This window comes from Mchenga conophoros, linkage group LG11 (genome assembly GCF_057382185.1).
Source record: "Mchenga conophoros isolate Kocher_MC1m ecotype Shallow Benthic linkage group LG11, M_conophoros_male_GT1.1, whole genome shotgun sequence".
Classification (NCBI taxonomy): Eukaryota; Metazoa; Chordata; class Actinopteri; order Cichliformes; family Cichlidae; genus Mchenga; species Mchenga conophoros.
The window spans coordinates 10829120-10901208 of NC_140536.1; the positions used below are offsets into that span (position 1 = coordinate 10829120).

General features: G+C 40.2%; 2 protein-coding genes across 2 annotated transcripts; one reads left to right on the top strand and one right to left on the bottom strand.

The window, feature by feature from the left end:
• Positions 1-15149: 15149 nt before the first annotated feature.
• LOC146563644 (uncharacterized) lies at positions 15150-27228 on the top strand. The gene is made up of 7 exons (XM_085290286.1): positions 15150-15351; positions 15596-16185; positions 16477-16656; positions 17025-17165; positions 17433-17487; positions 17647-17800; positions 27035-27228. Exons 1-7 carry the CDS (start codon positions 15150-15152, stop codon positions 27180-27182), a joined length of 1470 nt encoding a protein of 489 aa, XP_085146412.1. The 3' UTR covers positions 27183-27228.
• A 34959-nt stretch (positions 27229-62187) lies between these two features.
• trhra (thyrotropin-releasing hormone receptor a) lies at positions 62188-70076 on the bottom strand. Its single transcript, XM_085290876.1, has 2 exons — positions 68922-70076; positions 62188-64674 (listed from the first exon to the last, which is right to left on the bottom strand). The coding sequence occupies exons 1-2, from the start codon at positions 69726-69728 to the stop codon at positions 64234-64236; spliced, it is 1248 nt and encodes a 415-aa protein (XP_085147002.1). The 5' UTR covers positions 69729-70076; the 3' UTR covers positions 62188-64233.
• Between the last annotated feature and the right edge of the window lie 2013 nt (positions 70077-72089).

Genomic DNA, 72089 nt, shown 5'->3' on the forward strand with positions numbered 1-72089 from the left:
TTCCCAGATTGATTATTGTAATTCACTTCTTTTTGGCCTTACTCAAAAATCCATCCACAAGCTCCAACGCGTCCAGAACTCTGCTGCCCGTATCATCACCAGGACCCCTTCTGTCCACCACATCACTCCTGCCTTGCAGCAGCTTCATTGGCTTCCGGTCAAATATCGCATCAATTTCAAAATACTCTTGTACACATTAAAGGCTATTCATCATCTCTCTCCTCCATATCTGCTATTTTATTTGTTTATGTCTTGTGCTTTTATGATTCTGTAAACTGCTTGCTTTTATGTTGCTTTTATTCTACTGTGTACAGTGACCATGAGTGTTTTGAAAGGCGCTTTCAAATAAAATGTATTATTATTATTATTATTATTAATACTGCAACCTACTGGGATGTCACCGTTAATGTAATTATTTCCCCTTGTGTCTTTCATACTATAACATGTCAAAATGTTTCCTAGGAAAAGACAAAAAATGTACACTTTTTGTCCAACTTAGTGTGTAAACCCAAAGTCTCCAAAGCAAATCAAACAATTTGTCGATACAGTCAGTTCATTACTGCAAAATATGGAGGACACCCCCCCCAAAAGACAAATGTGGCAAGTCATATTTCTGTTATTTATTTGCTTCTGTATTTGTTGTTCCTCTTATTAATTACTAAGTAGTATGAATGCATTCATGTTTTAAATTCATTTATGCATAGTTCATGTGTTCATTTTCTTCTGCATTTTTAATTTCTTCATTTCTGCATTCTCAGTTCAATTGAGTTTAATTCTATTTATATAGCGCCAAAGGTAAAGACCTCTTTTTTATGTTTTCAATACAATTCAAATGAGTGAGCTGCCATCATAAATGTATATTTTTTTATGTTTTGGGTTTCAGTAGTTTCTAAGAAAAATAGAAATTAAAACATGAATAAAAATATTTATTTTGTAAACACAGTTATAACTTTGTTGCACTTGAATGTTAATGGTTAGTTAGTGGAAGAAAAATGGACATAATAATGACCACACATTGCTCACTGTCAGATTGATACTGGGTTTATTATTTCTATTTTGCACTTAGAATTAACCTCCAGGTTGTGAGGATCCGCCCAGCGACACCAGCTACTTTTTTTGGGGTCTGACTGAAGGTTTTACACTTGAAAATGACAAAGTGAAGATTAAAGAGAAAGAGAAAGTGAAGAGTAGGCCAGTAAAGTAAAAACCATTGCTTTAATTTCACTGTCACCCCATGCACAACTATCTTTGTATTTTTTATATATATATTTTTATGTTACTGCCTGAGTGCCTGCAGTCCCTCTGGACACAATCTACTTTTTTCTTTTTTGTCCTTCTTCTTCTGTCTACAAAGGCAGTGTGTGTATGTTTCTGTCAGAATACATTCAATAAAAGGAAAAAAACTGTTGACTAGTGTGACAAGTGCATTTTAATGATGTATGAACTGCTTGTTTTCCTTAAATAATTTAGGTGGCTCTGTGACCTGTGTGAACTGGACTGAGCTGTGGCAAGCCATTCATTGTGTGCTATAGTGATTGTCCACCTTGTGTATGTATGCTTTTCTCCTTAAGGAGTATTAAAAAAACATTATAACTGCAATGAAACAGGTTACAAGAGCAGCACAGAGAAGCTGCACAGGAAATATCATTAACACCACTTACAGAACTCATACCATCCAGTGATACTGACATTGACCTACTTTTTTCAGCCTTTAATCTAATCAACAAATGCTATCTGTGTGGAGTTAGTATTCATATGAAAACCTAAAGTTTTAAAGGATTACTGAACATTTTGTTTTTGTCAGATCTTGCAGATCTTGGAGAGGAATTGGAAAGGGTTGGGCAGTGAGTCGATGCCTTAATGTCATTAACTTGTTTGTTTGTTTTTTTAAAATTTGGAGTTCAGCCATAATGAAATACAGAAATTTTAATTGCGGCACTGTTGCATTAGAATAATGGGCCCAGAGAACAAATCTAACACAATTTAATATTAGAGATGCCCTGCAGAGATTTTGAATGCTAGCAGTGTTATAAAGCAGCCGTTTTATGATGGTTTGCGTCATCATGCGTGCATACAAATACTTCTGAATCCACGCTGACTTGTTGATCACCCTCTGGCTGTAGTAACAAATAAAAAAATCCTTTAACGTTGACAGGGAATAAGAAGCTAACAATCATAAATGAGTCAGTATTTTAGGATACACAGTCGTTGCTACAGCTGCTACAGATCCGCATCACAGATGTTATTGACCAGCTTCATTTGGACATTATGTCCAAAGAACCCTGTCTCCAAAGAATTTTCTTTCTACAATTTAAATATGAAAGTAAATACAAATACATTTCAAAAATGTGTTTACAGTTCATTTTCATGCTTTCCTGCCATCTGTCTTTCTCTGATCATCTATCTTACAGTAGATGCATTAGACAGGAAGCTACCTGTCACCCTGGTAACCCAGAAAACTGTGGAGAAGCTTTGACTGTTGTTAATTATTTAGAGCTTCGAGCAACTGATGAAGAAAGGAACTGCCCTTTCCTTCATGTTGATTGTTCGTTTTGCAGTGAACATACTGTTTGGTCTGACTTTGAGAAGCACATTTCAACAACATCAACCATTGCATTATAATGCAGCCTAGTGTAACTGCAGCTGGATTCCCTCAGCACTATCCTTCGAGATTTTTTTTCCTTTTGAATTTAATTTCACATTTCATTTCCTTTTCTGCTAAGCTCAAAATAAAGTGTTTAGGAAAAGACACAGAACATTAAAATATAATTTACTTTTTTAAAAATTTTGCTGTTCAACCCACAACCATGATCCGATTGATAAAGGTCTTCTGCCTTATCCATCACCAGTGTCCTTAGAAAGACTTTTTTCTAATAGTACTGTGTTTTATAAGAGAAAGTAATGTTTACTTTAGCTTAATTAACTGATGATGCAGTTGAGATTTGAAGGGAAGGGAGTTTTCAGGCAGCATAGCTACCTAAAAACAATGCATTCGTACAGTTAATATGTAACAGTACATTCCACCCAAAAAACTAAAAAAAAAATTGTACAATACATATTTAAGCAATACATTTTTTTAAAAAATAGGCAGATGTAGCAATTGTTATTTAAAAGAATACCTGCAGTGGTACTTCTGAGTAAAAAAAACCTCATAAAATATGTATGTGGGGTAATCAGGTTGTTAGTTTTTAACTGTTGCAAATCTGCAACGCCTGCCTTGAGAGGGTTAATGGCTTTTTGTTGAACATTTTAGAGTAAAAAAACTATTAATTTTTTAGACGTTGCTTACCACAATTGATTGGAACCACCTGATATTTAAAGTAGATTTTGGAAAAAACACAAGGGAAAAAACACATAATTTTTTTAATGTGCACAGTATTTAATTAAAAGACACAAATGACTCAAGTAAACAAAAAACAAAACAAAACTGTTTGATCAGTAAATCCAGTGAAAGACATTTCTTCAAAACCAAAAATAGTGGGATTGATTTTATTCTATTTTATGTATTTATTTATGTTTGTATTTATTAAATGAGTGGTGTCAGAGACCAAGCAGTAAGGCACAAGGACAAATGTGTACAATAAAAAGCTTCTTTTTTTTAAACTTTAATTGAATGAAAGATAATTAACAGTGTCCATGTAATCCAAAATAGTGTTAAAAAATCCAAATTAGTTACTAAACAGGCCTCATGTCAAGATAAGGTCAACTAAACAAAAACCCCATTATGGTTAACTTAATGCCATGTCCCCTGCTTGTTGAATCCTTCCATTTCCTGCTTGTATAAAAGGTTCTCTCGCACAGCTGACTGGTTCTTTGGAGCTGGGGGAAACCCAAAAAGTACATTATTAACAAAAAAGGGAGGGAAAAATAAGACAGAACTGTCAACTAAATGTGTATACCCATATTAGAAAACATCTGCCTTGGAAAACGATGATATCAAAACAAGAGTTTGTACCCTCATATTTAAATGTGAGTAACTAGTTAAAGTGACAAAGAAAAATACTAACACTGAAGGCTGGCTCGCTACGAGAGGTGTGAAATACTTGCATGACCCTTGTGCATGCATGCTTCACAATATTTGAGCATGTGTGTATGTGCATGCATACATTTGCATGTTCACACATGGGTGTCTTAAGATTCTCCAGCATCCCCTGTTGGCTCCATCTCCCTTGATTGACACTTGTGCCTACAAGTGGCCATCTGCTCCTTGTTTATTCAGCCTGAACTGCAGCTGGTATAAGAGGTTGTAAATCAGGTAAATTGTTAAAGAGAGCAGTCTGTGTTGTGGCCTGAGGCCCATCTGTTTTGTAGTGAGGTGGTAGGATGGAAGCTGCTCTTCAAACTGTGGACAGAGTTAATCTAGGGTTGCTTACACAGGATCTGATAATACACTGTGTGTGTGTCCATGTGTTTGCATCCAGGCATAAGGTGATCCCAGTTGGCACTGAGTCAATTTCTGTCGCTTGTTATGATGTGATAAAATCCCACTATGCCTCTCTTAAAGACTCTGATTAGATGCTCACTTCTTGAGCTCGCTTGATATTGATCTCAGCTTCTTGAAATTCATTTGGACGACTGTCAGCTAAGCTGCAGTACATCATTTTATGGTGCCAACTCAATCTGAGCTGCAAACTACCTGCGCATTAAAAAGCATGATATCCTTATTTGATAGTGTCATCTAATGTTAGTATGTAAGCATATTGCTGGTGACATTTCATTCACGGAATCCTAATAACGCATCACAGGGGAGTCAATTTACTGATGAATAATGCATTAGGAGATAATAGGGCACACTGTTTATGGAATAGCATTTATGGCTGTCATAATGATCAACTCCTACACAATGATCTTACTTACTGTGCTCTCACTGTGCATACTGCCCTTTTCTCTAATCTTAAGTCTTCCATCAAAGAAAAGCAGTTGAAGATGGAAAATGTGGCTCTCTTACATGGTTTCATATGTGTCACCGCCTGTGTTTAACTCCAGGACTGAGATGAAATCTGATAGATTAAAGCTGCTGGGGATCCAAGGTTTCTAAAAAATGTATCAGTGTGACATTTCTCATTGATTTTTGGTTCTCTGTCTGCCCTCTCCAAAAACATTTTCCATTTGTATGTCCCTGTCTAAAGCCTTTTAAAGTATATCACTACTAATTCTGCAAGATAACACGCTGGGACAAAATTATCATCTGCAAAAGGCACTGCAGCACTGATGAAGCTCTCGGGCCAATAACCAGATTCTGTAGTCCAGCTACACACAGAGAGCGCAATTTACCTCCCACATAAAAGCATGTCTGCCACACTTTCACTCTTAAAACAACATTTTTTTAAGCTGTCCAGTAGGATTTTGATATGTCACACGGATTGGGATGGAACTGTCTTGTTTACATAGAAAGAGGATAGTATCCCCAATGGCCAGCTGTTTTTCACCACTCCAGCAGATCACCCACATTCACCTCTCTTGCATCTCATTTCCCTCTGCTGCTGATAACACTCTTGATCCTCCTTTGCTGCTCTCGTCTGGCATTCATAGCCTTTTCCAGTCTTGATTTAAAAAGAAAAAAAAAAGAATGAATATCATCCTCAGTGTTTAAGTGTGTGGAGCCAAGATAATGTACTGCAGAGTACAAGTACAATATTGCAAAGCAATGTTGTTTCAACAAGATGGTAATAAAATGTCAATAAGATGCAGTCAGTCTGCTACCAGGTTTGTAGCCGGGGGGTCAACAAGGGTTGTTATATGATATCTAATGTTAATAATACAAATATTAGCTGTAATAAATCAGTCTTCAACACATTTGTGTTTACTCTCTCAGAGCAGTCTCATTTTGAGAAAACTTCAATGTTTAAATAAAGAACATTTGGGGAAATTTTTTGCTTTCTTGCTGAGCACAACAAAAAGAGAATCATACGGCTCTTATTCTTTGCATACAGTCTGAAGCTCAGCTCAATATAAATAGAGGGAAAATATATAAACAGATACCCTGCCTCTGTCCAAATGTAACAAATTTTGCCAAGCAGTGCCTCTCACGAACTGCGCAAATTGTAGGGCTCGATGTTAACCACGCAAGCTCAACGACAAGCTCAAAGTGGACCGGGTGAATGGACTGCGTGGGCGTCTCCAAGTACAGCTGCTATTTTGGCTAATGAAGGTGCAGCAGTGCAAAGTGCAAAAAGAACTGGATGAAGTGGACCTTAAATTGGATGGTTTGGTGATTAATACATTCACCCTCACACAATCTCATCGCTGGTCTCTTTGCAGTGCAACAGCTGTATGAGTGACGTAAGCACATGAAAAAGGGCGTCTCAACTAAAATGTGCTGTTGTGGAACACCACGACCTGAACACACACCACCACCTCAAATCCACATCCAGAGGCAGATGTTACAGGGTTTTATTGAACTGTCACAATGATGATAGGAGTAAATATTTTACATAACCAGTTAGAATCAGAATCAGAATCAGAATCAGAATGGGTTTATTGCCAGATGTTGAGGTTTACAACATTAGGAAATTGCTGCGGTGCTTCAGTGCAGACAATAAGAATTAAAGTGCTATGTAGAAAGAAAGATATGTGCATGAGATATACATGAGATATATACATGAGAATAAGAATTATGAGTGCTACGTAGAAAGATTAGGTTATTTCAGTTGCATTTGTGATGCTTTTGCCTATCAAAATGTTACATTATATATAACAACAGCATTTGCAGTGTTATGCAGTTCAAGAACATAATGCTACTTTTTCGAGAAATAATAGGCAGTGGTACACAGCAATAATGTGCTAATAATGTGCTATTCATGCAGAATGCAGGGTAATGAATAATGAGCCGCTGTGATATGTGTAGTATTGAATATGGCTAGGTTTTAACTGAATGGTGTCATTTGCATATGGTTTAATGTGAAATTGTTGCATCTGGGTATATACTGTCCTTCAATGTAGTACATCTAAGGATAGAGGGGATGCAGATTTACTAGCACTTGCATCCTGCTCCTTTCCACTCTTCTACAATCGTTGACCATGGCTCATTGTTAATACACTTCAAGCCACATTCATCCACTCACACGCACACATTTGTACAGCACTTTCACGGTGCTTTCACAGCAACACAGGGACACTGAAACATGTTGACCGGGGAAATGTTGAAGGAAAAGCTCTATCATATCTGCCTTATTAAGCAGCTGTGGATCACAGATCCATCCAGAATGCTTTGTCATTTCTGCGTCAAAAATGTCAATTTTTTGTACTTTTTTTTCTTTTTTAGCAATAACAAAAAATATAATTCATGCATCTTTAAAGAGCAGGATTGATGGGTAAGATAACGGAGGGTGAAAGGGAAGAGAAGAAAAAGAATGGCAATTTTCCCAATACTATGTTTTTTTTTTGTTTGTTTTGTTTTTTTAACAAAAAGGAAAAACCAAGAGACAAACAGAAAAATAAACATAAAACAGCTTCCTTTCACACGCACACACAGACATGTGTTCTTTTCACATTTTTTATTGACTAAAAAAACATAATAGAGAAAACTATTCAGACCGCTCTGTCTGATCCAGAACGTCAAACCATTTATGATTAATGTTTGTGCAGTTTGATTATAATTGTGCCCTTGTGGATAGAAAACATTAATAAAAAAAAAAAAACAAGATAATAACAAAACAAACACATGTAAGAATATCTTTGGGTTTATTGGGGTTATTTCTTTTTCTTATAATCTTTTAACCCTGACCTCTTCCCCAAACTTTTCAATCTTTGAGCTCTAACAAACACATTTACACAGCCATTTAGTTCACATTCCTGGTAATTTTTTATTATTATTATGGCCGGTGTTGCAACTGCTGTTGTATTTCATAATTAGTGCATTTTTCTTTTATTCTCATAAAAAGGTCTGGATGTTTTGCTTAAGGCCCAGAGACCTCTTGGCAACCATCAGCCAACCACTGGTTGAGAGAGTGGTTGCGGGAGGTTGCTGTGAAAGCAAATGTTAAAGCCCCATTCACACAGTCAGTGACCCAACTGCCAGGGAAAAGTGTATATTCTATGACCAGTTGGTGGGTGATTGCAACAACTCACCAGGACCGTATAAAGTGTGACGCAAACCAGAAACCGTGTTGCCTTTAAAGTAAAAACTGGATGTTTTAAATGTGTTGGTTGCAGCTTTTACCTTCAGGGCAAACATTTTCAGCTTCGGGTTTCATTTCACTTTTTTAAGTTAAACTACAGGTGTTTGCAGACAAGTCAGCATCTTTATTGCAAACTATGAGCAAACTGCTAGTAACCAAAGAATCTGAAGGACGTTTTGGCTGCAACACCCTCTTTGTGATTGAATTCACGCAGCGAGTGTTTCCTGACACAGGATGATTTGGCAGGGCTGGCAGAGTGCAGCCAATGATGATGATGGGCAGTGTTAATTACCCTCTGCAATATACAGCTTGAAGATGATTGGCTCCAAACTGATGACCACACCGTACTTAAAGAAGCAAGTTCTTCAGAGGATTTATTCACTTGGCATTCCAGCCACCAATAACTATGATATATTGCTGTGTGGCAGGCTGTCATTCAATTTGAACACCTTTCTCTATTTTATATTAGTTAAGGAGGTATGTTGCTGTATTTTGGTTGGTTTCTATTGGTAAGGTTACCTCAGTGGGTCTTGGGGCTGCGTGGAACTTGGGTCTTTCATTTTTTGTCTCTGCCATCCGTACACAGAGAATACAGGAGCAGTTACACATGTTCACATTAATAGTTATGGTGTTGACTGTAGGTGTGTCTTCACTGTCACCTCTTTGCAGTGTGACTTTCCTGTCTAGCTTTGTCACCTCTCTTGTTTGCATTTTTTCCTGTCCCTCTTGTGTGGTTTTCTTTGGGTAATCCAGCTTGCATGCAACTGCTGTCAAAATGGTTTTGAGTGATAAGTAAGGTTGACAAAGGACTACAATAGAGTTGTTTTCACGCCAGATAAAGCGTTGGAGACAATTCTTTTAAATTTTGCCTCTTTTGAATATATTTTTATAAATCAAACCAAATTTTAATCAAGAGCATGAAATTTCAATTATCAGTTTCCTTTGCAGTTTTTTGCTCCCACTGTGACAGAGTATGAAAAGGTAGTTGTTGCCCAATGGGGAATATCAATTTTTGAAAAGTATAATGGACCTCAGCTGTGCCGCCAACAATGCACAGTAAGTTGTATTCAGAAGGTGAAAATGACAGAAAAAAACTAAACAAAAAGGGGGAAAAAACAGACAGGATGGTCTATATGAATCCCACAAAAGGTGGCTTAGCAATGTTTTGGAAAAGACAAAGTAACCCTTGACATCCACACAGGTGGACTGTTCCACATTCCCTAAGCAACCCACCCCCATCATGAGTAGGTCAAAAGGTTACAATTAGTTTACACATCACACTTACATATCACACTTTCCATATTTTTGTGCAATCTTGTGCATGTTTATAAAATTGGTAAAAAAACAAAAAAAAGAATTGTAAGTGACCAAAAAACTCACTCTGGTTTTACATTCATGAACTCTGTGTTCAATTAGAGAGTTAGAAATATTTACTTTAACACGGACGGATTAGATTTAACCCAAAATCTCAACACTGCTGATCAAGATCCAATTTGCCCAGGTTAGTTCTGTTATCTGGTCACTAAATTTCCTTAAAATTTTTATATCTGTCATATCTTATTATAGAAGAGTATTTGATTTTTCAAAAAAAGGTTTGCTGCTGCCGCATATACCGGTACCCCATAATGTCAAAGTATTACTCGATTTACTCTTTTTGCAGTAACAACCTAAAATATCCCACTGCTGCTACTTCTTAATAACAAAAGCTACTGCCAGCTGCTATAAACTGTTGGCAACTACTGTTTTACAAGTCCCTGAAGGACTTGCATTAAGTCCGCCCATCAGTACGTAAACAGAGAAAAGCTGTTGCTATGATTGCTGAGTTCATTTTCATAATCCTTATGAAAGCCAAAAGAAGAGCGATAATGTCAGTAGGCACATTTCTGTCAACACTGTGCCTTAACCGTGACAGCTCTGCCCGGTGAGGGAGCGTCAAGAGGCTCATCAGTGCTCCAGCAGCCTCCCTTTGCATGGCCTGCCCTCCATTAACATTTTATTCTATCATGCACTGTTGTGATAAGCCCATGTCTTCTCAAGTGCAGGTGAAAGAGGCTGACGGCTCATTTGCAGCAAAAATGGTACGTGGCAAACAGGTGTACTACATGTGGTAGTGTATGTGCTCTTGTTATGTAGAAACTAAATGCCATATTTTCTTCTTTTGAAAACATTTGCTTAAGATGTAGATGTGTATTTGTTAATGCGTGCCTCACATAGTAATGGCAAATAGGCCTGAAAAGCTTTGAAAAACCGTCATTCACACACTGGAGTGTGTTTTGGAGTGGATGTACTACAGTATTACTCTATATTGATATTTCGCAAGAAAAAAAAGTTAATTTTTTCTGTATGGGTGGTCACATATTGATCAGTCTTTCCATTTGCTCAGAGCTTTGGGATATGAACATTTGACCATTGTCTGTTCTCATAGTAGTGACTAGAGATCTATATTTTTCTACTGCAGCCAGTGAGCACACTGGGATTCAACGGTGGCTGACATTTCTCCTGTCACGCTATGTAGTTTGGTCTAAACTGAGCCTGAGGAAGCAGTCCACATCCAGCCACCACCTGCTGAAACATGCCAGCGCCATCCACAGCTGGAAAGCCTCGCTGGCAGGTGGGACACTGTGTTACATCTTTTATTAGAATTAGATAGGTTATGTTCTAGATGTGAAAGCATTCCCTCCTGACTGCTTTATTCACTCTTTGTCTTAAATTAAGTGCACAACACAGAGTTGCTTTTTGGTTACCTTAAAATGTTTGCTCACTACATTTGAATAGGAATGTAAGATGTGTAAATGTCTATGCCTTTTATAAAAAGGTGATAGTCAGACTAGTGCAGTGTGCTAAAAGTTGTTACAATATTGTGACACAAGCAGGCAAGTGGCTGTGGCTCAGGTTCTAGAGCAGGTTGTCCATCAATCAGAAGGTCGGTGGCCCAATTCCCAATCAATTTATGTCCAGGTGTTGACGTGTCCTTGGGCAACATACCAATCCCTGAGATGCCCATGATGGATTCATCAGAGCATGAGTGTGCATGTGACTGTTACATATAGTGCTTAGGAGAGGATGAAAGGCTGTATGAGACTTGTAGTAGTAATTGCTTTTAGCACTTAGTAGAGGAGTACCAGTTCATTTATTAATGTTTTTATATTTTTATCAAACATTTACTCACTTATTTAAATAATTTAAATTTCAATCAAACCTTACACAATATGTTGCTGAAGCTGAAAAATGATAGGTGTGAAACTTGCAGACATTATAAAGGAAGGTGATACACTATACTGTCAAAATGAATTGCTTGTCTGCCTTCACACACATATGAACTTGAGCGACATCCCATTCTTACTCCATAGGGTTTAATATGATACTAGCCATCCTTAGCAGCTATAACAGCTTAAATTCTTCTGGGACGGCTTTCCACAAGGTTTGCTGGACGAGAAGGCCTGGCTTGCAGTCTCCACTCTAATTCATCCCAAAGGTCTTCTATCAGGTTGAAATCAGGACTCTGCACAGGCCAGTCAAGTTCTTCCACACCAAACTTGCTCATCAATGTTTTTATGGACCTTGCTTTTTGCACTGGTGTGCAGTCATGTTGGAACAGGAAGGGGCCATCCCCAAACTGCTCCTACAAAGTTGTGAGCATGAAATTGTCCAAAATGTCTCGGTGTACTGAAGCATTAGGAGTTCTTTTCACTGGAACTAAGGGGCCGAGCCCAACTCCTGAAAAACAACCCCACAGTATAATTCCCCATCCACCAAATGTTATACTTGGCACAAAGCAGTCAGACAAGGACTGTTCTCCTTGCAACCACCAAACACAGAATCATCAGTAAGATTGCAGGATGGAGAAACAGGATTTGTCACTCCAGAGAAGACATCTGTTCTTGAGCTAATCTCAAGACCACATGAAGTTTGGAAGTCTGAAGCGACTGACTCCATAGAAAGTTGGTGACCTCTGTGCACTATGTGCCTCAGCTTCCGTTGGCCCTACTCTGTGATTTTATGTGTTTATGTGTGATTTTATCTACCACTTTCTGGCTGAACTGCTGTTGTTCCCAATCACTTCTACTTTGTTGTAATGGAACAGTGGATTGGGGAATATTTAGCAGAAAGGAAATTTCATGACTGGACTTGTTGCACAGGGGGCATCTTATGACAGTACCACACTGGAATTCATTGACATCCTGAGAGCGACCCATTCTTTCACAAATGTTTGCAGTAGCAGTCTCCATGCCTAGGTGCTTTCACCTGTGACCATGAAAGCGACCGAAACACTTAAATTCAATAATTTGGAGGGGTGAGTGATACTTTTGCTAACGAGTGTGTAAAATCTGGAAAACTGTTAAAGCTGCATTGTATCTGAAGGTCACCAGATGGCAATAGCTGTGATTGCAAAAAGTTCTATGGTAGTCAACAGGAACAGCAACAGCTTCTTGACCTAGCCTTTGCTTTACAGTTAATGGGCAATCACTTTCTGATCGGGTTTCACATCTGAAACATCAGTCTCACTAATCCTATTGCAGTTCTCAAACATGTATTTTCCTACCACATTTGGTAGGGGAGATTTGGTATTTGGTGTTGTATTGATCCACTATTCATCTCAGTCATCACAATAGCTTACACTTTTGTCACTCAGAACTCTAGTTCTCTCACTTTCCTGAATACTGTCCAGTATTGCACTAGTGTTTTCAGTGAAATTACTTCAAAAATGTTTTCAAATATGTATGAAAGAACAGTAAGATCAGTAACACACTGTCAGTGGTAGCAGTGAAACTGCTCTTCAATGGAAAGCAAATCTAAACACATGTTCTTTGAAGAGGTTAAGTTGAAACAAATGAAAACACATCCTACTGTTTCACATGTGCACGTCATGACAATGCTAGTTACACTGTTAAAAAAATCCGTAAATTTAGGGGTCCCTTTACGGTGGATTTGCTACGGATTCGCTCCGTTTTGCGAAATACGGAAAGTTTGCTGTTGCGCAAGGCAGAATTTTCTCCCCCAGCCAGAATATTCCGACGCCATTACTTTCAGTGCGGTCAGTGCCTACCTAAATTTCTGCAAGTCACAAGGAAAGTTGGAAACAGGTTGGTTGTGTGGAATGAGAATGAGAATGGAGTGCCACCTTGTTCCCCCTCGTACATTAAATTGGTCTCGATAGGCAGTTGGTAGTGGTGTGTATGTGAGTGGACGTTTGCTGCTAGCTGCGTTAGCATTAGCCAGCCGCCTGCGCTTCGTAAGTACGTCAAAAACCATTTTTTCCCTCCCTCTTACATGAAATTTGGTCTCGATAGTCAGTTGGTAGCCGTGTGTGTTTCATGGTAACATTTGAATGTGTGGGTTTTGCGTTATTTTGAAGCGTGGTTTGCCCAACTAAAGTTAACGTTAGCCCATAAGTTGGATGCGCGCGCTTGTGTGTGTGTGTGTGTGTGTGTGTGTGTGTAAATTAGCCACATGTGTGTATTGTTATAGCTCGCTGTGTTACGTTAGCATGCAACTGAACATGGTAATAATTAAAAGGGGTGATAGTTAAGTAGAATCAGATTTCATTGCAGAAAACATTGCAGCCCAAAGAGAGTGGCCCATGCAGCCCAACGCAGATTACTTATTTGAAGGTACCTGAAAAGTGAATATGCTTCACTGTGCTGATATAAATTTATTGTTTTCATATTGATTCTGTTCTGATTCTGGCTATCCGTCAATTGGCAAATTCAATCTCTTAAAAATGTTGACTTGTAACATTTGTGGCTTTAACGCTCGGTCTTCGACTGATTACTTGAAACACTGCCGAACACACAGAAATAATAATAATGTATCTTTTTTATGTGGCCATAGGGATTGCAGAAGGAAGTTTAACACATACAGTAGCCTTGCTGTGCATATGTCACGAGCTCATGTAGACAGAAGGAGCACACAAACATGGAACCGTAATGTGTCTGTACAGTTAAGGTGCTTGTTTAATTTTTGCAGCAGTGAATATGATGATCTTAAAACTTTAAAGTGTCATTTGAGTGGTCACATAGATGAGGGTTTGACTGTAACGTGTCCCTTTGATGGATGTTCTAAGACATTCAATGTAAAGTCATCCCTAACGCATATTTCCAGATACCATAAAGGGTGGGATGTTACCAAGATAGCCCCAGTTCATATATGTGAACTAACAGAACGGTCTTTCCAAGGTGAAGGATCACATGTAGAACCTGAAGAACCTGAAAGTTTTAACATTGATGCAGAACAAAGTGATAATTTCTGCAGTGATCAAGTGAAAGACAACTTCACAGAGAGTCTTGCTCAGTTTTACTTGGGTTTACAGGCAAAATATTTGGTTCCAGCCTCCACAATAACAGAAATAGCAAATGAAATGAGAACTATAAGTGATATTCAACAGGAATATACTGTGGATGCACTAGCCTGTGAACTGGGGCAGTATGGTGTTCCAAGGGAGACTGTAACATCTCTTGGGAATAGTATATACGAGCAGAGCCCTATGCACAAGGCATTACATTCTTATTTTAAAAGGTGCATTAGGGCAAGTAAGAACTTCATAAATGTAACCAAGTCTCTGGCTGAACGGCACCAGTTGCTTCAGGCTTATCAGTCTTGTGGTACCTTGTTTCGTTCCCAGGTTCATGTCTCAGACTCAACACGGTTCTATCCAGAGCTCTATGACCAGAACATAAAGACAGTGGTTGGAGAATTTGATTTGAACTCAAGTAACTCAGTTGTCACAGAGAGTGTGCAGGTTAAAGGCACTACATATGCAAATGGAATGCTGGTCTTACTGAGCTACGCAAAAGGACTACTGCAGTTAGGACAAATAGCAAGCATTTTTGTAAAAAATGAAACTACTGTCCTACTTTTGCTTCGAGGGAAAACTGCCAGCTGGATACCTGATCTTGGACTCTATGAACTTGATGAAAATGCTTCTGACCTGTTCAGTTGCCATGATTTGAACAAACTTGATGATTATCATCCACTTTATTCTTACCAGAGAGGTACTCGGTGGCTCATTCCTCTTAAACACACACCAACATGGAACTTGTGAAAAACTATGTCAAGAAAGCAATGCCATCGCTCAGTAGCGATCAGATGGATACACTCATGGCTAAACTGGAGGAATTAGGAGTTCTCTCTGTAGATGACCTGAGCCTTGTGGACCCGGAGGACATTAAAGACACTCTGCCATTCATTCAGTGCAAAAGATTCGTCAGAGCTGTCAAAGCATTGGAAGCAGGTGAGTTTTTGCCCCTCTGTTTTAATGCAAGTTTTCTGAAACTACAAAGGTTTATTCCAAAAATGCAAAAAAAAAGTTGCCATCAGCTGTACATGGCAATAATTACTCTATAATTGGTTTTCATAATTAGGTCCATTTGTATTCCTGGTTGACCCAAACTGGACATTGAGGACCAATGTATTAATTGATTTGCAACAATTGTGATGTGTTTAATTTATGGAGATGCTTGTCATGTCATCCATAGATTCACAAACTCCACCGCAGTTCACCCAGCCTGGCCCCTCATCAACACCTGAACCACAGAGGTTTCAGCTGCCCTCAACACCACCTGAGACAGCCGACTCCCCATCCCAAGACGCATATTCTGTACCATGGCACAAATTTCCCTCAAAAGTCATGGATGAGTTGCGTGAAAAAAAGTACATAATGGGGAAAGACAGACGAGAGATGGTTCGGATCGTCGCTGAAGATTACCTCCATAAACACCCAGGAAGACCTGGTAGACAAAAGCTGAGGGAACTCGCCAGTATGATTGTAGGACAATATCCTGCCTCCTTCAAGCTGACAGAGCCGTTTGGAAACAAACCTTTTGCAAAAGATGGTTCTGAAACTCTCTTTCGTCAGCTGGAACACAGAATTGAAAATATGAAGAGGCCACAAAGCTCACTGAAGAGGCAAGCAGGGGGTGAAAATTCAACAAAGAAAAGGCCCAGGAATTCAGATCTGTATGGATGTGTGGCGTGGGATCCAATCATTGAGGGGGCCGTGTGTAGAGAAGACCTGCTGTCTAAACGAGATGAGTTGAAACGTGCCTTTCAAACCCAGGATCTTCAGGTGGGTCTGCAATCATCCATTACAGATACAGAAAGCTTTATTAATCCTCGAAGGGCAATTCGGTTCCTACAGTCCACCATCTAGACATACAACCATTCACACAGCAATAGTATATAGCAGGAGTAATGCGATAAGGTCTGGGTCCAAGTACAATTTAGGACACGTGAAATTGTAGATCGTCTGTAGATCACTATGCCCATAGTCAATTGAAATTGATACCCTGTTTTATTATTTTAATTGGTTAGTTTGACTAACTGTTCGACTGTTTGTCTAACTGCCTCATATCTTTAGGAGTCATCTGTTCGAAAATTGATGACTGAAACATATCCCATTCAGCGTGAAATCCTCAACGATGATGATACCACTATTGCCGTTGTAAAGGACGAGTGGCCGTTCCTGTTTGAAGTTCCTCACCTGTTTGATCATGCATCTAAACTCCTTGGCTTCTCTGTACAAAACAAGCTGGCACAGGTGTGTTGTTATTGTTATTATTATGATTGTGCTGTGCTGCTCCATATGGAGAGAATTTTGTCTTTATTAATCAATCAGAAAAAGATTTGCAACCAAAAAGAGAGTTGAGACCAAAAAAGATAAACTGGCAACCAATCAAATAGAATAACTTGGATGAACAATCAAATGGAATAGATTTGAGACCAAAAATCAGGAAGTGACAACCAAAAAAGCAGGACATTTGAGATCAAAACAGAACAGGTTGCAAATGAAAATGAAATAATTCATTTTTATTTTTATTTTTTTCAAAATTCTCTCCATAGCTCCAAACGAAAATGAGTGTTAGTCTTATGTACTTGTACAAAATTAACACCTTGAACCTTGAACAGGAACTTTCCAAAAAAGAAAAGGGGATCAATGACTTCCTTGACTCCAAAGGGATGAAGATGGGCGAAGGTCCAATACAGCTCATCTGTGGCATTTCAAAATACTTCAAGGAAGACTCTTATAAACTCTTCCACAAAAAAGAGGTAGATGTTGTAGATTTTAAACTGTGTGCAAGATAATTATTTGCATCCAGTGGTGAACCAAGTAACCAACCACAGTAGGAAGTATAGATTCCCCTAATTGTGCTGCTGATATTCTCTATAAACTCTCTATCTATAAACTATTTACATTAATGTTTTTGCATAATGGCTACCTCTGTCTGATGAAGACACTAGCAGATAGTCAATTTGCCAGCAGGTTTGTGTGTACTGGAAACATTAATTCATGTATCATGTCTGTCACCAAAACAGATCTCTGCAGATCCTGAAGTCGAACTCCCAGTGACCCCATGCATCCTAATCAGAGGTTTGTAGTTAAATCTTTTTTTGTATCCCAGCAAGCTGTTGTTAGCTGCTGTTATAAGCTGTTGTTGTGTCATATTTATTAAAGAAATGTTTTGCTTGCCTTAAAATATAGGATTTTTTTTTTTTTGTAAATGGTACATGGTTTTTATCTGTGTTTAAGGTGACCAGCAATTCAAGATTGCTGTTGATGGGTTACTTGTCAATGACCACATCACCTCTCCCATTGTGGCCTTGAGCTACGTCTTCTCCATGTTTTATGTCTGCAACGTCCAATACCCACCGGAGATGGCTTTTACTCTCGAATTCATGCAAAGGTAAGTGTAGCTGCCGTCATAGGCAACTCTCGCATTTAAGTTCATTTTATTAGATATGTAAGGTTGAAACAATTAGTAGTTGAAATATTAAGAAATAAATCAATAGTAATTCATGTTTTGTTCATTGGATTTATATGTTTAAATGTGTTATTTTTACTAATTGTGCAATTAGATAGGAACCTTTTCTATAGTGCCGTCTGTTGTTGCTAAGAGGGTATTTTTGGCTGGCACACTCAGCAAGCTAATTGAGACGAGCCACGAGGTTTGCACGTCCACAGTAAGATAGTAAATAGTAAGATAAATAAAAGAGTGCCTTTTTTGGACCTCCCCACGATGTAAGGATTAAAGTTTTATTCCCTTTGAGTGAGGCCAATGAGGTAAATGTTTTCTTTTGTTTATTTTCGTTGTATGTAAATATGCTAGTGTTGCGTGATATTCTAGTGCAATTACCACAGTGTGAGGTGTAATGTGTATTTTATTGATTGTTTTGTTGGAATGTTTCGCCATATATAATGCTTAGGGGCTTTATTAAGAATATTCATTTAAGTTTGTATTTCTTTTTAGTTCTGACGGCATTGTATCGGCTGTGGTTGGACATCATTACAAGTTAAGGCATGTCGAAGAATCCTCCTGTCCGAAATAAATGTCAGTTAAAACACAAGGAACAAGTTGAGCTTTATTACGACTCGAGGGGAGTAACAGTCAGAACTCAGCCTGCTTCGTGCTGGAGGAGAGAGAAGGAGAAAGAGGTCTGCCGCAGCGGAGCCGAGCGGGAGCGGAGCTGAGCCGAGTGGGAGCGGAGCTGAGCCGAGCCGAGCCGACAGCGCGCCGGGTCACGTGATTAAGCTCGCGTCTCTCTCAAGCATCAAAGACGCTCAAACACACACACAGACATCTCATAAAGCAACCAGAGTCCAGCGGTGCAGCTTGGTTAAGCTACAAAGAAGTAACACGTTTATACAAGTTAAATGTGGAGAGTAGATTTCTTTAGCTCATCTTAAAGGGACTCTGTCAAGCAATGAAAGTGGAAGTGTGGTGGTTTGGAGTAAAAGTTTAAGCTCATGTTATTGTTGTTTATGCTAAGTAACTGTAATTAAGGTACGTTTAAGTTGATTATAAGGGTTTGCTTATTTTAAGACTGCATTAGATATTTAAAGGTCACATTATAGTATTTTGTTTGACATTGAAGGTTATTTTCTGTTTTACTACAAGTGAAGAGCAATTTACTATTTTGGTTTAAGAGTTTGTGACATATGTTTAAGTTGACTCTTTAAAGTAAAGCAATTTAAGGTCCTAGGTGCTTCATAAGGTGACTATTCACGTATTTAAGTTGACCTAGGTGACTTGAGTGTAGTACAATACCTTTGACTGTCTGTGACATGGAGCAAGAAGGCTGTGACACTGAAGCTGTGGAGCAGCAAGAAGCTTTTGAAGAGCAAGGAAGTTTGCCAGAACCATGCACAAGTAAAGCTACTAAAGAAGGAAGTTTGAGGAAAAGTCAAAGAGTTAAGAAGTTCACTGAAAGGGGCCAAGCACTACATGATGAAAAGGTGAACAAGCTTCAAGCTCGCTTCAAAGTCAGTTATGAAATGTGGAAAGTTGTTGCAAAACAAGGCAAAAAGGCACTTGAAGAACCTGTTAGTGCAAAACTTAAAGAGCTTATCGGCCGAGTTGAACATACCTCGGCAGAAGTGAAACAAGTTTATGATGAACTGCGCAATCATGAAACTCCTGATGCAGACACTCGCCGCAGAGTGGACACCTGTGATGCGGTTTCTCAAAAGATGATAAAGCTAGCTCAAGAAAAATTAGCAGCAGAAGAAGACGAAGAACTTTCTGAGAGATTGGTTCACTGGAGTGATATAGGATCAGCATTCAATTCTGCCGCCTCTCAAAGATCCAAAGGTTCGAATAGCAGGCAATCAAGAAGCTCAAGTAAGTTGTCTGTAAAGAGGCAAGAAGCAGCTGCAGAGCTTGCGGCTACTGAAGCAACTCTGAAGATTATGGAGGAATTGGAAAGTGAAAGAAAGGCACTTGAAATCCTTGAAGCAGAGAATGCTGAGAAACAGAAGGCCTTAGAGCAAAAGCGAAGAGAGCTTGAAAGGCTAGAAACAGTAAAGAGAATGAATGCTGCTAAAGCACGTTTGAAAGTGTACAATGACGAAGGAAGCTCAGATGAAGAAATATCAGACCTTCTGCACGAAAGGAGCAAACGGAGAAATGTCACAGCTAAACCGATGAATCAGTTTGCACATTCGCAACTTAATGCAAATGCAGAGCCGTTTGATATGCCACAAGCCAACTTAAGGTCACAACCAAGAGAAAGCAAACAGGAAGATAGTACCACAACATTGGCCCAAGCTCTAGCTGAGTCCATTCACATAAGTCGCCTACCAGTACCAGAACCTACAGTCTTCAACGGAGATCCTCTCAAGTACAAGGATTGGAAAATGTCGTTTCAAATGCTGATAGACAGAAAGAACATCCCAGTGAATGAAAAGATTTACTACCTTCACAAGTATGTTGGAGGACCGGCGAGAAAGGCTGTTGAGAGTTATTTTCTGTTGGGAACAGAACGTGCTTATTACTCAGCATGGAACATTTTGGAGGAAAGATATGGAAGTTCATTTGTAATCACCAAAGCTTTCAGAGATAAGTTGACATCATGGCCAAGGATTGGGAACAAGGATAGCGTTGAACTTCGAGAATTTTCAGATTTTCTCAGAGGATGTGAAGCGGCCATGCTTCAGGTTAAAGGTCTTGAAGTTTTGAATGACTGCAATGAGAATCAGAGAATGCTAAGCAAGCTACCTGATTGGTTGTCAGCAAGATGGAATCGAAAGGTCATTGAAATTGAAGAACAAGATGGTTCTTTTCCAACATTTAGCCACTTTGTTGACTTCATTGCGAGAGAAGCCAAGATTGCGTGCAATCCAGTAACATCGCTTCATGCACTCAAAGCAGGTGACTCAGAGAAAATGAAATCTTTCAAGACAAGAAGTGTTGGAGCAAAGGTGCTAGTGAGTGCTGCAGAAGAGACGTCCAACACAAAAAAATGTGTGTTTTGTGAAAACTCAAATCATAGCATTCACACATGTAGGAAGTTTATGGACAAGGTCTTGAGTGAAAGAGTCAAATTTGTGCAAACTAAGGGACTGTGCTTTGGATGTCTAGGCTTTGGACACCAATCAAAGAAATGTGAAAGGAGAAAGATGTGTGACACATGTAAAGGGAAACACCCGACATGTTTGCATGAGGAACGAGACAAAACCTCAAAGAAAAGGAAAGAAAAGGAAAGTGACAAGGAACCACAAATGAAAGAGATGGAAGGCAATAAAGAGAGTAGAGAAACCAAACCCAAGGAAGCACCAAGTGAAGCAATATCAAACCGTGTGATTCAAAGTGACAGAAGTAATCTCACATCTACAATCATTCCAGTTTGGTTATCCACAACAAGCAATCCTGAACATGAGATTCTTCTCTATGCTCTTCTTGATAGCCAAAGTGACACGACATTCGTCTTGAAGGAAAAGGCAGATGCTCTGGATGCAGAGAAGGAATGTGTGCAGTTAAAGCTCTCGACAATGTCTTCTAAAGACACTTTAGTACCAAGTCAAAGGCTGTCTGGGTTACAGGTCAGAGGTTTCTCTTCTTCAAGGAGAATTCCTCTTCCTGTGACATACACAAGAGAGTTTATTCCTGCGAATTTGAGTCATATTCCCACACAAAGGACAGCAAGAGCGTGGCCACACTTAGAGCACCTGGCTGAAGAAATCGCTCCACTGATTGAATGTGACGTAGGCCTGCTCATTGGTTACAATTGTTCACAAGTGTTGGTACCCAGAGAAGTTGTGGCGGGAAAAGATAATGAACCTTTTGCCCAAAGAACAGACCTTGGCTGGACAATAGTTGGAGGAGCTAATCCATGTGTTGACTATGGGGATGCCATAGGATGTAGCCACAAGATCATTGTCAAGGAAGTGACACCCAATCAGTCAGCTGAGCAGTTGGTCAAAGAAGTGCAATACGTCTGTCGCACACAAGTCAAAGAGGTGGTCACATCTGCAGATGTAATTAAAGTGCTCGAGTCCGACTTCAATGAAAGAAAGGTGGAAGATTCACACTTCTCACAAGAAGATTTAAGGTTCATCTCCATAATGGAAGAAGGAGTGAAGATGAAAGCAGATGGACACTGTGAGTTACCTTTGCCATTTAAGGAAGACAGACCAAGTCTGGCAAACAACCGGAGCTGTGCAGAACACAGACTCAAAAATTTGAAGAGAAGATTTGAGAAGGACAAGCAATACCACAAAGACTACACAGAGTTCATGAGAGAGACTATAGAGCGTGGTGATGCAGAAAGAGTTCCCTCTGTAGACCTGGACAAAGGCCCTGCCTGGTACATTCCACACCATGGAGTGTATCATCCTCAAAAGCCTGGCAAAATAAGAGTGGTGTTTGATTGTTCAGCAAAGTACGGAGGGGTGTCCTTGAACGACTACCTGCTTACAGGGCCAGAGTTAACCAACTCTCTAGTGGGGGTCCTGTGCCGATTTCGGAAAGGTCCAGTTGCAGTGATGTGCGACATTGAGCGCATGTTTCATCAATTCAGAGTCAGAGAAGAAGATCAAAATTACTTTCGCTTCTTGTGGTGGGACAATGGAGACTTCAACTCTACTCCATCTGTCTATCGCATGCGCGTACACTTGTTTGGAGCTGCTTCTTCCCCTGCCTGTGCGAACTTTGGTCTCAAGTATATTGCTGCACAAGGTCAAGGCAAGTTCAGTGAAGCTACCATAAGATTCATTGAGCGAAATTTTTATGTGGACGATGGTCTTATCAGTTTCCACTCAGAAGAAGAGGCAATTTGTTTGGTGAAGGAAGCAAAGGAACTTTGCAGCACAGGAGGCTTGCGACTTCACAAGTTTGTTTCAAACAGTAAGCAAGTGCTTAATTCGCTACCGGAAGAAGATTGTGCAGAAACAGTAAGAAAGGACTTGTCACTGGGCGAGCAACAAATTGAAAGAGCCCTAGGTGTCAAATGGTGCATCGACTCGGATTATTTCCAGTTTCGAGTAGTTGTGAACGAGCAGCCACTTTCCAGAAGAGGAGTGTTGTCCACAGTAGCCTCTATTTACGATCCACTTGGCTTTGTGGCACCTTTTGTTCTACTTGGGAAGCAGATACTACAGCAAATGTGTCGAGAGAAAGCAGATTGGGACGAACCACTCACAAGCGATCTGAAGTCACGGTGGGAGTCCTGGTTGTTGGATCTAAAAAATCTAGCAGATGTCAAAATTGACAGATGTTACGTGCCAAAAGATTTTCAAACAGTTCAGAAGTACGAGCTTCACCATTTCTCAGACGCAAGTGTTTCAGGGTATGGTGTTTGTACGTACCTGAGAGCTGTCAGTGAAGCAGGACAAGTCCACTGCGCTCTTGTCTTTGCCAAGTCCAGAGTAGCACCCACGAAGGTTACTACGGTGCCACGATTGGAGCTGTCTGCAGCAGTTGTAGCAGTGCGGATTAGTGACATGCTCAAAGCAGAGTTGGAGCTAGAAGATGCTCAAGAATTCTTCTGGACAGATTCTCAAGTTGTCTTGGGATATATCAACAACGATGCGAGACGTTTCCATGTTTTCGTTGCAAATCGCATTCAGCGTATTAAGGAAAGCACTCAACCGATGCAATGGAAGTTTGTGGTATCAGATCTCAATCCAGCAGATCATGCCTCGCGCGGACTGAAGGCCAAAGACCTCATTACCTCCAACTGGTTTAGTGGTCCAAGTTTTCTTTGGCAAGAGAAACTTCCCCACGAAGAAGTCACGGTGGGGAAACTTGATGCAGAGGATCCAGAAGTACGCAAAGTTGTTGTACTCCATACAACTACAGAAACAAATTCTTTGGCAGAACGTTTTCTGAAATTCTCCAGTTGGTCAAGGTTGGTCAAAGCTATGGCAAGACTTCTCAGATTTGTGAAAGAGTTTAAGGGCTTGGAAAGGAGAAGCAATAAAGCCACTAACCTTGAAGAAAGGACAGAAGCCGAGCTTAAAGTCATATCCATTGTACAAAGATCAATCTTCTGCAAGGAAATCAAGGCACTTCAAACGCGAAAGGATCTACCCAAGGACAGAACAAATAGACTCTATCGACTCGATCCCTTCCTGGATGAGAAGGGTGTTCTTAGAGTGGGAGGTAGATTAGAGCGTTCTACATTGCAGCCACACGTCAAGCACCCGGTCATCTTACCAAAGACTTGCCATATCGCAAAGTTACTGATTGATCACTATCATCAGCGGGTGAAACATCAAGGACGGGGCATGACGATAAATGAGCTGAGATCGAACGGAATATGGATACTAGGATGCAGTCAAGCAGTATCATCCTTTATCTACAACTGTATTAAGTGCAGGAAATTCAGACGTCGAGAAGAAGATCAAAAGATGGCAAACCTACCAAGTGAGAGAATGGAGACCACCCCTCCCTTCACGTATTGTGGGATGGATTGTTTCGGCCCATTCTACATTAAAGAAGGAAGAAAAGAACTGAAGCGTTACGGGCTTCTGTTTACCTGTCTATGCTCTCGTGCGGTGCACATAGAGCTACTTGATGATATGTCAACCGACGCTTTTCTAAACTCACTGCGTTCTTTCATCGCTTTGCGTGGGAATGTACGTCAGTTGCAATCAGATCAAGGCACCAATTTTGTTGGAGCCAGACGTGAGTTTCTGGAAGCAGTAAAGGAAATGGATCAGGAAAGTTTGAAACAGCTAGGCTGTGAGTTTGTGATGAATCCTCCCTCTGCCAGTCATATGGGTGGAGCCTGGGAAAGGCAAATTCGTACGATCCGAAGTGTATTGACAACCATTCTGGATCAGTCATCCAGATCATTGGACAGTTCATCTCTAAGAACCTATCTTTATGAAGTGATGGCGATAGTTAACAGCAGACCTATCACCCCACATTTACTCAACGATCCTACTGGACCTCAGCCACTTACACCTAATCTTCTGTTGACCATGAAGTCGTCAGTAATACTGCCACCACCAGGAGACTTTGTAAAGGAGGATTTGTATCTTCGCAAAAGATGGCGTAGAGTCCAGTACTTGGCCAATGAATTTTGGCACAGATGGAAGAAAGAGTACTTATTGAGCCTACAACAAAGACAAAAGTGGCACAAAACAAACAGAAATGCAAAGATCAATGACATAGTGATCGTACAAGATGACCAAGCATCAAGAAACGACTGGAAGTTGGCCAAAGTTGTTGCCATACACCCGAGTGAAGATGGATGTATACGCAAAGTACAACTGTTAATGAGTGACTCATTGTTAGATGACCATGGAAAGAGACTGAGTAAACCAGTTCTACTTGACAGACCTATACACAAGACTGTGACACTATTAGAAGCAGATTAGTTTACATTTCATAAGTTCATAGGTGGAAATCACAAGTGATTTGGTGGGAGTGTAGCTGCCGTCATAGGCAACTCTCGCATTTAAGTTCATTTTATTAGATATGTAAGGTTGAAACAATTAGTAGTTGAAATATTAAGAAATAAATCAATAGTAATTCATGTTTTGTTCATTGGATTTATATGTTTAAATGTGTTATTTTTACTAATTGTGCAATTAGATAGGAACCTTTTCTATAGTGCCGTCTGTTGTTGCTAAGAGGGTATTTTTGGCTGGCACACTCAGCAAGCTAATTGAGACGAGCCACGAGGTTTGCACGTCCACAGTAAGATAGTAAATAGTAAGATAAATAAAAGAGTGCCTTTTTTGGACCTCCCCACGATGTAAGGATTAAAGTTTTATTCCCTTTGAGTGAGGCCAATGAGGTAAATGTTTTCTTTTGTTTATTTTCGTTGTATGTAAATATGCTAGTGTTGCGTGATATTCTAGTGCAATTACCACAGTGTGAGGTGTAATGTGTATTTTATTGATTGTTTTGTTGGAATGTTTCGCCATATATAATGCTTAGGGGCTTTATTAAGAATATTCATTTAAGTTTGTATTTCTTTTTAGTTCTGACGGCATTGTATCGGCTGTGGTTGGACATCATTACAAGTTAAGGCATGTCGAAGAATCCTCCTGTCCGAAATAAATGTCAGTTAAAACACAAGGAACAAGTTGAGCTTTATTACGACTCGAGGGGAGTAACAGTAAGCACTCATTGTTTGGAAATACTTTGTAAATGTGACTTTGCCGTGCCTTTCTGCACCTGACCTGCTTTTTGTCAATCTACACTAAACCCGTTTGTCTGAGATGTACAAGCTCAAAATGTGTCGTCACATGCTGTGAGCTTTTAGATCAGCTGTTATTGGCTTATGATCCCCCTGAATATGGATTTGTTCAGAGATTTTGTAGCTCCCTGTTGAAGACTATTGTTGGAATAAATGTGTCATATCTTTTTAAAGGGCAGGTAACATGCTTTTTGCTTTAAATAGTGTCCTAAGTCAATCAATAACAAAACAAACATAACATGATTCCAGTTGGGAAATGGAGCAAAAACATATTTTTCTCAGAATGGTTTGTTGACACAAAATTCGTTTGAGCTATCTCTTTAAAACCATTAGCACCTGAGACCAGGTTATGTCAGTGGTGGTCAAACCTTTTCATGTCAAAGACACACAAACTGAAATTTATTTGGCTGCAGACCCCAAACTCAAAATATGTTGTTCCAGGGACCCCCCCCCCCCCTGAAGGAAAGACTAAACATATTAATTTAAAAAATACTACATAGTGGATTCATGCCCAAATGTTAATACTTGTACTGAGTACAAGTTTCTCCACTCCATGTTTGAATAACCCCCAGGACAGTCCGTGTTCAAATGTGCTGTTACACCTTTTGATAGGACAATGTCAACTGTGTTTTCTATCCCCTTCTGTGTTCTGTGCATTTATAATATCCCTGCATACACATTGAGGATGCATGCTGTCATGTGTTGGTGATAAGCAGACTTCTCACCCTTGCAAACATTTCTGTATATGCACAGTGTGAATGCATGTGTCTTGAAAAGACAAAGGAAGAGAGCTTAGCCACTGGCACCAGCACCACAACAACATTGGGTTCTAAACAGATGGTCAACTAGAATGATAGAGAGGTTCACACATAGGGGCATATTGAAGAAAACAAATGTAGGATTTTATTGAACTGCTCCACTCCTGTCAAGCCACACTACATGTGCAAACTTTGTCTGCATATCACTATTGTTTTGTTTTTTTCCCTCAGAGTTTTCTTTGGGGTCAATCCTGAGCGAGGCTCCAAGGCAGAGAAGAAGGGGAAGAAACGGCACTTCATTCCTCCACAGGTGTGCAAGCTGGTTTCTCAGCTGAAGGAATTTGAATGCAAGCAGAAGGAATCTGAATGGGCCATTTGAGCTGTTCTCAGAGCTCAGAAAATACCTTTTTGGACTGAATGTACACACACACACACACACACACACACACACACACACACACACACACACACACACACAAAGGCAAATCCAAAAACATGGGGCTTGGGAGTAGAAATACAGATTTTTACAGTATTAGGTGAGTTCAGATGTTTTAACTAGATGCCCACAACACACATGCTGAAGTTTCAAATCCCCCATGTTAAGGGGGAGGGAAGGTGGGCGATATTTGTCATTCCAGTTAAGCTTTTCCTGTCATTGTGGAGTTGGAGGTGTAAGTTTTAATTTTTTTTTAGTTTTAAGTTGTTTTAAGAGTTTTAAAAATCTCTTTATGGCATGTTGCACAGTCATCCTTCTAAGGTCATGGTTGTTATTGCTGCACTGATGTTTTATAGAAAAGTTGTATAATGTAATACTTCTAATGTTCTATTTGTTTTTTGTAGAAAGGTCAGCCACTGGTTGCAGAGCTCTGCCTGTCTGTGTGATATGTGGAGTTGGAGGTGTAGGTTTCTGCATCCTCCTGGAGGGGGCTCCTCATTTTGCACTGACAGGTGAGACAGCAACAGCAATGCTGGCAGTTTTATTGTCTTATTTTGTCATTGTCTTTAACAAATCAATTTGTTATTAATGCCTGTCAGCCTGTGGATGCTAAAAAGTTGCTAGATTTGGCATCTCCCTGTTAAAGGACATGGCTGTACTTCTTTGAGAAAACAGCTGGTTTATGTATGTAAAATTTCTCTGAATGTGAAGGTGATGTTCTGAATGTTTTAATGGTTGTAGTGTAAATATTGCAAATCATTCACCACAAAAAGTGAAATCACTTTAAAGCACTGGCAGCTGTTAAAGGAAATAAATAATTGCTGTGATTCTACATTTGTGCTTTATTGATGGTAAACGGTATAGAGAATGGTACAGAATTAAACATTTTAGGATGACTGAAGTGTCCGTAAATGGTATGGATTGAGTACTTAAATAATACGGAATATTCCATTTTAGGTTTGATGGAACTGTCCGTAAATGGTAAAGAAAAAGTCAGGTAAATCTACGGAAATATCTGTTATAGGGTTTACGGAATTGTCTGTGCAATAACGCCGAAATTTATGGAAAATACGGAATTTTCCATTTTAGGTTTGACGGAAATGTCCGTCAATGGTACAGAAAAACTCGGGTAAATCTACAGAAATATCCGTTTTAAGGTTTACGGAAGTGCCCGTACAATAACGGAAAAAGTGCTGGTAATTAATTACCAGCACTTTTTCCGTTTTATAACGGAATTTTTTTTAACAGTGTACATACAAACAGGCCTATAGCCTTCAGAACTCCCATAATTCCTCATTGCACTGATTTAACATTGTGCTGGAAATATTCTCCTGAGATGATCCATATTGACATGATAGCGTCTCACAGTTGCTGCAGATTTATCATCTGCTCATCCAAATTTCCCCTTCCACCACATCCCAGAGGTACTCTACTGGACTGAGATGTGGTGGCTTGAAGGCTGCTGGAGTACACCATTTTTCTAATCTTCTGTTGCCCAATTATGGTGAACCGTGCAAAATGTAGCCTCGGTTTCGTATTTTTAGCTGACAGCTGTTCTGCATACTGTTGTCTGCCTATCAGCTCAAAAAAGTCTGGCCATCCTACTCTGACCACCGACATCACCAAAGCACTTACACCCGGAGAACTGCTGCTCACTGGATGTTTTCTCTTTATCAGAACATTTACTGTAAACAAAAGAGATTATAATGGCAGTGTGTATGAAACAATGAGAAAGGCCAATTTGATTTCTGTTTCTGTGTTTTGAGAACTGCATTACAAGTAGTCAGAATGATTTTTATTCTGTGAGAAATGCGCCAAAGCGATTGAGAAAAACATAACACGTGAGACAAAATGAGTGACTGAACTCATTAAATGAATTCATTTTTGTTTCTATACATTGAAAACAGAGTTTAAGTTTATTTTGTAAATTGTGGTCATACTATTAGTCAAAAAGGAGTATAATCTATGGTCTACTAATTGGCTATCAACTTGTGATTGAAATTGTTAGCCAAAGAGCAAGTGGTTTCCATTTTTTACACTATCTGTGCACACTATCAGAAATCAGAACAAAGTATACAAACTTACAACCTGCTGTAGAACATATCACAAACAACAGTATAGTACAGGAAAGTCACACTGCATAGTAAATGTATAGTATATGCTTCAGTGTAATTAGCAGTGTCATGATATGCACCTATAAAACAAGGCTGATAGCATGTCTATTTGTTTTCAACTGAAGGACAATTTCAAGACTGGCACTAACAATGTGTTAGATGCCTTGTTATTTTATGCATATTAAAAAAAAAAGAAAGTGAATTGACTGAAAACAGTGATGCAATATGGGAGAGTATAAAGGTAATTGAGAGTTTAGAGTTCTGACTGACAAAAGCACAAACTGTTTTCATGAGTTGTCAGAGAAGGATGAGAAATGCACCAACACAATGATGAAAAAATCTTTAGTAGTGCTGTGTAGAAACAATAGCAGTGTGTACAAACATAATGAGAAATCTTAATGTGGGAGAGGAAATGCGTTACTGATTTGAGAACTGCATTAAGAGTTTTGAGAATGATGTTTCTCATGTCAGACCAGCATCACAGTCATCAAAGAAACCTGTAAACAAGAATTAAGTAAACGTTATGTATGCTGTTTAGAGAGTAAGTGCAAATTAGGCAAATGATCTTTTCCATATATTTTCCATATAGTAGTTGTACTTTTTGATTAAATATTTAAATGATGTTTTTACATACAGCTATCACCATGGTAACGCACTTTACAATGTTTTAACCACCCCTATTCATTCATACACTCGTGGCAGCAGAGGTGTCAGGGAGTGACTAACCCTGCAATTAGTGGACAAGCTGCCCTCCCTCTTAAATTACAGCTGACCTGACTACAATACATAAAAATGTCTGCTTATAACTCATAACTAAAGACCATTTTTCAGTAAAAATATCTGCCATTACATTTTTATGTTAAGTGTGTCTAATTTGAATTGATTTTTTCTACATTTTAATGCTAAAGTTTCAATTTTTTGGTCAAATGTATACAATTTAATATGAAATTTCTATAGTCAAAAATATACAACCCACCTAATAAAAGAGTATGATTAGCTTTCTCACTTTCCCTTTCCCTCACCCTGATGAGAAATGGGCTACTGGAACAAGAAGGCATCGTTGGGCAAGAGACAAAAATAGGGCGTTGTTTGAATGCTACTACGCAAGTAACCCTGGTGGAAGGAGTTCCAGTGTAAGATACACCAGAGAGATCGAAGGCAGTAGAATAAGACAGTGGTTCTCCCCGGAACCAGCCAAGGTGTACTGTCAGTGGCAGGGGAACAATATGAGAAGGGCAACACCAAGGCTGGAGACGGAGCAATACTGGAAGGGCATATGGGTGAACGACGCAACCCATAAAAGCAATGCTCAGTGGCTAGTGGATCTGAGGGCAGACCGCAGTAACCTCCCTGAACAGGGTCCAGTAACCATCACAGTATAGAGTTGGTCTCCAGTATGAAGACTTGGACAGCACCAGTCCCCAACATAATTCATGCCTACTGGCTGAAGAAGCTGACTGTACTCCATGAGTGTCTGGCAGCACAACTGAACCAGCTGCTAGTTGACGAGAGACACCCGGAATGGCTAACTGAAGGTCGGACAGTCCTGATCCTCAAGTACCCCCAGAAGGGACCGGTCTGATCCAACTACTGGCCAATAACCTGCCTCAGTACCACATGGAAGCTCCTGTCAGGCATCATAGTGGCTAAGATGAACAGGCATATGGCTCAATACATGAGTGGGAGACAGAAAGGGATTGGCAGGAATACCAGAGGCGCAAAACACCAGCTACTGAGCAGCCTAGTCTTGCAGACCAGCTTCCTGACTTACTTGCTGACTAACCTGTGCATTGCCTGCATTGATTTCAAGAAGGCCTATGACTCGATGCCCCACACCTGGATCCTGGAATGCCTAGAACTATAGAAGATCAACAGGACCCTAAGAGCCTTCATCTGGAAATCATTGGGGATGTGGTGGACAACACTAGAGGCCAACTTCAAGCCCATAGCACACGTTACCATCAAGTGCGGGATCTACAAAGGAGATGCTCTGTCCCTACTGCTGTTCTGCATAGGCTTGAACCCCCTCGGTGAGATCTTTAACAAGACTGGCTACGGATACTGACTACAGAATGGATCAGTTGCCAGCCAGCTCCTGTACATGGATGACATCAAGCTGTATGCCAAGAGTGAACGAGACATCGATTTACTGATCCACACCACCAGGATATACAGCAATGACATCGGAATGTCGTTCGGACTAGAGAAGTGTAGTCAGATGATAATGGAGAGAGGGAAGGTAGTCATTTCTGTATATATCAAACTACCAAAAGGCAACACTGCAGACATAGAAGACAGCTACAGATACCTGGGGATCCCACAGGCAAATCGGAACCATAAAGAGGCTTCAAGGAAAGCTCCAACTACCAAGTACCTGCAGAGGTACTTGGTAGTTGTGTGGCACCCTGAGTATTTTGAGCATCAAGAACAAGTCTCAGATGTGTTCAAGTCTCAGGGAGCAGTATACAAGCACTACGTACATTTATGTAAAACTGATACTTATTTAACATGTTTGGAGTGTAATTCTTGTTTATAAGATGTTTAATGTGACCGAATATGAGAGTTTTTTCACGTTATCCATGGGTACCACTAGTAACGTTTGTGCGCTAGCTACGTGATGTTAGTCTCCTCCATTCGACTGTATAACCGTGTTGTTCCATCAGAAATATGAAAGAAAACTGTTAGCTGGTTTCAATTAAAGTTATAGGATGTAGATTCTGGTGGTGTGGATCAGTGAATTGATGTCTCATTTACCCTTGGCACACTGCTTGAGCATCTCCTTTTTAGACCCCACACTTGATGATGGCCTGTGCCATGGGCTTGAAGTTGGCCTCTAGTGTTGAACGCCACATCCCCACTGAGTTCCTGATGAAGCCTCTTAGGGTCCTGTTGATCTTGTAAGATTCTAGCCATTCCAGGATCCAGATGTGGGCCTTCAAACCATAGGCCTCCTTCAAGATTCAAGATTCTTTATTCGTCACATGCATAGTTATACAAGTATAACACGCAGAAGTCAGAAAATTTTAACTTTCATACAACACAAATCTACTATAAACATATAATTTAGTATAATGGGATGTGGCTTTGGTGTCAGATATAGTAGACATAAGTTTGTGAATTAAGTTTCATGTTACACAAATTTGATTATTATTACAAGTTTCATTTGAAAGACTGAAAATTGATCTGCATCATTTCCATATGGGACTTGACGTCAGTAACAGATATGGTAATGAATACTAAATGTCAAGCATCAAGTATGCATAACTACATCTTTGCTTAATCGTTCACCTTACTTTACAGACATCGAGGTTAGAGCATATGACAATGCATACATGACTGATTTCCCCTCAGCCCTTTTTTTTTTAGCTAATTCAGCGCACGCACTGTTATTGTGTAAAATTAAATTATGGAATGATCTGACATGTAATTGTGTGGTGACAGTGATACTTTTTCAGTGTGACCGGCGTGTATAATAAGGATGAACATTTCACCATCACTCAGGCTAAAAGCACCATTATTAAAAGGGGAAAAGCTTTTTGATGAATGAATCTATGATGGCATTAGGTACAGAAACCTTGTCTACAATAAAGCTTAGAGTATTCAAACTTCTGAAGTGAGAAGCTCTGAAAGAAAGATCACTGTGTCTAAGCTCTGTAATTGATTTTCTGTCTGCTATTTCCAAACTCCTCTTACTGCCTCACTCTCTTTACCTCTGCCTCTCAGTTATCCCCCTCTCTTTGTCTCCTTATCCCCTTCTGCCTATGCTCACCACCTCACTCAGCCATCCATCGGGTTTGTCCTCATTAATCAAGCGTGTAGGCAGCATGAAGAACAAGGGTATGTTAATGTTCTCTGTCAGGAGCCTGCTGCACTGTGCTCATGCTTGCCTGCCTGGTTACTCGTCTTTCTACCTGCAAGCCTCCCCTCCTGTCTGCCAGTTTGACTGTAGGTGGCCACAGACCAGCAGGGTTTAATGAGCCATAAAGGACAGAGGTTTTGACATGGAGCTTTGCTGTCCATTTACGTCAGACCTGCGAACACAAGTGCAACCTTTCTCTGGGGTCTTGCCTCAGTCGCTCCTCCTGTCTGAGGACAAACAATTTGATCTCAGCTTTGGTCTTTTGCTTGGTCACTTCTGCTAATCGAAAACAACAAGCTCATGAAACTTGGAAAGCAATAAAATCATGTGTAATCCATAAAATGATAAGTTGTGGAATCATTTATTAGGTGTCAGAGGGGCTAATGACATGCCTGAGCTTGTCCAAATTAAATGTATGAAATCAAACTGAGAGCCTCACATTCCTCCAATAGAAGCCAGCATGAACCCAAAATAACTCGTCTCATCCCTTCAGGTACCACTTCAGCCACTGAAGAGAATGGATGGGTGAGGTAAGTGAAAGCTGCTCTGGGCATAACGACTCAGGTGAAGCACGGAGAGTAAACCACAGACCTGAGAGTTTGAGGTTATTTTCCTTTCCTGGCTGTCAAGGCAGATCACACCACTATATGTTGGTCTCTGTATTAAAAGAGAGTAGCATTTCCCCCTGAGGTTACCATGCAAATTTTTAGATCATAGGAAAGCCTTATAAATTTTCCCCATATATAGTGAGTGATGCTACCTTCTTACAGAGCCACATGAAGTTTAGTTTGTGAAGTTTTCTTTTAGTATAGAAAATGCACTTAAATACTGACCTTAATGCAGACACAGTCGAGCTCTCATTGGAGGAGGTTTTCTCTAATCGCAACAAGAAATATTGAGTCTCCACTAAGAGGTTTCTGTATGAAGCCACAGGTGCCTGTTAAGTGAGTGGTTTTCAAAAAGGTCAGGACATTTTTCTCAGCGCTCATGCTGATGCCTTGTTTCACAATAGCAGGCCTCTGAGATCTCTGAGCAAACTGATTCATTCTGTGTAGCTTATATCAAAATCACCACTTGGAACAGTCAGATCTAGGAAGAACCTGCTTGTCATTTGAAAAACAAAGAAGCTTCCTTAATGAGAAAATAAATAATATCACAGTATAGTCTCACATTTTAAAAAGGAAAATGAAAAAGATATTTATTTCATATCCTAGCTGTCAGTCTTCTCTATCTACAGCCCAGATGGGCTACCTGTACCGACTAGTAACCAGGCTGTCAAATCTGCTATGCTGCTCAGAAATATAAAGTATTGGATCCACATCCTAAAATAGTTGTATATGGTGGACAGAAAAAACAACAACCTTAATTTAAACTGATTATAGATTTGGTGACCTGTTGCTTCAGGCTCCAGCTCATTTGTTTAATTATAGGTGACTAGAGATTTTCTTTATTGGTGTGAGTGAGAACTATCAAGCAGATGGTAAATTTGTTATCCTTTAAGCACAGATCTACTTTCTTCAGGTAATGTTCAAGCCTGGATGTGCTATTTTTTATGTAACTGTTCATAAAATACTGCTATAAAAGCGTATTTTGTTCAGAGTACATTGGCCAATATGAGTGAGGAAATGCATGCCTTTAGTTCAGGCTGCACCACTGTGTTTAAGACTTTTTTTCCCTTCATGTTGTAACTTTACTGCAGTTTGAAGAAAAAGTCCAAATCTGATCATTTATGTAATCTAATGTTTTTCCCACATTTAAATTATACAAAACAATAAAACCCCCGACATTTACCTGTGTTAATTTAAAATACTTGAAATGTGCTTTCACCATTGTGCTTTTATGTAAAAGCACACATAAACAAGCACACATATCTATAAAATGATTTGATTATACGATGAATTCTTTCCTTATGCCACATAAAAGTGAAAGAGAATTTAAGCTTTTTGTTTTGTGCAAAATAGCTTTTTTGACATAGGATGAATTACAGTGTAGCTTTAACTGAACTGTGTGGTTTTTAAAATTCCTCTAAAAAAAACAGTTACTGTGCTATCAAATGACTTCCCCACCCCCATCCAGATACTGAAAAAGAGCCAGTGCTGAGCAGCTGACAGGCGACTCCTCTGGGAAGCTGGAACAGAGAGAAAAGCGGTGATGCAGTGGCTGAATCCTTAAATTGAAAGGATTGCATTTTGCTTGTGTGAGAAGCTCTTAATCATTTCAAATGAAGTTTGGTATAAAGGCGTGAATGCCTCATTTATCAGACAAAGAACTTCCGATGTCTCGGAGCAAGACAGTAACATAAAATGCCAGACGGTAAGTCACAAACTGAGGAGCACCATTTAAGACACAAAAGCAATGTAAATAAGAGGCATTAAAAAAGTAAAAATAAAATGAAAAGGTTGTTAGAAAACAAAAAATGTAAATAAAAATAACTGAAATTAAAATAGCATATTGATGAGTTACGGCTGAATTAAGACACTTATGTTTGCCTGTTTTCCAGAAAAACATAGAAATTGGTGAGTATCTATTGTCCCCAGGCATCACCATGGTGATGGGGTGATGAGTATCATTAAATAAATTAGCTTTTGAAATAGTAAAAAAGAGGAAAACGACTCCAAAGTTGCCTTGGCCAACTCACAGAAAAACAGCGTGATTAGGAGAATCGTGTCCGGAGCTGCATACTTATATGACCTTTCCTCTGGCTTCTCCTTAGGTAATTATTACTTTGATGTCATTGAAAAAAAAAGGTCCTTAACACCAAAGGAAATGGCAGGGCCATATTCAGACATGGTAATAAGCCTACACCGGGCATGATTTTGTAGTGACACCATGCTGAATACGTAAATGCTATTGGAAGAATTGTTGGCAATTATTGTAATGTTGCGTAACATGTTTGTGAAATTACATTTTCAGTTACACATCATCTGTGAGGTTCAGTACAATGTTAGATGTTACACTTAATGTTTACAAAGTGACCACACAGGCCTTATGACTCATAAGGCTGCCCTAAAGGCAATGTTTGTAATAAAATTGCTCCTATTTACCATCAACGCGTAATTTTGGACCAAATTTGTTTTCTAATTAACTGCAGTTCTACACTCACTGGCCGCTTCATTAAGTATACCCTGTTAGTATCAGGTTGATCCCATTTACCAGTTGCCAGGGCTGTCTTGCTTCCTCATGGCACAGATTCCAAAAAGGTGATAGAAATATTTCTCAGTGATCCATATTGACATGAGAGGCTCATAGAGTTGGTGCACATTTGGCTCTCATGAGAATCTCCAGTTCCACAGCAACCCAAAGGCCTTTTGGTCTATTGGATTGATATGTGGTGACTGTAGAGGCTATCTGAGAACAAAGTGTAATGTGTACGAAACAAGCTTGAGATGATTTGAACTTCGTGACATGGCATCCTGCTGGAAACAGATATCAGAAGATTTGTATACTGTGGATATAATGGATAAAGGTCAGCACTGTGGCAGCTAGATGGTAAAGTGACACAAAGTTTTAATTAACCACAATATGAGATTATCTACTCTCAGTTTCCTGTTCTTAGCTAACAAGACTGGCATCTGGTGTGGTCTTCTGCTTCTGTAGTCCATACGCTTCATGGCTTGGCATGCAGAGATGCTCTTCTGCATACCTTGGTTGTTGCCTTCCTATCAGCTCAACGCAGTCTGGCTATTCTTCTCTGACCTCTGACTTCAACAAGGCATTTTCGGCCTGAGAACTTCCGTTTCTTGGGTGTTTTTCTTAGACCATTCTCTGTAAACCTATCAGTTGGTTGTTTGGAAAAATCCCAGTATATCAGCAGTTTCTGAAACACTCAGACCAGCCCATCTGCCAGCAACATCATGGCACATTCAAAGGCACTTAAATCACTATTCTTCCTGATTCTGATTCTCGGTTTGGACTTCATCAGGTCATCTGGACCATGTCTATTTGCAAAAATGCTGCCATGTGGCTGATTAGATATTTGTCTAGCAAGTAGTACACTATTTTTTTTTTTTTGGCAAACATTTTTAAAATTTTAAACAGATGTTTCAGGCCATGAGATGGATCCAAATCCTTTACACCCTCTCCTCTGTGCTCTATTTTAGACTTAAGAAACCTTACAGGGTATTTCCAGCTCATGTTTTATTTAAAACATCTATTGGTGCAACTTTAAAGATCCATTGACTGTGCGAGTAGTTGAGTCCATGAGAATCCTATTAAAACAAATAGTTATTACAGCGTCTCCGATGAAGCTGTCTAATTCATAATACTGTGCAGAAAGCATGCAGTCTGCATTGGTAATATATGCAATTATACAAGATATAGTTTGTGATTTATGGGCAAAGCCAGTTAGACAGACCAGTTCTCCCTTCAGCTTTAATTGCGCTCTATGGCAGGCAGAAGCTGCTACCCGCCAACTGTAACAAGGCTCACAAATCAGCCACTATTTCCCTTCACATCCTGCTTTACTGCTGAATAAGAAGGCAGCAGCTTATGGGAAAAGTGAATCTCTCCACAGACTAAGAGATGCCAGCTCTTTTATAAAGGTAATCAATTGTAGTCAAGGAAGAACTGTAAGTACTTTCTGAACAGATCGTGCTATAAATCCTTAAAAAAAATGAGAAAGATTTCAGCCAAAGTTCATGTTGGGAGCGTGACTAGGTCATTTCTGAGATGAAATTTCATCTGTTATGATGGTCCAACTACTGTAAATGTAATATTAGTGTTTAATAAGTTTTGCCTTATTCATGGCTCAGAGTGTGTTTTCTTTAAATTAACTCTATGTAGAGTACTGCTATGATAGTGTAAGGCTGATTCAATCACATATTAAAAATAGGGGATGGCTGTAGCTCAGGAGGTGGTGCAGGTCATCTTCTCATCATTATGTTGGTAGTTTGACTCCTGGATGCTCCAGTGGGCATGCCTTCAGCAAGATACTAACCCCAAGTTACTCTCTGATTCATGTATAGGACTGTGGATGTTAGATAGAAAGCACTTAAGCATAGAAAAAGTTCTTGCGATTGGGTGAATAAGCCATGCTCTAGAAGAGTACTATATACGACCAACTCCATTTACCATTTACATCTCACATGCAATGACAAACACTATGTGAATATCATGAAGTAACCCTATCAATGATTTGGTTTCAGGAGAGCTAGCCAAATTCACTTCTCAGTGCTATTTACATTACTCTGGATGAGACACCACCTGCCTGACTTCCAGACATCCATGCAATTATCTGCCAATTCAGTGCATGATTGGAAGCTATTCTGGAAGTGTGTGTGTGTGTGTGTGTGTGTGTGTGTGTGTGTGTGTGTGTGTGTGTGTGTGTGTGTGTGTGTGTGTGTGTGTGTGCTTGCTGGTGGTGGTGATGGTATATCAGGTTTAGTTTGTGTTGGACAGCATTCAGCATGTAAAGACTTGATCCAGCTCCTGTCCTTTTTAATAAAGTGTCCAGCGTGCAGGTTTTAGAAGATTCATGAAAGAACATGTCTTTGTTTGACCATTAAGTACTACTGTTTGTGTTGTTACACACATACAGATATCAGGGTTTTGATAATGTTACAGCCTTGTAGAAGTATTGCAAATACTCCAAATGTCAGCTCAAATGTATTTGTCAAAAGGGAAAGGTAACAGTTTAACTGGTTTATACAAAATAAGGTTAAAATACACACACGTACAAATCATGAAAATTAGGTCTGTTTTCTGTCTGAAAACAGAAATGTTCTTTGGAAAAATGTTAATGTTAATTTCTGTATTAAAACTGAAAAAAAGAGAAGACTTTTGTATTCACTGAAATAAGATGTCCTGTAGCATTTGAATCCACCATTTGGCTGGGTTTTTTCTGCGTTGGCAGTTTGTGGGGTTAGATTAATATAGTGATTGTAAATTGCTCATGAGTGTGAGTGTGAATGGTTCTCTGTCTGTTTGGCCCTGTGACAGATACATGACCTGTTCAGGGTTTGCTCTTCCTCTTACTCTATGGTAGCTGGGATAGTCTCACAGCCACCTTGACCCTGAATTGGACGGATGGATGGATGGATGGATGGATAGATGGATGGATGACTTTAAGTAGTGGGCTTGTGGGTTGAAGTTTTAACTGGATAATAATTTGCAGCTTTTAGCTGCTCCCTTGTCACAATGGTTGCCACAGCAGGTAGGCCCACATGTTTTGACTTGGCAGAGTTTTACATCAGATGCCCTTCCATATATAGGCCTCAAGGGATTTGTGTCTTCAGCAAAAACCCAACCAGCATCTCTTTGCTTGCCAAGCAAATGTGTAAACTACTACACAATGAGCCACCTATTAGACCAACTTCCCAACTAAGTCTTAAAATGCTAAAGGCATGACCTTAGGACTTTCAGGTCTAGCCTCTGACCTGAAAGGTTTTCTATTCTTGATATTCAGTAGAATCCAAATATAAAACATAATCTTTTTTTTTCTTTTTCTTTTTTTTTTTTTTAGACAAGATTACCCTGAAAACAGTAGTAATACCACTTTCTACAATTGCAATGCATTTCCGACATTGTAATTGTAACCAGGATGGGGCTTTGCGTAGTCTTTATAATCTGCTTAGATGTGTGAGGCGCTTAGAAAAATCTACTGGTTTTGACTGTGAGGTTGTGTGAAGGTTGTCTTTTTGTTTTAAAAAGAAGCACTGCCTGGCAACATTTTGGCTTCTTGATCATTTTTACTGACAGCGCCTAGATTTGAAGCACACTCTCTACTCCAAAGTTGATAAAAAAAAATACTATCCTACCAACACAAGTAGTGTAAAAATTAACCACAAAAAGGAAATGTCCCTCTCTTCCATAAATCCGTATGTCCAGGAGTGACTTCAAACCTTATCTTTAAAGTCCTTTTTATGTCAGCATGCACAAAAAGGTTTATTGAACCTGGTATGTGGTTTTGAATCTATAAAGATGCAGGGTGGAGGTCATATCTGTGTACCTGTTATTGGTCCAAGTTTTTTTTCTTTCTTCCTTCAGCTCAGTGCTGGTGCTCTTCTGTGAAGGTGAGCCATGACAGGGTCATGATTCTCCTGTTGGTACTTTGATTCAGGCATGGACCGTAAACAACTGCTGTCTTTTCATTTTAAGAACCTATGCTGCTTGAAGTGGCTTCAACAACAGGGCAACTCAATATTATGGAAAAGTTTGTCTTTATCTGAGCTTTTACTGTGAATTTCACGAGGTAAGAATACAACAGAAATTAATCTGGAATATTTTAGACAACCTTGACTGATGAAATTACATTCCCTTTCCTTTTCTGTACACTCCCTTAATTTTCACTCCTTTGGGGATACAATTTAACAGTGCTAGCTCAAGAGATATGCATAGTATGCAAACCTTCAGCTGGAACTGTAAACAAAATGGCATGCACAATCATCATAATTTAAAAAAGAGATAGAAGCAATATGCTATAAATTTACAAAACCATTTACTGTTAGTTTCTGAATACTGGACGGTGCTTTGGAAAAAAGATGAAATAACCTTTGGATTAAATGGAAAGTTTATAAATAAGTTAGGGTAAATGTAATCTGCTTTATGCATTCACTGAGTTGGGATTCACAAAAAGTTATTCTGACAAGTTTAGAAAAAAATGTGTTCTTTATTAGCACGGTGTATAGGATATGAATACAAAGTTCAACAAAATGGTCATTTAAATTCCTAAAATCAGTTTTATGTCCTGGCTGGAAGGTACAGCTAGCCATTGTTGCTCAGCAACGTTGCTATCATCTGTCAGAAGAAGAAAGGCAGGACCAAGGTCAGCAAGGCTACATGTTGCTCACCTCGTCAGCAATGTGACGGGAATGCGAACTGGAAATTAAATGTGCTGCGCTTTACACACACACCTGACCTTGTTCCCATCAACCAAAATATTTTCTCAGATTTTTTTTCTGTTCACATTGCTTTTTAAATCATTTATTCTTTGCCTTTCTTATGTTCAGTGATTGCTACAAAAAGTTAAATCAATTATCTTTCTTTGTTTAGCAAACTGGCTGATTTCCTTCAAACACTGTGTGTGTTAACACACAGTGTTAGCAACAATTTGAGCAAATAACTACAAAGCACTACATTCAGGTCTGTGGTGTTTGAATTGTACAACCCCCCACCCCACAGCAAACATGAGCTAAATGACCCTAAGCTCAATACGCATCCATATGGAACTTTTCACACACAAGAAAGAAACTGGAGCACCAGCTGAGGAAACACTTCAGCCCTCTTTGTAAAAGAAAACCCATTTTAAAAAGCTAAAAATATAAGCATCTTATCTGCTGAGTCATGCTGACTGTAAACATAATGTTGATGCATGTTGTCCAGCTATTGTTTAATTGGCACTCTGAGCTTTTCAGTATTTTGCATCACTGAAGATTGAATATATCCTTAAACACACACACACACACACACACACACACACACACACACACACACACACACACACACACACACACACACACACACACACACACAGAGGGACAGGGAGTTGGCTAAAACGTTTGGCTGTAAGAGACATCCCACCACCAGTTTCTGCAAGTCGCTTTGCAACCCACTTCCAACCCAACTCATCCTTTCATGCTTTTTCAGACTTAGCAAATATCACGACTGGGTTCTCTGTTCACCAGCTCTGATGTTCCATGTTTGCACATGGAAGTGCAGGAAGGTCTGTAACAGTGCAGTGCATATTAAAGCCATACAAATTATTGCACAACATATACATTTTCTTTTGACAATAGAGGCACTGACTGAAATGATGTTTTAGCCCTTGATGTTCAAACTGCAGACACTTCAGATGCCCTTCTTTCCATGATTCTTTTGATGGAAAAGTTTTGAGAGTCTTGCTGTATTGCTTTAATCCATTCCTTCCACAGTTTTGAATGTCTGGAGGTCACTGGCAATCATTTTAGCAAGCTCTCCATCTATCTTCTCCTCCTCTCTCTCGGCGGGTTTATGATAATCGTGAGAAGATTTAGGCCTTATCATAGTGGCTCCATGAGATCTTGGTGCCTGGCGAGGTAATGATAGCAGTGATGTATGCTTGTTGCTAGTTCCACAGGTGGAGATTGACAGTGGATGGGAATGATCATTATTTAGTAAGTTGCTGGTTCAGTCCCAAGCTCCTTATTTAAATGTCGTAGTATCCATCTATCCATTTTCAACCCTAGATTACAATGTCTGTGATTAAAGAAAATTGCTAAAGAGCTGTATGAAAGCCTAAATGACTGAACGTGGCTCACAGTGTGTAGCTTGTCCAGTGATTAATCAGGCTAGAAATGTGTAATATAAATGCCATCAAACTGGAAATATTAGTACATTTCCAATTTAATGAGGTGATGGTGAATTAGGCAGATTTTAGTCATCATTACTGCAATACTGTCATCTGTTACACAATTGGATTGTATGTTTTTACATGGCAGGAAACACCGTCAGTTGATCATGCTTGACAAACTGTATTTTGATTTGTAAATACTACACACACCTGTATGTTTTTATTGTTAAAGTGTAACTTTTAGTCTAACAAATGCAGCTTTCTGTTCAAGTTTGGCTAACACGGTTTGTGTGTATGCCAGAAACAGCCCAATGGCAGGTCACAGCTGGCCCCAAAAACAGCTAATGCACCCAAACAGGTGGCAGAAAGCACTATGTAGGGTCATCTCTGTAGAATTTCATTATAAAATAATAATTTAAATTGTAAAAAATATAGGAGGCCCCGGGGCCGACCTAGGACACACTGGAGAGATTATATCTCTCAGCTGGTCTGGGAATACCTTACCTTAGCTTTCAATCAATGCTCAGGTGGTACTAAGGGGCCCAAAGTGTGCTCAGAGCAGTCTAGCAATTTCACTCTGACTTCTAGCTTCAACAAGACATTGTCATCCATGAACTGAATAGTTTCTCTCTTTTTTGGCTCATTCTCTCTAGAGTCTAGAGAGGTTCTCTATGGTCTAGAGTCTAGACCATAGAGAACCTGATTGTGAAGGAAAATCCTAGCAGATAGCAGCAGCAGGTCAGCCCATCTGGCATCACCAACCATGCCATGTTCAAAGTTACTGAAATCACTTCTTGTCCACTCTTGAGGCTCATTTTGAACTTCAGGATGTTGTCTTGACTAGGTCTACATGCCTAAATGCATTGGGTTGCTTCCATGTGATTGGTTGATTGGCAGTTGAACAGGTTTACTTAAAAAGGTGGTCGGTGAGTGTATGACTAGTCAATTTGCAAACAAAAACAGTCCCTTCTAATTCCACGGGGGGGGGGGGGGGGGGAGCAAACCAAGAATCCTCCCTAGCTAGCTCTCGTGTGAGGTGCTCAGGGGATCCCGCCCTAATCCTCTGACTCTCTGCATGCAGATCAGTTAAACACCCAACACTACATTTTTAACCTGAGGAAACAGTTAAAACACAGGTAAAATTGGCTGACTTGACACGATATTGAAATTAGCAATTGAAGTAGAAAGGGTTCGTTAAATTTGAGGAAAGACTCCATATCCCAATGCTAATTTCACAGATATGTGTAAAAGTGCTGAATAACAGTGCGTAAAGTCGTCTTCTACGAAGTCTACCTTACAGGTGACCAGCTCATCTGTCGCAAATTGTTTTCAGCATCCTCCCTCTACTTTTATTGTCCACTGACTTGTTTCATAAAGGCTGCACTCCTGAGAGATTTCCTGAGGCGCCTAGCTGTGATTACACAGCTTCTTTCATACCACAGTCATTCTCTTTCTCTTCACATTTTGATTGGCTGAGGTAATGGAAACATTAGCCAGCATGGTCTTATTTTCCCCTCTTCAGTCCAGATTTTTCATGCCTCGCTTGATGCTTGTATGCACCATCAAGGTTTGTAGCTTACGCCTTAGAGCAGTTTTGCAGAAGCTGCGCTACTGACGAATAGGGAGCACTGGGATTCATTTTAACCACAAACAAATTCTACAGGATCTTAGCTCTCACAAAACGGCAACATGTATATTTTATTCACAACTTTATTATATCTTAATCTAATCTTATCTAATCTCTTTCCACTTTACACCAGCTTAGGAAATATTGTCTCAAAACTTCACATCAAAATACCATAAAGGTTTTTAGTAACAGCATATTGAGAAAGTTATAGTCTGTATGGCACCACTCCTTGCTTTACATCTGGTATCTGACTATAAATAAAACCACAGAAATCATATAAAACATACATGGAAAGATGAAAACATGAAAGATGAAAAGAAGGATTTTTTGTAGTGTTGCAAATTGCTTTATTGTTCCAGCATATATGCCTTTCCATATTCTACTAATCTTTAACATTGGAGTTCAGGAGCTTAATGAAGGGACAAAATAAAAACAAACAAAAACAGCCTCTATAAGTGGTTATGTTCCTTCATTTCAATTACCTTTATTGCTGTTTTGTGCTGGTGGTCCTGCTTTTCATTTGCTTTGTCGGGTTACTTTCTCTGATGTCGCCCTCTAGGACTCTGCAACAGCACATCAACATGATGTAACTCCTAACCCCATACAGCCTCAAGTGTCTTAAAACAAAATGAAACATTTTGTTGCATTTTTTGTGCATGCTGTGGATGTTTTTTTCTGAATGTCAGAGCATTAAGATGAGGACCACTAAATTTAAAAGCATGTTGTCTGTTTGGGGTTTTTTGTGCTCCTTTGTATCTTTATTCTAGTATTTGATTTGCAGGGAAAAAAAACCCTCCCTGTATCTCCCCCCCCAACTCAAACAAATTATATCCTAATAATGAAAAAGACTAAAACACTGACGATACTAAAATCAAACATTTTTAAACAGTAAAAGCTAAACCAAAATGAGCAAACTCACTCTGGAAGCTAAGAAGAAATGATTAAAGGTTAAACAGCTGTGGGAACAGATGACCATACAGGTAAATCAGCTTCAGTAGAAAAGAAACATTAAAAAGGGGGAATTCAAAGCAGTCTGAAGCCTGAGCAATTTGAAACCTTACCAGTGTTTCATATAATAATCCAACCCAGAAGCTTAAACATACAATATGGCTAAAATAAGAAAAAAGCATTAGATGGGGTGGAGTTTGCATGTTATCTCCGTATAAGTGTGGATTATCTCGGGGCAATTTGTTTTTTTGATAACTTCTTGTCATAACTTCTTGCGTATAGTCAACAGCTTGCCCTGCATCAAGGAGCATTTCATTTAGAGACATTCAGAGTGAGGCACTAAGTCTCACACTGTTTGATAAAGTTGCCCATCTTATTGTGGTGTTGAAAAGGTGTCTGCAAGGGGGAAATAGACTCCCATCAGAGGACATATTAACATATGTTTTAGAATGTATTTGGTCATTTGCATGCAGGATAAAGACAGGTGACATTAATAAATACTTTGACATTAATAAATACTCCAAGAAGCAATGTGTGTTTTTAAAAGTCTTCAGAGAAAAACCAGAAAGACAAGAGGCAATCTGATGTTTGTTTATCAGCAATATCATAGATATGGGTCATGGTCCGCAGTGGCTGACCGTGTGGAGAGTGTTTGGGGGACCCAGGTGCGGACACAGATGAGCAGAAAAATAAACTTTAAACCTGGAATCTGACATGACATAGGGTGTGGAACACAGACGACGCAACACAGATTGAATGAAACACAGAGACTAAATGCACACAAGGGATGATCAAGGGAAGTGGCCACACATGGGAGCACAGCTGACACACATGAACCTAAAGACAGGACAGGAGAAGTGAAACTAAATACACTGACATTGGACACAGACTTTCAAAGTAAAACAGGAAACATGGAGATTAGACATGACATGAACTTAACATAACCACACAGACATGACACATGACAGGTAGACGCACGAACCAGGGAGACTGAGTACGGGAGGAGATGACATAAACAACTAAGAAACAAAGGAGTAAACAGCAACCTAGAAATTAACTAGATGAACTAAACTAGGGCACAAATGAATACCAAAGATATATAAAAAAAACCCTCAAACACTGGGTCATACAACCCAGGACCATGACACATATGGCAACAGATAAGCTCTTCCACTTTTTTAGCCTTTACTAATTTCCAAGATGATCATCAGAATCAGTAGGAGGCAAATGTGTGATGTCAGACAAAGTCAGTGTACGGACCAGTTAAAGTTTGTTTCTTAAAGTCAATTAGCAGATACATAATGACTGCCACTTGCGGAGTTACTGGATTGGAAAGAACAGCCATAATTCCATTTTTTTTTTTTTTTTCACTTTTCTCCTCCTGGTTTTCGCCGTTGGAAACGCGGACTTTAAACGGCAGAATGTCTCCGCTGCTTTTAAATATCTGCGGCTTTAAAATAGTTTTTACAATCTTCCACTGGAGTTGGTTAAAGCTCATTTAAATGCATGGAAAAAGCATCCGCAGGCCTATTGTTTGGCTTAATGTAGAATAAATACCGCGCCACACATGTAACGCATCCTAGGCAGAAAAGATAAAACACCTATTGTTTTTCTTCTGTTTACGTTTCCAGTGAAATGTAGCCTAGTTTTGGAGGGGGATTACCGAATTAGGTTATTGGTGCCTTATGCTGCTACAGCAGCGTATAGAGCTGCGTGTAGCAGCCTCTGATATGACCTGCTCCTGTGTGTGTGTGTGTGTGTGTGTGTGTGTGTGTGTGTGTGTGTGTGTGTGTGTGTGTGTGTGTGTGTGTGTGTTTGTAGTTACTGTGATAGGAGGAAACCTCGCTATTTATGAAGGGTTGAATAGGCGATGGTGAGGACAGCAGGTGCCGGAGGAGGGAGCGCAATAAACGCACTGGAGGAGCAGCTGGGGCCAAATTGCACCCTCGTCATTCAAAGCCTATCAGAAATCTAAGCAATACAAGCAAAGGTCAGGGTTGGCCCTGGCTTTCAGTAGAGAGGAAGCATTTCAACTGAAAGGCTGGAAATAATGAATTTCATGCCTGCATTGAAATGGGAAATAAATAAAAAAGAAAAGTGAAAATTAATTAAAAAAGCAAGACAAAAGTGCACAGATTCTTCGAGAGAGGAACCAGAGGTGGGACCAAGTCATTGTTTTGCAAGTCTCAAGTAAGTCTCAAGTCTTTATCCTCAAGTCTCAAGTCAAGTCTCAAGTAATGTCAGGCAAGTCAGAGTCGAGTCTCAAGTCACTGGTGTAAAAGTCCGAGTCAAGTCACAAGTCTGAAACTTTGAATTTCAAGTCCTTTCGAGTCTTTAAAAAAAAATAATGAAAAAATAATGTTGCAGTTATGCTAAATGTAAATATTAGACCATGTAATTTTAAAATCTGTGTTTTTCTCAACACATGACAAAATAGTGAACTTAGAAAATATACACAAATTGTGAAATTGCACCTCTTTAAAATGCAGCTCAATTAAACTTAGCTCCAAGAATAATTTTCACCGACAGTTCTGAGATAAGCTGCATGTTATTCTTGGATGCGGTTGTAGGACCAGCTTTAAAATCGCATGACAAAAATATCATACACATTAAAAAAAACTGTATCACCAACGTAGCCTGGACAACATTTGGTAGTTAGATGAAGTCAGCTATCTCATTGTAGCATATTTATATGCATATTTATAATTATACGGTTCTTGGAGTGAGTGCATACACTCATGAAGTTTAGTAACTTCAGGTCACTGCAACAAGCCCAGGTACAGTTTACCGACGGATGGGTGCAGGACCTTGAAATGCACCGTGTAGAACGAAAGACCATCGTACGTATCATAAGTTTACCAGTCTCACAAATTGTCGTCATAAATACACATTCCTTAACCGTTTATTAATAGGACCTTTGAGCTCAATGGTAATTAATTAGTAGTGGAAATAATTTCTGGTAGCATCACAGAAATGTAGCAGTGACAACAATATTGTATTCTGTAATCGTACTGGGCAATTAGTGATACAAAAACCCTGTTTTATCCTGTGAATAAAAGTATATGTTTTTGTCAATGTACCATAATAACAGAAGCGAAACGCAATATTGTGTCAGGACAATTCACTATTTATGCACAATAAATAAAGGAGCATAGCGCGACCATTTCTGTTCAGCGCCAGACTTGCTTGTAACCTATATCACCAATTATGTTATGAAAATGACGTGTTAACTACCAAAAAACACTGACCTTCGTGGAAATGCTTGGAGCAGACTAACCTGTGAGCTGGAGTGTTCTGGGACGTTATATTTGATCTTTGAATGGCTGCGATCCAGGCCATCCGTCGCGTCTTTGTTACTTCGGAAACATGAACAATTTCTCTTCAACGACGTAATCCGATAACAACCGATCTCTTTACCCGTCGGCTTCCCGTGGCTGTCATGCGACCGGCTATTGCAGTTAATAATACAACAGCTTCTTGCCATTTTTGTGTTTCTTTTTATCGCTGTATAACTGATTTTAATTGAAAGCCTGCGTGCGCTAGTACCTCTTGCCACGAGTTCCCAGAATCCTTTGCGGTTCTACCCGTGAATGACGTCACATTTTCAATCTCTATATAATATGCATGTTAAATTTTATATTTGGGGTAAAATATCAAGTCTTTTCAAGTAAACCGGTTCAAGTCCAATTCAAGTCCCAAGTCATTGGTGTAAAAGTCCAAGTCAAGTCACAAGTCTTAGAACATTTTTTCAAGTCAAGTCTAAAGTCATAAAATTAATGACTCGAGTCTGACTCGAGTCCAAGTCATGTGACTCGAGTCCACACCTCTGAGAGGAACGCAACTTGGAGAAGTGTTTGGAAAACGGAGAGGTACAGATTTTCAGGTGTGCGGCTCAGTTTAGTCTTAGAAGCAGCGGTTTGTGTCATTTTCTCAGAGGTCAAGGTGACCCTCAGGGGAGCTCCCCCCTCCTAAAAGCTGGTTGCCATGGTGCTGTTGCCTTTCCATCCAATCCCCATCACTAAACTGATAGTAGCATCTTGCAAGCTGCCCCTCTTTTAGTCACCTTTCCTGTTTAATTTGCCCTTCAAGCTAGGATCTTTAAATCACAAATTTGCTTTTCACACCTGCCTCATAATCTGGAAACTCTCCTTTCTTTTGTGCTTTGACACAAAGAAACCAACAGAGTAACATGAAACCACCCCGCCGGTGCACAACTTTTGATTTCTCGCTCCCGTCTGCTCAGCTCGCTGTAATCACACTAAGTTGTCTCTAAATCCTTTTTTTTTTTTTTTTTTTTTTTTTCACTTACTGAATACGGGACAGACTTGACTGGGGGAAAGAAGGGGAGAAAGAAAGAGGGAAAGAGAAACAGCTGAGAAGAGGGACGGGGGAGAAGGGCAAAAAACAAAAACCAACAGAACGGGCAGAGAAAAAAAAAATGCATATATCGATCACCTGGATCACCTGCTGAGAAAGAAAAAAGAAAACAAGCAGAAGAGAACAAGAGTAATAGAATAAACAACATCACAATGATATATGGGAATATGACAGTAAATACTAAATATTAAACATTATTGTGCAGCACATAAGATCAACAGAACACAGTGTGCTTTGAGGTAGGAGCCAAAAAGGGTGTAGTTTGTGGGTGTGATCACCCGTGTGTACACCTGTGAGCATGGACGCACTTGTTTTTTGTTTTTTAAAAGGTTCCTTCATGTAATAATCTGCTAGAGGGTGTGGGGGAGCCACAGCCCCGTCCTCCAGGGCGTGAAGCAGGTGTGGAGGAGATCAAAACTCCAGACATCCAGAGGCCCCCAGAACACAAGAGACCAAGGAAGACCAACAGAGGGGCAGCTGCGCCACTGTCCCAGAAAGAGCTGAGGAGAGTCCCAGATGAGGGCTCACTCAGCAGCCGCGGAGCAGAAGCCAGGGGGAGTTGCAGTGACGCGCCCGTGAGCTCCACCGGCAGCCAGCTGCGCCTGAGTGACCGAGCCCCAGGCCGAGAGGCCGGGGGCACCCCACCTCCGAAGTGGCCCGAGCGAGCCCCAGGCTCCAGGCCCCGATAAGCGGCCGCCAAGGAGTGAGCCGGTGTGTACCTGGACGCCCATCCCCGGACACAAAGAACCACCAACGCACCGACACCTGAGGGAGTCCGCCACTGGCAGGGAAAGTGGTGGTAGGGGGAGATAGGCCTCCAAACCTTGGAGGGCCTGAGATGTCCCCAGAGAGGTGGCGCCTGACACCCAACCTGACATATAGACACAGACATACAGGCACACACAGATACAAACATCCATTCCCACCCTCATGCTCTCATATGCACTTACTCCACACTCAACCAACGTGGAGACAGACATAAAGAGACGTTGTACACACGATCACACTCCCCAAGCGTACTCTACAAACCGGGTCTAGGTGCCCTTGCCCCTGGAGGGGGGAACTGCACCCAGACCCAGGTGGTGTTTCCCTTTTTCCTGCGGTGGGGGGAGGCAGACCGCCCCGACTCCGCAGCAGCAGGAAGGCTCCACACTCCAGACCGCAGTCGGACGGCCAACTCCTCCTCCTAGTCCTAGCCCCCCTGCTCCAGCAGGTCGCAGAGAACGGGGGTGAGAGAAGACTCCAAACCTCCCTCCACCCGCTCATTGTAATGTTGATGCATGTGTGTTCTAAGGTGCATTTAAAACCCAGGAGGGCTTGGAGCTACCTGCCAGAGAGCAGCAGGTAAGCGCATGGTCCCTCCTGCTGGCCCTCAATGTCTACGTGTATTTAAAATTGAGAGGTGGGCAACGATGCCAGGGGTGGGGTGTACACCCTGATGGTACTTTGGACTCCGTGTATCGTGCCCACCCCCAAGATCCTATATGTATGTGTAATGAGAGTGTGAGTAATGTGAATGTCTAAGTTGTGGGATAAAATTGAGGCAGAGGCAGCCAGAAGGGGACGGGGGGGGGGGGGGGGGGGGGGGGGGGGGGGTAGCCTCCTCTGCACCCTGGTGACATACCCCTACTCCAAGGCCCTGCATGTGTGGGTGGTTGTGGTGGAGCGGGAAGAGGGAGGCAACTGGAGATGGGGAGGGAAGGAAGGGAGGGGCAGGTGACCCCTCCCTGGGGTCAGCTCCCCCGCTGACCCCAGTAGGCACCCCCATACTCCGCGACCCGCCAGGGAAAGGGGGCCTAGGCCCATCCAGACCGGGCCCAGTGCAGCAGCGCTGCCCGGCCCCACAGAGCCCGGGACAGTCCACCCAACCCCACCACAGAGAAAACTGCACCCACCCCACCATCCACTCATCTTCCAGACTACATAAGACAATAAACACCCAGGCTGAGATCTTCCTCCACCTCTCCTGTATCTCCCCCTCCTGCAGAGGGAGCTCCTGAGGAGAGGAAAGCTCCTGCAAGATGTGACAATCTCCCCCACCAGTTGAAGAGCCCCCCAGGTGGCTCGACGCACCGGCGGCACCCTGCTCCAGGGCTGGGCCCCCATGCACCCACCCGCCCACAACCCTGGCAACACACCAACCAGGACCCAAGCCCCCGAGGCCCGGTCCGGGTCCCAGCCCAGAGACGGAGCGCCCCCAGAACCTCACGCCCATCCCGGACCCACCCAGGGGCAGCCAGGCTACCAGGTCAGTAACCCACGTCCGTCAGCACAGACCCTCCCCTAGCCCCGCTGCACGCAGCCGCGAGGAAACAGTCACCTGAGAGCCAACAGAGCCCCTAACCGGACATGACCGCTACCCCGGGTTGAGCCCCCCAAGGAAGATGCCTCCGGGGAACCCCCCGACGCCCTAAGCCTGTTCCTACCCCCACACCAATCACAACAGTGAAGGCGGGACCAAACTATGACCCCCCACCCCCACTAGGTGATGGAGCTGATCAAAGGAGCCCAGAGCAATTGATCTGATGTGGTGGCAGAGGCTGTATCAAGACTAATGTAATCTAATAGATAATTTCTATATTGGTTAGAATTAAGATTATTTTTATTTTTCCAGTTCATGAGGACTGTTTTCTTGGCTATGCATAGGGCAGTGAAAACCATATGGGCGATATTCTTTTCTGAAGTGACATTATCTAAGCTGCCCAACAAACACACTAAGGGGGAAGTTGGAATGTTACATTTCAGACACTTCGATAAGTCTTCACATATCTCGCGCCAAAACTTCTGAACTGGTGGACAGAACCAAAGAGCGTGAATGTAATTGTCCGGTGAATTGGTTTGGCAGTGTGAGCAGTTGTTGGTAGACGAAAAGCCCATCTTGAACATCCGATGACCTGTATAGTGCACTCTATGTAATATTTTGTATTGAATTAATTGAAGACTGGGATTTCTAATTAGATGAAAGTTTTTTAAGCAAATCTGAGACCAGAAGTTTAGGTCTAAGTTAACTGATAAATCCGCTTCCCATTTTGCAATAGGAAGTGATATTGATTCATCTGTTTTAGAAAGCATTCTGTATATTTTGGATAGTAATTTGGGGGGTTTAAGAGTAAGAAATTGAACCACACTTGGTGGTGTTTGTAGTTCAACTTGACCCGGTTTAAATTTCTTTTTTACTATGGATTTAATTTGTTGATATTCTAAAAATCTTTTCTTGTTGATCCCATATTGTGTAACTAGTCCGTCAAATGAAATAAATTCTGTTCCTTCTAGTATATGTTCTAAATATTTGATTCCTTTATCACTCCAATCTGAAAAGTTTATCATATTATTGTTTTGTAATATGTCAGGGTTGTTCCAGATAGGTGTACGTTTGCATGGGATTAATGAAGACGCCGTCAATTTTAGAAACTCCCACCATGCTGTCAGAGAAGAGCTGATGTTGATGCTTTTAAAGCATTCATGTCGTTGGATGTTTGAGCTGATAAATGGTAGGTCTGAGATCTCTAGATTATTGCAGAGTGCTTGTTCTACATCTAGCCAAGGTTCATCTAAGAGGGTGTGTTTTAGCCATCCTGAGATAAACTGAAGCCTGTTGGCTAAGAAGTAGTGCTGAAAGTTAAGCAGTTCTAGTCCTCCTTTATCCTTGGTCTTTTGTAGTGTTTTTAAGCTTATACGTGGGGGTTTATTTTTCCAAAGGAATTTGGACATACATGAATCTAGAGATCTGAACCAATCTTGTGGCGGTTTAGTTGGGATCATTGAGAATAAATAATTTATTTTTGGTAAGACCATCATTTTTATAGCGGCAACCCTTCCCATGAGTGATATGGGTAGACATTTCCATCTAGCCAGATCATCTTCTACCTTCTTTAAAAGTGGGATATGGTTTAATTTAGTTAGATCTGCAAGCTTGGGAGAAACATTAATACCTAAATATTTTATATTTCCCGATTGCAGTGGTGTAGAAGAGGAATTATGGAAGGAGCAATTAATCGGTAGGACTGTAGATTTTGACCAGTTAATTGAGTAATCTGATATTCTTGCAAAAGAGTTTATCAATTCAATCACCCCAGAGATATTGGTTTGTGAATTTTGGAGAAAGAGTAACACATCATCCGCATAAAGGCTGATTTTATGTTCCACGTTCTTGCATTTTATGCCCTTAATTACTGAATTCTGTCTAATTGCTGCTGCTAGTGGCTCAATAAAAATTGCAAATAGTGAAGGGGAGAGTGGGCATCCCTGTCTGGTGCCCCTCAAGAGACAGAAGCTGGAGGATGTCTGGTCATTTGTTCTAACACAAGCTGTTGGGGAATTATATAATATTTTTAACCAGTTTATGAAAGAGGATCCAAAACCAAATTTGTGTAAAGTTGCAAATAGAAATTTCCAGTTAACTCTGTCAAATGCTTTTTCTGCGTCTAAAGAGAATATTGTAGTTTCTAGGTTTTTACTGTATGAGTAGTCTATCAAATTAAGTAATCTACGTGTATTTGTTGATGAGTGCCTACCTTTTATGAAACCAGTTTGGTCAGGATGAATTAAGAGGGGGGTTATTTTCTCCAGTCTCTTTGAGAGAGCTTTGCAGATTATTTTAAGGTCTACATTTATAAGGGATATTGGACGATAGCTTGAGGGATATACAGGGTCTTTGCCTGGTTTTAGCAGGAGATTAATGTTTGCAGAATTCATATTTGATGGAAGTCTGCCCTTTTCTTTAATTTCCAACAACGTTCTGTAGAAAACTGGTGCTAGAATCGACCAGAATTCTTTGTAGAATTCTGCAGGAAAGCCATCTGGACCTGGAGCCTTATTATTGTGCATACTTATCAGGGCTTCCTGGAGTTCACCTGGTGTCAGTGGTGAATCCAGTGCCATTGCTTGAGTGTCCAATAATTTTGGAAGAGTTATGTTGTCCAAAAACTGATCAATTTCTTTTTTAGATGGGTTTATTTGTGGTGAATACAACGTTTTATAGAAATCCCTGAAAATGTTGTTTATTTGTATCGGTTCATATAATGTGTTCCCAGATGAATCTTGAACAGCACATATAGTTGTTTTTTCTTTATTTATTTTTAGCTGGTTTGCTAGAAATTGACCGGATTTATTACCATGTTCATAATTTTGTAGGCATAGTCTTTGTACTAAGAATTTAGTTTTTTTATCAATTATCTCATTTAATTCTAGTTTTGTTTTGCGTATTTTGTTCAATGTTTCCTGATCTTGGTGGGACGCGTAGGCTTCTTCTAGTGATTTGATGTTTTTTTCTAATTCCTGAATATTTTTGTTTTCTTTTTTCTTTTTATGTGATGAGAAAGAAATTATTTTACCTCTCATCACAGCTTTCCCTGCTTCCCATAGAACAGAAGCTGATGTTTCGGGAGTGTCATTATAGTCCAAATATGAAGTCCACTCTTTTTTAAAATATTTAATAAAGTCTTCATCTTTAAGTAGTGATATATTAAATCTCCAGTTTTTTCTTGGCGTAGTATTATTCTTGTGCATTAGTGTTAAAGATACAGGACCATGATCGCTGACAGCTATAGGGTGAATCTCAGTGTCTGAAATGTCGTTCAGCAGTGAGCTGCTGACCAAAAAATAATCCAGACGAGAGTAGGAGTGATGGACATGTGAGAAAAAAGTATATTCCTTACTGGTGGGGTGAAGGGAGCGCCATGCATCGCAAAGACCAAAGTCACTCATATACTGTTTGATTATATTTGTGGACTGCCAATTACGCTGAGTTCAACAGCCATAATTCCAACCTCTTTGACCATCCTACTGCTGTCTGCTATTTGAGTTGTATAGTTCTCTTTTTTTTTTCACTTTAACTTTGTATTTTTATGTTTTTGGAATTACTTCCTGGTTGTGATGTGATGAATCCCTATTTTTTTCAAAATGGCACCATAGTTGTTTTGCTAATCATTTGCACTCTGAAAATGAGAGGTAAATTAAAGTGAGAACAAATATTTATGTGCACATATCTCAAAATGTTGATACACACAAATTAGTGAATTTATAATTCTGCTTTTATTCTATTATATTAATATCCTTATTGACAGTTTGATCAGGATCACATAAGGTGTAGCTTGTCTTGGCTAACTACTGCTGCTAGCTAGTTAGCAGTAGCATATACATCTCAGTGAATTCCTCTTTAAGTCAAAGCAACGCCTTTCTAGAAGCAAATGTTTTTGAAGTGCCTCAGGACACATATTTGCACAGTTATTTTTAAATTATTATTAAGATGAAAATGAAAAAAAACTTTCATTTCAATTAGAAATCAATCTGACTCTGACTCTCTCATATTGTCTGTGGTCAAAGCAATATTTCTATGTGCACACTTGTGCTGTTGTATTTCAACTATTTTTACTTTTACAATATTTCACATCCTTTCACATCCAGCCTACAATGGTAATTGTATTTACATCTTAATGTAAATATGTAAGAAAAATTGTGTATGTTTCTGTTCCGTGTCCTGTGTACTGTTTGTTTGTATATTTGTCTTTTTGGCTGCTGTTACAACCAAATTTCCCCTTGTGGGACAATTAAAGGATTATTCTATTCTATTCTTCTAATTTGAATAAGAGCTAAATTATCACAACAGTGTTCTTTGCCCATTAAAATTTCTTTCTTGGCATTCTGCTCAGGGTTGAAACATAATTTCCCGTCTTGCTCCTCATATTCAAAATGGACATGAAAATTACCCGGCACTGAATATGTAATAGGGCTAGAAAGCTGAGCAGGGAATAAGCCAGGAACATGCCATCGGTGTAGCTGCCCACTGCTGAGGCGTTTAATCCTCTTGGCTACTTCAGTCTGACTTCCTGTCTACTTTTCAATAGTTTGAAACTCTGTCAAAGCAATGTGGCTCTCCCAGGCCAGTGCATCTTTATTATCATTACTCCTTTTCACTGAATAAATGTGTTTAGAAACAGTCGGTGGAAAAAGCTGGTACCTCTGTGGCTTTTACTCCTATTTAGTAGTGTAATACTCTGACAGGAGTATAATCAAAGGCAGGTGTCTTGGCAAGCTTGAATTAGTTGCATGTCAGTATATCAACTGCTGGGGTTTACTCAGCTGTTTCTCTAATGAAGCTTTGATTTAGTGGTCACACATGAGAAATATGCTTAGGGACTAACTGTATAAAAGGTAGCACCAATTAATGTCAGTTGATATTTCAATCACCGTAAGATTCATTCACATTTGAACTCCATGAATATGGAAATATTATCCTGACCTTCTTGTAACATAATTACTATTATTGTGATGTAAATGAGGTGGAAAGCACTCAAAGACAGCAGCATCTGGGTACTGGGGCACCGGATTTAATGTATTCTCATTAGAAACAATTTAATGCAGTTCAAAACTGTACACTGAGTTCACTGAGCAGAGTAAGTCACTTTGCAGCTGGTGGTGCTACCTGCATGAGTTGCAAACTTGGCTGATCATCAGTTTTTGGTCTTTGTTTTGTAATGGAAAAGGTTTGAGCCACGGCAATTAAATGTCTGTCAGATAGACTCAGAATTAATACCTCACACTCTCATTGCATTGCCTGGCTTGGGGTTCTGCCACTGGACTCACCTCACAGACATCTAGGTTGTCCTCTATGCCAGAAAGCTTATTCTAAACTGGAAATTCACTTGCAAACTCCCCAAACTCTTTGAGTTTGAATGAGGGAATGAGAAGAAAGACAAGTTCTTTAGCGCTTCATCCTTTTTGCGTGGTAGTTATGTATGTGTTCCTTCTTTGAGGAGGTCACTGATTATGTGCATATATTCTTGGAATTATTTGTTTGCATGTTTCTTTGACTTTCCAGGTTTCACCTTGACCTGTGTTAGAGCCCTGAAGGTGCTGTTCAATGGTTTCTTCTTTTCAGCTGCAGCAATGGCTGAAATGGTTTTACAAATGACAACTGAACCTTTCACCATCACTTGGCAGTGAAGGTGGGCTTTGCATTTTTATTCCAGTTCAAAGAAACTAGGCGAATGGGTGGGCAGTGTGAATATGTAATCAGCTCTGTTATAATACTCCCGACCCTCAAATCTGAACCCGACAGATGACGAACTCACTGAAATTTTGTGAAACATTCGGCTTTCCCATCACCGTGTTTTTGATTGCGCAAGAACAAGTTCTACGAGTGTCAAGCATAAAAAAAGAAGCAGGAGTAAAGATTAAAGGTTGTGCTATTAAGCCATACTTAGGTACAGACAACTCTTCAAATCTGTGTGGCATGTTCTCATCTTTAACATGCTAATGTTTGGCAATTATTTGCCATGTTCACTCATTGGAGTAGGGGGGCGATTGTGGCTCAAGAGTTGGGAGTTCGCCTTGTAATCGGAAGGTTGCCGGTTCGAGCCCCGGCTTGGACAGCCTTGGTCGTTGTGTCCTTGGGCAAGACACTTCACCCGTTGCCTACTGGTGGTGGTCAGAGGGCCCGGTGGCGCCAGTGTCCGGCAGCCTCGCCTCTGTCAGTGCGCCCCAGGGTGGCTGTGGCTACAATGTAGCTTGCCATCACCAGTGTGTGAATGGGTGGATGACTGGATATGTAAAGCGCTTTGGGGTCCTTAGGGACTAGTAAAGCGCTATATAAATACAGGCCATTTACCATTTTACCATTTAGCTTTGAGACACACTTTGTTTGATTCTGATTAGCTTATATTTATACTCCCATTTCCAAAAATATTTAGTTGCAGTTTCTAGTTAGAACACGTTGCAGGTAACAATCAAAAAAGAAAAGCAAGTCAGTTTGACAAGTCAGGCTAAAAAGGAATAGATCTGCATACTGAAGAACGTGAGCCTGAGTCCATAGTTTAAAACATTCTTTATGGCAGACTGCCTATCTGGAGCACTGGGACATTTACCAGTGGCCAGAGGGTCATTTTAGCCTGACAAGAACAGCCAGCTGGAGCAGTGATAAAATAACAAGCAGGGATGAGCTGGTAGACATCTCAAAATTCACGCATCAGTTGTCATCCTCCTGCTTGTCCAGTTAGAACACTCTCTGCTTCCACCAGAATGTAATTTCATTCATCAAAAAAGATACAATAATGAAAGCTACAGATGAATTTGATGGATAATATTATTCTTACTTTTAGTAGCTCCATAGTTTAGCATTTTTCACATTCACTTAAGATGTGAAAGATCGCTATTTTGAGAAGATGCAAATCCCTTTAAGGTTGCTTCAGGAATGGCATCCAGTATAAAACCTGCCAACTCAAATATGCAGAGCTTTCTGAATAAGGGAGTTGCTGAAAAGACCTTTTTTTTTCATTATTCAAGTTCCACCACAAGCGGAAAGCTTTCCAAATAAGTTTACAAATTAGACACAGAGCAACAAACAGTAGGGGGATTAAAATAAAATCTGTGTCTTCACATGCATTTGTGAAAACAATTGTGTGCCAGTCAGATTACAGCTAGAGTGCGTGCAGCTGATGAAATGCAGTCGGCAAACAATGCCTCCGTGTTCCAGGGACATTCTCTCCTGGCACATTAAGCTCTTTCCAGCTCCATCACAGTGCATGGGAAATTACTGTGTGACTCCAGTGGTGGCATTATCACTTAACAAAATTGAGGGAGCTTTGACGGATCAGATATTTAGTGACATTACCTACAGTAAACATAAATTTCACACGGTTGTCACATTATTTGTTTTGAGCACATTTGGGTTCTGATAGTTTTCAGCGAGAGGAGACGAGGCCACCACATGCTGAGTGGTTTCAGAACGAAGCAATCAACACCTGTGATTGATGTCCTCGGTGTGATCGCAGCTCGCAGAGCTATCTGTGCCTGATTCATAAGGGTATCTTGGATGAGGCAGTTTCTTCAATGGCTGCTGGTAATAGATCAGAAGTGGTGGAGCTGTAGAGAATCGGGAACAAAAGAGCGTATATCGACGTAGCAATAATGCACCATCTCCAGCGTCGTGTAATTATCATCTGTGTTTATTATTGACAAAGAAGGTTACAAAATACAAAACAAGCCATCAAACTGATAAAGCAGAGAAAAGCCACCTGCAGAAAGAAAAGTGCACAAAAAACCCCACACTGCATCAGATGGAAACTCATCAGGTAGCACTTCACAAAAGCCTGAGTTCATGCTGCAGACAGTGCACCGTGCAGAACAAAAAATCTCCATCGCAGCTGTTTGTCAAAGAAATATGTTTCAACCGAGAACAAAGGAAGAAATTGAAACTTGTACGAATAAGAGGTACTTTACGCTACAACTACTACAAACCACGGTCTTTTTCTTCCACTTTGGAGTTCAGCCCCCACCCGCTGTTGTGAAATGATGGTAAACACACTGATGGAACAATAGATCAAAATGAGCTATTATTTTTTTTAAAAATGAAAAATACAAATTCCATTTTGCTGCCACATGTTTGAAAACACAATACCAATTGAATTTCACATTGCACTGCACAATCAATTTCAAGCAACTTCACAATATTGACAGAAAAAAGCCTTTAGATTAACACAAAAAAGGCCCTTCTCACTGAGCTCCTTACTTATTTATCCCCTTGAGCCGTCTTCAGTTTACACACACTGTACATGTAGCTCAAAGAAACACTAGAAAATTCATCCTTTAATAGTGGGGTGTGAGCAATATACACAGTGTGGATTGCGCCAGCTCAAGTATGGCACGTCGTTGCGATCTATTTACACCTTCCATCATTGCTCTGTTGGGTTTTGCTGAGCGGATAAATCCCACAAAAGTGCTGCAATCTGCAGTTTCAGTGAATTACTGTCACGACTGTTACCAGACCCTTTAACAAACAGCCTCTCTTTCTGCACATCAGAGCTACACATTCTTCTCTTATCATTATGATACACCGGCCACTCCCCCCCCCCCCCACGGGCTCTGATTCCACAGCTGTCATAGTCACAGTAGCCAACAGAAGACTTTAGTGTTTGTCACTGTTTAGTTTGAAATCCACAGAGAAATCGTTAGACATCAGTGGATTTTAAATTGAGAAAGCAAGATAAAGTTGTTCTCATATTTAGACCTATTTTTAAAAGGTCACATAATTCCACATCTGTGTTTTCCCTGTAGTGCTGTAGCAAGACTAAAATGTCATGTGCATTGGATTTATGTAAAATCCTGTACTAGCCTTCTAGTGGTACATTAGCAACGGAAAAAGAGTTTTGTATTTGCTTTTGTGTATGGTAGGGTTGGTAAAACGATATCCTATGGGGCTGCGTAATGCAGACAATATAAATATTTATCATGACAGAACATTTTAACGACTGAGAAATGAGAGGCTTTGATGTACAGGTGATACAGTGTATGCAGTCCAAGCACAGAAACAAAACAAAAGTCTAATATTGTACAGAACACTCAAAAATGTAAACATAAAAGAAAGTAAAATGTTACTTTACAGCAAAAGCACTTAGTTACATTACAGATAAACTTTATAAAATGCTTGATGATAAATAAAATGAAAACTTGAACCCAGGAATCTGCTGGGACGCATCTAAATGAACCTCATTTATAGGTTCACTGTAAACTCTTGAACACCTGCGCTAGCATCTAGTTGTCCACCCCACTGAAATAATTTATCTTTATTTTAGTGTGTTTAGTGTGTTGCTATTTCAACTATAGTCCAGTGTGACAGCATGTCATGGTAGAGGGTTCACATCCTCTTGGTCTACTCATGAATGTTGCCGTGTGCTGTGAATAAGATTAACAAAAGGAATAATACAACATGGGCACCTGCTCCATGCTAACACACACCTGGCCAGAGAATGAAATTATATCAAAATGTCATTAGTTACTTCTTAAAACAGAATAATTGCTACGATGCCTTCCAGTCAGGTTTTAGACAGAACCACAGCACTGAAACCGCTCTGACCAAAGTGTTCAATGACATATGTCTGAATACAGACCGTGGAAAAATGTCAGTCCTAGTTTTACTGGATCTCAGTGCAGCATTTGATACAGTTGACCACAACATATTACTCAAACGACTGGAGAACTGGACAGGTCTTTCAGGAACTGTACTAAACTGGTTCAAAACATACGTAGAAAACAGGAAATACTTTGTATCAATAGGTAACTTCACATCTGAGCAGACAAGTATCACATGTGGAGTTCCCCAAGGTTCCATCTTGGGACCCCTTCTGTTTAACATCTACATGCTCCCACTGGCACAGATTATAAACAACAACAAAATAAACTATCACAGCTATGCAGATGACACACAAATATATATCACAATGTCACCAGGAGACCGAGGCCCTGTACAGGCTCTTGGTAAATGCATTGAGGAAATCAATGACTGGTTGTGCCACAATTTTCTCCAGCTAAACAAAAACAAAACTGAGGTAATAGTCTTTGGCGCCAAAGAAAAACGATTACAGGTCACCAGAGAACTTCAATCTATACATCTAAAAACCACAAACCAGGCGAGAAATTTGGGTGTAGTGATGGATGCAGACCTAAACTTAGAAAAACACATTAAGACAATAACAAAGTCAGCTTACTATCACCTCAAGAATATATCAAGGATAAAAGATCTGATGTCTCAACAGGACCTGGAAAAACTAGTCCATGCATTCATCTTTAGTAGGCTTGATTACTGTAACAGCATCTTTACAGGTCTACCTAAAAAATCAGTCAGACAACTACAGCTCATTCAGAACTCTGCTGCTCGAGTCCTCACTAAGACCAAAAAAGTGGACCACATCAGTCCAGCTCTGAGGTCCTTACACTGGCTGCCTGTCCGTCAGAGGATAGACTTTAAAGTTCTGATGCTGGCCTATAAAGCTCTGAATGGTTTAGGACCAAAATACATCAATGACCTCCTGACCCAGTATGAACCATCCAGATCCCTCAGGTCATCTGGATCCGGTCTTTTATCAGTTCCCAGAGTCAGAACCAGACACGGAGAAGCTGCATTCAGCTTTTATGCTCCTTATATCTGGAACAAACTCCCAGAAAGCCTCAGATCAGCTGAAACACTCAGTTTATTTAAATCCAGGTTGAAGACTCACCTGTTCTCAGCTGCATTTGAATAAAGCACCAAATCCACACTTTAAGCTTAAATTTCAAAACTTACATTTAACTACTGATTTTATCTACTGTTCTGATTTTATCTGTTTTGATTTTATATACTGTTTTGTTTGTTTGTTTGTTTGTTTGTTTGTTTGTTAATTAGTTAGTTAGGTTATTTGCTTGTTTTAATCAATTTTAAATCATGCTTTTTATTTGTTCTTGTTTCTAATGTCTCTGTAAAGCACTTTGAATCACCTTGTTGTTGAATTGTGCTATACAAATAAACTTGCCTTGCCTTGCCTTGCCTTAGACTGACAGAAAGTCATCAACCGAACTGTCGATGTAACAGAATACTACTATGATTAGTTGTCAGTGTGCAATGTGGTATGCTTATGGCATACTTGTGGTGATAAAAGTAATCGTCTGACTGTTACTAACCACTTTAGGTCAAAGGAAAATAAGAGCTCCATTCCCAGAACAGGGAGAGGAAGCTGGGCAGAGTCAAGCGAATAGAAAGTGATCGCTCAACAGTCACATCAGCCATAAATATGAAGAACAGTTGTACATAAACAAGGTCTCATCACACAGCCAGTTCCTAGGTTTGAATCCACTGTATGTTCTCGCTGTGCCTCTATGGAGTCACTGTGGGTACTCCTCTAGGACGTGTGTTGTGCTAACAGGTGATTCTAAATTACTCTTAGCTGTAAAGGTGAGCGTGGATGGTGGTCTGTCTCCGTGTGATTGCTTTGCAAGAGACTGGCGAACTTCCCAGGGTGCACCCTGCCTTTCACCATATGATAGCTAGGATAGGCGCCAGCTGCTTGCAAACCCAAGTTAACAAGCGGTTAAGAAAATGAAATGAAAATGAGTGAACGTCCATTTAGTATATACTTCTGTCTGAAGCTGACTATTTAAGTATTGTTTGATAATGAGGGAATGGACTAGGGATTAAGCTGTGTTTCAGGCACACTCTGGAGTTTCTCCTTTTTTTGTTCACTTGCAGTGAAAATGTTTCTGATTAGCTGGCAAATTGAATTTAAATATGAAATGTTCGACCAAATGGGGACTCCCGGGGGAATATCTGATCTGCTCAACATCCACAGCAGTGTTTGCTAAATCTGTCTGTCTGCTGTTTCGTACTGGATGGAGCGAGAGCTGTTTGTTGAAAACAGCTGCCTGCTGTAGCTGAGAGTGGCACTATCAGACTAATGGGAACAAACAAAGAGTTAAGCGAGACAGCTAAATCATTTTAAACTTGCCGTAAAGGTCTCTAACGGCAAGGCTATTATCACAAAGACCTATGACATCCACTAATGAAATTTCCTTTTGAGTGTGACTACTACTTTAATGTCTTATTCAACAGTCTGGTTTTGTTTAGTGGGAGAAAGATGAGATGAGAAGGCACCCTACTTCCGACAAATTTGTCATACAGCTATACAGTAACTTATAACAAATCGGTGCCATGCAAGTTTATACTATAAAGCTTATGGTAAAGTTAATAGAAAAGGTGATTTTGTATTACATCATAGGGCTGAGGAGGATCACTTCCTGCATTAATAATTAAGACTTCCTATTTTATGATATTTTCTCTCTTCTTGCATTTCACACAAAAATGCAAGAAAGCCTACAGCACAGGGCAGCTCATCCTATTTGTCTTCTGGCAAATGTTGATGTCAAATAAAACAAACATTTACAAGAGGAAAAAATCTTGAGAAATAAAGCTGGAACCTGTATATTCAATACATGTCAGAATCAATACTGGAGCTGTCAGAATCTCTGATACCACCTTCAGGTGGAAAGGTTGTTTCTAGTCAGGCCTTGACATCCCTGCTCGACGGAGAAGGCTCTTCATATACCATCTTTTTGGCATTTGGCAGGATGCTGGCAGGTAGGTACTGAGCAGACGGTGTGTGGAGCTCATCCATAACTGTGGTGAAGTGGTCAGGACTTTCCCCGTTGGACGTTTCCTTGATGACACTGTAGGTGAGGGCCACGCTGTAGGACGCAGGCTTCTCCATGCGCTGAGGGCCACAGTGACACAATTTCTTAAAAGCGGCACGAAACTTCTGAGACATGGCGTTGTAGATGATGGGGTTGATGGCACTGTTTAGGTAGATGCAGAGACGGCAGAAGAGCAGGAACCAGGTGTCCAGGTAGGGCTTGTCCAGGAAAGAGTTGACCACCACCAAGGTACGATAGGGCATCCAAAGTAAGGCGAACAGGATCACCACCACAGCGAGCATCTTTGTCACCTGGGAAAAAAATTCATTCATGTGTTAAAGAAGCTTTTTTTTTTTATTTAACTTTTATTTTTACAGGTAATCTCACTGAGATTCAATAACTCATTTACAAGACGAACCTGTTTCGGACAGCATAATAAAAAGTTTTTAAATGCTCATCAGGTGTAAATGAAGCCCAACACATTGCACTACTGCACAGGGTTGTTCAACAGCTTTTTACCCAGTAAGCTATGAGCCAGCATGCACAAAACCAACACCCTATCATGCATCGACATTGTCTTTACATGCAGCTGCGCCTTCCCCACAGTTAAATGAAAAAACATCTTTATGTGGTGTATGAAATTTCACCCCTAACTTTTTTTTTTGCTAATATTAGTTTTTGTCTGTAACTAACACTCTGCATAGTTTTGACTGTGATTCCTTTGGGATTTAATTTATTTAATGTATGCAACTCTGTAGTTCATCTACAAATTTGTTCTCAGTGTGGTCAGCCTATCAACATCCCTATTATACAGCTGCAGAACATCAAACACTTCTGCTTCTCATTGGAAACATTCAGCTGGTGAAGTGGCTTTTCCTGTGAAACAGCCTATTTGTTTCAGATGTCAGAGCACAGTACAATGTGTTAAAAATACCTCTACACAAAACAACAACAACAACAAAACAAATCCTTATTAGTGACCACAGGTGTCACCAACTGACCAGATAATCTAAGTTGTTTTTTTTTTAATTTCAAGGTTCATGTGAAGGCACTGGGATAATTTGAAAATTGGTGGTGTTGCCAAATTGAATAGGCAAAATGTAAAATTCTAAAGAAAAAAAAAGGTAAAATCAAATCCTGAGGCGGGGATAAGCAGTTTACCTCCTGACCTTATGAACCTTTGTTCTCCCGCCTTTAAGCCACCTCCACCCAGCCACTGTGTTGGTTATTTAATCTCTTTACAATGGGTACAGCCTGAAATGGCAAACAAAAAGCTCAACATGTGCTTTCATGGCACAAAAAATGTCCTTAAAAACAGCACGCCATGATTTAAAAACTCATGACAAAACTTCTGACCAGGGTTCAAAGATTTAAAACTGCAGCATATATGGGGTCATCATTCACCTGCTCCCACATGGTGGAGCGTTACTACAATATTTAAAGACAACAATATTGAGCTCAGAAGAGGAAAGCTGCCCCACACTAAATTTCAAAAAACCTTGTTTTAAAAAATTTTAAACTTGTCACGACCATTTATTTATATCAGTATCAATATGAGCTGATAACAGCTAAGCAAACAGCTGGTGGTTCAGCTGATACACTTCTGTGTTTCCCACTTGCAAATCTCATATACAACGTGACCCACCTCCAGCTTAGCTCCTCATTTTTATGCTGTGTCTGACTTCATCAATGTCATGCCATTGATGCCTGCTCGGATCTGTGTTCTTAGGGGTCATGCTGCACCTCTCAGCCTAAAGCTTTTCACGCATGCAAATGCAAAGGCAGGAAGGTGCCAGCGCTGAGCCTTACTGTCAAACATGGATTACTGTGGACAGTAATAAGAGTTTCCTTTGACCATAGTGGTTATGAACAAAATTTGAATGTCAGAGCTGAGTAAATGTGTCCAAGTTATCAAGTGGGTGTTTTCTTCGACTTTTCCAGTTTGGTGATTGGAAATTCTGAGTCCCTATCAAATACAGAACTCTGCTTTTGTCTTTAGACCTTTGTGCTCAACTTTGATCATCTGGAACCAGCAAACCAAGACACTGTCACAACCTTTGGACATTTTCATGAAAAGGTTGCCAAAAATGGTCTAACTTATAATACAGCATGCTATAGTACCAGAAAATCACCTGTTTCAAGCCAAAAACTCTTCTTCGTTCACCTGATTGCACTTGTATATACTAGGGGTATAATTTGAATTGAGAACTTTGTTGATCGTAAAAGCTGTGAAAATGCCAGCAGGTCTGCTCGAACATTGCAACAAATAACATGGCTACACATACATCGAGGCGTGGATTGACCTTTTTACTGCTGCACTGGGGTTTTGCCAATTATTTATCTGGTAAGTGTTTTAGGGTGGAGTCACTCGCATTGTACAAAAATCACCTGAATTAGCAGCACACACCAGATGGGTGTACTGTGAAGCAAGCTTATTAGGTTTACATGTACAGTGTGTTCCTATGTCACCCGAGGATAATGACATCAGAAAAAACAAAAGTGAAAATGGGTCCTTTTTACAGCGGATTTATACAAAATTTGGGTGTGCTACATAAGCACACCCCTCAGGGACTGGATAGTTTTTACCATGATTCTAACATGGGAAAGAGGGACAAGTATACTGCTGATCAGCTTGTTGCTCAATTGGTGCATCACTTAATCAAAGCAACATTGATGCTACACATCAGTGGCTCATACCAAACTATCCAGTTAAAAAAATGAAAAGATTTGATGAGATAAAAATCTTTCCAGCTTGAAAGTCTCTCGTCAATATTAGTGACCTATTTGAACACCTATTTAATGTTTATATAATTTATTAAGTAACTGGATCAAATCGTTAATCACAACTTTACAAAGATTGGATTTATTAATTTAGTTGCCGGGTAAAAATCTTGATGTTTAAACGTGCATGTAATCAACCCGTATCCATATTCATGACATGTTGTCTCAGCTGCAGTGAGGTGAGTCTAATTGACTTGGATAGGGGCAGAGCAAGTGCCATCAGCAAGTGGAGTGCCTAATCTTAGCTGCTGTTGACATTTAGGTAACTCGGTAAGGTATGTGGTAGGAGGGAGGGGTTGTTGGTTGTGTCTGTGTTGAGTTGTGAATGCTGACGATAACAAGCAAATCTGGCTGTGCTTTGGCAGAAATGTGTTAGAATAAAAACCCCACTGATGGAGAAAAGGACTAAAAGTCTATTTGAGTTAGGGTTAACTGATCTGACTACCCAGCAGAGCATGGAGCTCCCTCAGGGTTACCACACCCCCTTGTCATTCCAGGAAGGCTTCTTCCCCTGATCTGATAAACAAACATCTCTCCCTGCAGCCTACCTAGGTGTCTGGCATGGTGTCCTTACCTTTAGAGGATTCAGTTTTATTCATAAAACTGTTTTTAAAATGTTAAAAAGAAAAAACTAAACAGAAGATAGATAGTGAAATTGTTTTAGACTGTTTAGCAGTACTGCATGTGGCCGTGTGTTTAACAAAAGACATAGATAAGATAAGATAATTCATCTTTTGGCCTATATTTAGGATGGACTATCTCAAAATTTCTGCTTCTTATTCAGTCCTAAGCTATAGAATCTCCTCTGTTCCACAAAGAAAGAAAGAAAGAAAGAAAGAAAGAAAGAAAGAAAGAAAGAAAGAAAGAAAGAAAGGGAGGGAAATGAACTGGCTGGTTTTACACTCCACCAGGCTCAGTTACCAGTACTTTAGGAACTAAAGATTAATGGAAAGTTTTCAGAATAAAATAAGATTAACAGAAGCTGCGTTTAGGTATATGAATTTGTCCTAAACCCCTCCATAAACCCCCTTACTAAGACAGGCCCTCCCTGTTGTGCTAGAGGGACAGTATAGTTTAGGCATTTGCATGGTCTGCTTGGGTCCGAGTGAAAATTCGTCAGGAGAGGGTGAGGTCTCACCCTGCAGACGTGTCTGAAACGCAACAATCCACCAACTACTCATGCACCGTGACTGCAGACACGTGTGTGCCTGCAATGTCGGCCTGAAATACAACCATTAAGAATGTAGCCCCGCCTCTGATATGGGTGCAGCATTGATGGAATTGCAGTTGAGGATTTTTGAGATTTTTTTGTTTTTTGCAGGATTTTTAAAATTTTACCCCCTCACACGGAGATAAGGACGAGAAGACATAGTCTAATTTCTCTCAATGTCTGTAATCCACGAAGCTGTGGATCTTTCACTAAAGAAACGGCTTTTTAAAAAGCGTTCTTTCTTTTTAAAGAAACGCTTATAAGCCAAGGAACCCAGGTTGGGTGTTCTCATTCTGTTTCATGCGGTACAAAATCTTCCAAATCCCAAACAGACAGGTTTTTTCCTGTCACCATAAACTTAGACTAGCATAACTGAACGCAGGGCTACATTTCATTGTCAGAATATCTATCTGGATTTAAAAAGAAGAAGAAAAAGCAGAGATGCAGAATAAATCTGCTGGAAATGAAACATTTAACTTGTTTTTAATTGGAACGAAATACAGTCCCTCCGCAACCCAACTCACGCAGAAAAGTGCTACGGGGATGATGGTGACGATAATGAGCTACCTGTCTGCGGGAGGCAGCCGTGGTGCTGCTGGAGGAGCTGGTGCTAATCATCCTCCCTCCCTGAGTCGTCTCCTTCTTCCACTTCTTGGTGCTGTCCTTCGGATCCGAAGGCAGTGGATTGATGAAAAGTATCCTGGCGATCAGTCCGTACAGAACCGTGGCCAGCATGAGAGGCAGCACGTAAAACACCGTGAAATCCGTGAAGTAGATGGGCAGGTAGTGACTCCTGGACACCTTGTAGGCGCAGGTGAGCAGCACCACGTTGTCATAGATCAACTTTTTAGTGTCTGACAGAAAGAGCCACATGATGCAGTAAACAGAGGTGAGCGCCCACACCAGCATGATGATTTTCTTAGCCCTGGATAGAGTGCACAAGAATTGCGCTTTAATAGGGTGGCAGATGGCGATGTAGCGCTCCACTGTGAAGGCGGTTATGGAGCAGGAGGACGCGTTTATCCCCAGGTACTGGAAATAAGTGATGCCCAAGCAGCCCGCGTAGCCGTACACCCACTGCCCGTGCAGGGCGTCGGTGATGTTGGGCAGCCCGGCGGCCGTAAGGACCATTAGGTCAGCCGCCGCCAGGCTCACAAGGTAACAGTTAGTGGGAGTCCGCATGTGTTTGGTGGTCAGGACTACCAGTATGACCATCACATTCCCCACGATCCCAACCCCACATATTAGAGTCACCAAAAACACGCTGGCCACCTTGTATTCAAATGAATAGTCAGTCCACACTCCAAGGGTCTGGTTGTCGTGCACCGAAGTGTCATTTTCCACAGTCATGTTATCCATGGTGAGATTTTTCATGACAAGAGGAAGCTGTCGCTCTTTGGAGTTTTAAGAAAATTACACCGAGCTTTCAGAAACATGCATTACACAGTGAAAAATCTCTGCAGGGCCACAGTACGAACTGTATCCACCAAGAGCCCCTTTCTATAAATCCTTTAAAAACTTAATTTCATCCGCACAGGATCCAGTCAAATTGTCTGTTCTTCTCAGCGAAATCCATTCCACTTTGTGATATCGAAAAGCCATCAAATCAAACTCCAGCGCGCTTTTCCCTTCACACATCATAAAGAGGTCTGAAGTTTGCAGCCAGAGGAGAGGAGGTGCTGCAGGCTCCACGCTTCGCTCTCGTCTCACCGCTCACACAGTCATGACTGGGAGCTTCCTGCAGAGCATCTCTGCTCCTTCCAGCCCAGTGAAGTCACAGGCTGACGCACCGGAGCCACGAACATTTTTTTTTTCAAACCAGGGACTCCCGTGGGGCCGTTCTAAAAATCCATGCTAATTTTGAAAGTAATATTCCAAGAAAAAGTAAAACTAAGACAAAAGTTCTAATAAGAGGGAAAACCAATAAAGGTTTTAGAGTGATTTCCAGTTAAACTCGGATTTTGCTTTACTAGATCAGTTTCATCATCACCTCCACAATAAGTGTTCTGCTGTGTATGTGACGCAGTTATTTTTTGTTTTGTTTTTTAATTTGTTTTAATTATGCTATTTTAACATATCCAGAGTTTTAACCTGAGAGAAAAATCCCCATATTCTTAAGCCTAATTAATTATTCCCATCTATGTTGAACCTTATGTGGCAAACTTAGGCCCATCACACACACAAATCTCATGTAAATTTTCTTTTATATTTTTTATTCTTTATAGCCCAGAAGCCAATGATGCTTTTTCATCTTTGTTTAATGTATTTTCTGTTTATTATATGTTTGTACCGCTGATTAGCTAACAGCCAATCAATGCTCTCGCACATGAACAAATCATAGTGAAGAGTCAGATTTTTTTTTAAATAAAACACCTCATTCACGGGATACATTGAACTGAAATGTATTTATTATATCTAATAATAATAAAGATCAAGTTGTGTTAGGCACTCATTTGCTAGAGTTATTTATGCCGTCATATCTAATTGTAATATTATTGTACTGTGTTATAATTATGTACTCCTTAAAATGCATATAATAAAGAAAGTTAAACAAGTGAACAGATAACCCTGACTGTTAATGATTAGGAGGAAAGCACACTTATAAGCCATTAATACATTAATACTCTAAAGCCTTGTTTCTTTCATAAATAGCTCCTTTTCACCTTTAAACTCCCATTTTACACTGTAAGTGTTCTATATTGAATCAACCAGCAATTGCATAAAAATGAAAAGAAAACCGGCAAATTTACTGTAATTAACAAATTGATTTCATTATTTCAGTGAGAAATGTGTCATTTTTGCATTTCACAATATTTTAATGCTTCTGCTAAGCCTTGTACAGAAACGTTGGAGGTTTTACATATTAAATATAAGTTTGCCAGGGACTTTATTGGGTATGCCTTGATAATTTGTGGGTTGAACCCCCTTTTTGCCTTCAGGACTGCCTTAATTAATGGTGTAGCTTAAGAAAGGTGCTGTAAACATTACTCCGAGATTTTGCTCCATATTGACATGACAGCATCAAATACTTGTTGCAGATTTGTTTCTCATTAAACACTCCCATTACACCACATCCCAAAGAGCACCTTTGGGATGTGGTGAGAGCTGGTGAGTGTGGGGATCATTTGAGTACAGTGAACAAACCACAATGTTCAAGACACCAGCTTGAGATGATCTGAGCTGTGTGACATGGGATGTAAGCCTGCTGGAAGCAGCCAAAAAAGATGGGTATACTGTGGTCATAAAGGGATGGGCATAGTCAGGGACAATACTCTGATGACATCTTTACTTCTGAATACACTTTTTGCCCAAGGAATTGATTCCCATTGGGAAATATATTTTCTCTCTTAATCTTAGAGGTGTTTGTGCAGGAAAAACCCCAGTATATCATTGAACAAGCCAAGTGCCAATCAGTACCACCACCAGAAAACTGACACATACATGCAGCACATTATTCATTTATGCCTTACCTTTCCTTACGCCTAGTAATATTCATAAAGAGAGAGGGTAAAAAAAGCTACACAGAGTGTCAATATCCAGATACCTGGAACCACGTGAACATAGTAATGTAATAAAAGATAAAACATAATCCCATAAAGTGCAATAAGATAATACTAAACATGTTATTGAGTCCTGCAGGCACCAAAGAAAACCTGTTATGGCAGTATAAGGATATAAAATTTTCAAATATATAAAAGGTGACTTTAATATCTCCGTAGTGCAATATTGTGCAAT

What these genes read in the sequence shown, in the direction of transcription:
- trhra (XM_085290876.1), bottom strand. Translation starts at nt 69,728, where the DNA reads ATGAAAAATCTCACCATGGATAACATGACTGTGGAAAATGACACTTCG. An exon ending in CGGCTGCCTCCCGCAGACAG is followed by an intron (nt 64,675 to 68,921) that starts GTAGCTCATTAT and finishes TTTTTTTCCCAG; the next exon opens with GTGACAAAGATGCTCGCTGT.
- LOC146563644 (XM_085290286.1), top strand. Translation starts at nt 15,150, where the DNA reads ATGGAACTTGTGAAAAACTATGTCAAGAAAGCAATGCCATCGCTCAGT. An exon ending in TGTCAAAGCATTGGAAGCAG is followed by an intron (nt 15,352 to 15,595) that starts GTGAGTTTTTGC and finishes TGTCATCCATAG; the next exon opens with ATTCACAAACTCCACCGCAG. An exon ending in TTCAAACCCAGGATCTTCAG is followed by an intron (nt 16,186 to 16,476) that starts GTGGGTCTGCAA and finishes TCATATCTTTAG; the next exon opens with GAGTCATCTGTTCGAAAATT.